This window comes from Chelonia mydas, chromosome 8 (genome assembly GCF_015237465.2).
Source record: "Chelonia mydas isolate rCheMyd1 chromosome 8, rCheMyd1.pri.v2, whole genome shotgun sequence".
In the NCBI taxonomy this organism is placed as follows: domain Eukaryota; kingdom Metazoa; phylum Chordata; order Testudines; family Cheloniidae; genus Chelonia; species Chelonia mydas.
Genome location: NC_057854.1, coordinates 91,338,930 through 91,411,018, shown reverse-complemented (window position 1 = coordinate 91,411,018; position 72,089 = coordinate 91,338,930). Strand labels below are relative to the sequence as shown.

The 72,089-nt window shown below is 41.9% G+C and overlaps 1 protein-coding gene and 1 long non-coding RNA gene across 10 annotated transcripts; one reads left to right on the top strand and one right to left on the bottom strand.

Annotated features, from left to right (window-relative positions):
- Positions 1-36,756: 36,756 nt before the first annotated feature.
- Positions 36,757-68,913, bottom strand: OMA1 (OMA1 zinc metallopeptidase). 9 transcript variants are annotated; one of them, XR_006292776.1, is made up of 10 exons: positions 68,801-68,913; positions 66,140-66,683; positions 64,783-65,011; positions 63,237-63,434; positions 63,027-63,134; positions 60,608-60,736; positions 55,273-55,347; positions 49,567-49,716; positions 44,939-45,027; positions 39,790-40,006 (listed from the first exon to the last, which is right to left on the bottom strand). XR_006292776.1 is itself a non-coding variant. In XM_043553157.1 (10 exons), exons 2-9 carry the CDS (start codon positions 66,661-66,663, stop codon positions 49,407-49,409), a joined length of 1,437 nt encoding a protein of 478 aa, XP_043409092.1. In that variant the 5' UTR covers positions 66,664-66,683; positions 68,801-68,913; the 3' UTR covers positions 39,889-40,006; positions 49,361-49,406. The 9 variants fall into 9 exon arrangements, 8 of the variants coding, with proteins under 8 accessions (XP_043409088.1, XP_037762688.1, XP_043409091.1 ...); XM_043553157.1 differs by lacking the exon at positions 44,939-45,027 and adding an exon at positions 49,361-49,430 and having other exon boundaries at positions 39,889-40,006; XM_043553153.1 differs by lacking the exon at positions 44,939-45,027 and having other exon boundaries at positions 36,757-40,006; positions 68,801-68,912.
- A 118-nt stretch (positions 68,914-69,031) lies between these two features.
- LOC119566924 lies at positions 69,032-71,747 on the top strand. The gene is made up of 2 exons (XR_005226492.2): positions 69,032-69,927; positions 71,415-71,747. It is a non-coding gene; the product is annotated as an uncharacterized LOC119566924 (long non-coding RNA).
- The last annotated feature ends 342 nt before the right edge of the window (positions 71,748-72,089 follow it).

The following is a 72,089-nucleotide window of genomic DNA, read 5'->3' as shown; positions in this document are numbered from 1 at the left end:
GAAGTCAACGTACTTAGATCTACTCAGCGCCTCTCGCTCTGGTGGAGTACCGGAGTTGATGGGAGAGCACTCAGCTAGACACGATAAATCGACCTCCGCTGGGATCGATCGCTGCCCGTTGATCCTGTGGGTAATATAGACAAGCCCTAAGGCTTGTAAGTCAAGCATTGCAATGCTGAGCGCCACAAGGCCTGCATACCTTTACAAATCTGGGCCTTCGCCATTTGCCCAAGGCAACATAGGAAGGCTTTGATAAAGCAGGGATTTGAACCTGGGGCTCTGAAGTCCCACAACAGCATTCTAGGCACTGGACCATCCTTCCTAGAATTGCCAAACTCTAGAGGAAATGCTTATAGAAATGACCTCTCAACAAGCAGAAGGTGCAAGGAAGCATGGGTGTTTAGACATAAGTAATTAGTACACTTACTCTAACTTAATTCCTCTCAACTGGAGGGCCAGACATGGATAAACCAAGTACTGATTAACAAAGTCTGACTGTAATTTATGTACCTGCAAAACCTTCCCTTTGTGAAGACAAGTAAATTAAATTGCTTGTTGCACCTGGGAACAGATGGCTGATTCCATATCCTTTTTGGGCCTTGCACTCCAGAGGACATAACTGAGGGCATCCTTACACTAAAGAAGCAGGGAGCGGGGACTGGTTTGTGAATATGAAAAATGGACAAACTATGACATTTTGGCACATAAATGAAAACTGTTAAGCACTAGGAATAGCTTATCAAAACACAGAAGGAGGAGCCTATGCATTTTATGAGCTGGGCCAGCTGTGAAAAGCAAAGATCTTTGAAAAGCCAGCCTAGAGGATTTGTTTTCCTAAACCAACCAAAATCATCTGTCTTTTTAAATATAACTTTTGTGAAACATAAAGGAAAATCGGAAAGTAACGTCGAAAGCATTCCATGCCCTATTAATTTTATTATGCAAATCCACTCCCCAAATGATAGTTTTTATTCTGAATTAGCACAAGATCCGTCATTATCCCTCAATGTAAAGAGAGGAGGCTCAAGAAGTGAAGCAAAATGTCCTTGTTTGGATTATTATTTTAATATGGCAATACGGTCTGTAGGTGATTTTTAAAGCAGAATGTTTGCATAGCAAATCCTGAGCGATTCCTTCCCAGAGGCTGCTCAGTGTTGTCAACATTTATTTCTTTCTCTTTTGTAAATAAATGTGGAGCAGAAAGCAGTATAGTCTGACTTAAAACTAGTAAGCAGATTTTGAGAAAAGGATAACAAAAGCGCTATTCTCCTTTTTCAGCCATCTGCCTCTTTACCCGATAACACATCAAAGGAAAGGGGGAAGTACAAAGGCAAAGACTGAAAACTTGCTCAGTGCACAAGGAAAATGTATTATTTTGACAACCTTATTGATTTAACACTAATTAATCTGCCATAGATGATTTTTTAATTGTGCGCTCACGCACATACGTGCACACACACACACATATTTGTTTGGAACTGTTAAATTATGCACCCAAACATATGATTTAAATAGCTGTAAGAAATTCTCCAGCGTTCCATACTGTAATTCTTGTGGAGTCAGATGTGATGTCTGAATTTTCCAAGGAAATTTTGAAGAGCGAGTTTGACAAACACCTGTCAGGGATGGTCTAGATAATACTTAGTCCTGAAGGCAGGGGACTGGACTAGAAGACCTCTCGAGGTCCCTTCCAGTCCTACAATACTATGATTCTATGAATGTGCTTAGTTGTACTAAGTCAATCTCTCTGAGTCCCAGTAAAATCATAGCTTCAGTGGGATCAGGTTATGGCCCAACAAATTAGACTTACAATCACCTAATAATGACTACCACAGCATAAAAATAATCATATAAAGAAACAAATTAACTCAATCAGGCAATAATCTAGGAACAAAAAATGTAGGCCATATTTACAGAATGGGGACTCTATCCTGGAAAGCAGTGACTCTGAAAAAGATTGGGGATCAAGGTAGCCAATCAGCTGAACATGAGCTCTCAGTGTGACTCTGTGGCCAAACGGGCTGATGCAATGCTTGGATGTATAAACAGGGAATATAGAGTAGGAGTAGATCAATTACATTTCTTCTGTGTTAGACACTGGTGTGAACGCTACTGGAACACTGTGTCCAGTTCTGGTGTCCAGAATTCAAGAAGGATGTTGTTAAATTGGAGAGGGTTCAGAGAAGAGCCAGAAGAATGATTAACAGATTGGATGACATACCTTATAGTGCTAGACTCAAGGAGATCAATCTATTTATCTTAACAAAAAGAAGGTTAAGGGGTGACTTGATCACAGCTTATAAATTCCTACATGGGAAACAAAAATTTGTCCAAAAATGGACTCCTCAGTATAATAGACAAAGGTATAACACAATCCAATGGCTGGAAGTGAAAGCTAGACAAAGTCAGACTGGAAATAAAGCGTACATTTTTAACAGTTAGGTAATTAACCACTGGAACAATTTATCAAGAGTTGGTGGATTCTCCATCACTGACAATTTAAAAATCAATATTCGACGTTTTTTCTAAAAGATATGCTCTAGTTCCAACAGGAATTAATTCAGGGAAGACCTCTGGCCCGTGGTATACAGGAGATGAGCCTAGACAATCACAGTGGTCCCTTCTGTTTTATAATCAATGAATCGATAAAACAATGCAGCAGAAAATCTCCTTTCTCCCTTTAGGAACATACACTCCAACCTCTTCCCAAAGCCCTATCAAATTATTATTTGTCTTACAGTCGTCTCTAGAAAGTCCAGCTGAGATCAGGGTCCCAGTGTATGAGGCACTGCATGGATAGATGGCAAGAGATAGCTCCTGACACAAAAAACTTAGCCCCAGATCCACAAAGGTATTTAGGCTCCTAACTTCAATTGAAATCGATGGAATGGGCCTTACAAACTAAATAGAAAAGAGACAAATAGGCTACAGAGAGGTGAAGTGACTTGCTCAAGCCAAGAATTGGACCTGTCTCTTCTGACTGCTAACCCAGTCCTGTATCCACTAAAGTTATCCCATGCTGCCTCCCCTAACAAATGACTTTTCCAGTGACCCCAGATGGAAGGTCCCATGTCAGGATACAGGGACACTAGCAGATCCACACTGAACAAATGACTAACCCCAGCTCAGCTTCCTCCTTCTCTTGCACAAGTGCTATATGCCAGGCCACACAGGAGACATAAGGGGTCAGGTCGGGAGCATACCTTCAGGAAGGCCGGTCCCACACCCAAGAGCCATAGGATGAACCAGGGCCCCGAGCTTTTCTGTTTACTTCTTCAGTATTGCTGTGGCACAAACCTTTGAAGAAAAGACCTTGCTGACTGCAACTGTTTTTTCTCCGTGTTGAGTCATTTCATTACCTTAGGCTGTGCCTCTTTAGAATCCCCTCAAAAAGCCTCCCGTCGCTTTCATATTGGCACTTGTATCCTTAGCAATATGCAGGTGTTACGATTTTAAAATGCAATGCCAAGAGGTGGTGGTTTGACTCCCATGAAGATGGAAGTGCTCTATTTATCCATGGAATAGCTATCATAAAGGCAGTGATACTGCCTTCTCCACTGTGCTGGGGAAGGAGGGGAGGCTAACATCTCTAAATAGAACAAGGAGTACTTGTGGCATCTTAGAGACTAAGAAATTTATTTGTTAGTCTCTACAGTGCCACAAGTACTCCTCGTTCTTTTTGCTGATACAGGCTAACATGGCTGCCACTCTGATCTCTGAATAGGGCGGTTCAGTCTTCGTGGCCCATTCCTCAATTCTTACACTGCCAACAAAAGTTCCAGGTAGTGCTGGGTTTTGAGATAATATATACCCACTCCCACGCTCCCGTATGTGTCCCTTGGGAACTCAAGACTACCATTTATTGTCTCATTGAGAGGGGCTTTGTTGTTCACAGTGGCTGTTTCCTTATCACCAAAAGCTATAAGAACTTTCTGGATACCTAAATTTTACAGCTCAGTTAATTATTTTATTATTGAAGACCACAATATTGTCCATGTTTCACCAAAGGAAAAAGACAAGTAAATTTCTCAATTATCAAGACAATTCAGCACTCTCAATATATCATTATGAAGCTGTTAACAGAAATGCTACATTTTCATTATCTAAAAGCCTATTTATCCCTAATGAGCTGTTAAAGGCTACGGGTAAAATTCTGCTTTCAGTTATACCGGTGTAAAATCTGTAATCCATTCAGTGCCTGTGGACTTATACTGGCGTCAATAAGAACAGAATTTGGCCCCAAAACGCTTGTGTTTGACTTTATAATCTGCTGCCTACCCTCACAAAGTCATTATTCACAAGTAGTGATCAATCACTAACCATAATACTGGAAGGGGGAAGGAGGCATCAAGGGAGCAGTGCTCCCTTCTCTTGAAAAGAATGCTGTAAAAGTAACACAATGGAGAAAAAAACCTAGAAATAGTTTTTATTCGAAACAGGATGGAATAAATGCACATTTCAAAGGAAATTTAAGCTGTTTTGTAGCACAGCCACTGATGAGCAACTACATAAGAATTTGTCAGGAAAGAAAGTGAAACTGATCGACTTTTCAATCCTTCCTTTAAAAAAAAATAAGGGCAGCTGGCTAGAAGGAAATTGACCCAAGAGGAAGAATGCAATATGGGGGGTAATTAGCAAAGTCCCTGATTTAGCAAAGTACCTAAGTACATGCTTAACTTTAAGCACATTCCCCTAAAATAAATCGTATACCCTAATACATCTCAGACCTGAACCCCATGTTACTTAAACCCAGATGAAAGCAACTTTAAACACTCACCTTTTCCAACAGTAGTTTTAAACCACAGTTCCCAATATTTTGCCAGGGATAATTCTCCAGACAAGATGAGGATGTAGTGAGTGCCAGACCCCTCAGGCATCAGAGGGTGATGGGTGAGTTCAGGGGCGTTATAGAATATTTTTATACCATTCATTCAGAGTCTCAAAGATTTGGATGAACAGCTAGGAGTTTGGACGCTTAATCAAAGCTAGGGCTGGGTCTGATACCCTGATTCAGACTAAATATCTTATTTCACAAGTAACCCCACGGAAGCTAATGGGACTACTTTTAGAGTAAGGTGCTACCTACCATCAGAGTCTGGTTCCCAAAGAGGGCCCCGCACAATGCCCCAAAATCTTCCCTTTCTTCTCCAAACAGGTTATTCAGGCCTGGCATTATTTTCCTTGTAGGAGATTTGCTTTACCTATCTATATATCTTAAATACTTATATGGCTACCATTAGCATAATATCTGAATGCCTCACAATTGGAGCTGAGCAAAAATTGGCATTTCTGTCCCATAGGAAATTAAACTTTTTTTTTTTTCATTCCAAATTGGGACAAAAAATCAAAATACCAAAATATTATGAGGAACAAAAAGTTAAAAAAAAAAAAGTTTGATTCAGAAATGGTGAAGCAAATGCTTTCAGCATTTTTCATCAAAATGAAACATTTCAACATTCCTGAATCAAAACTTTGCATTTTGGTTTGTTGAACTGACCAGAAATGTTTTGTTTCAAATATTAAACATTCAATTGTGTTTCCCTGAGGTGCTGCTTTGCTCCATGGGAGACATAGTTTCGGTGCCTGATCCTGCCTTCCCCCTGCCGTGGGACAGGCTCCCTCACCAGACTACTTCTTCCATCATGCACCTGCAACCATGTGATTCCTAGGATGCATTGCATCGCTCAGAGGCAAGACTGGGTTCCATCACAGGAGATGTAGGTCAGCTGGGGAGGCCCTGCCCACAGCAGAGAATAGGGGCACAAACTACAGCTCCCAATGCGTCACACTAGGGAAATGTAGTTTACTGTTGCAAGGACTATAAACAAAATATTTCCGGTCGGTTTCAGCATCGGAAATATTTCAAATCGGGTCAAACTGACCCCAAATATTTTATTTCTGGTTTCTGGAAAGAAAACTGAATTTTTGGCAAAATCAAAAGTTTCCTGTGGAAAATCATTCCAAAAGAAAACACCTCTCTACTCAAAATCTTTAACAAATTTATCCTCACCCCTCCCCATGAGGTAGGGAAGCAGTTATACCCATTTTACAGATGGAGAACTGAAACACAGAGAAACCAAGTGACTTGCCCAGGTCATATTGGAAGTCTATGAGAGAGAACAGAACCTGTATCTCCCAAGTGAGCATCCTAATTGACTATCCTTCCTCTCCTAGGGTTGTGGAGCAGAGCAGGTCCATCTCCCTCCTGGTGTCTTTCTCAGAAGACAGAAAGTCCTTTCTTTCCCCTCCAGTGTGTTCATGGGACATCTTATCTTCCTTCTTCCTGTGGCTGGGGGTTACTGATTGACTTAGGTCTTTTCCCTTCTCCAGTCCACAAAATCTTTTTCTTGTCACCCTTTTTTCTTCTCCCTTTTTTCTCCATTTGTGTCCTCCACTTCTCTGTAATCTCCCCTCACTCTCCCAACCATCTTTTCTTCCACCCCCTTTTCCCTCACATTTCTCCCCTTCATTTCTGCATCCTTCTACTGTGTGGGCATGCGCACACACACGTGAGTGGAGAGTGTATGTGGGAGGGGGAGCATTCTCTCACTCCAGTGTGGAGCCTTAGCTCCAGCTTGCTGTGTGGAGCAAGCAGCAGACTGAGAGCTGCCCCTCCGTCAGCATCTCCTTGGTGTCTGAATGCACAGAGAGGCTAAGGCAGGGATCACAGAATCATAGAATATCAGGGTTGGAAGGAACCTCAGGAGGTCATCTAGTCCAACCCCCTGCTCAAAGCAGAACCAATCCTCAATTTTTGCCCCAGATCCCTAAATGGCCCCCTCAAGGGTTGAACTCACAACCCTGGGTTTAGCAGGCCAATGCTCAAACCACTGAGCTATCCCTCCCCCTCAAAGCAACTGTGGCCCGTACGGGGAAGGAACTCAGGCTTCTCAGCCAGCCGCCTGGGACTGTCTGGACCTGGAGCTGGGTTTAAAATCCTGGAAAAGGGAGGTTGGCAAGATGCGTTGATTTGACTTTCTGACTATAAAGAGGAAGATGATTCTACAACCATGGGGCATAAAGCTCAAACCCCAGGTTGTGAGAAAGGAGGACACAGCAGTAAATCAAGCCTTGAAAAATAGTCTGGGCTATTTTTGAGCATTTTGAGCATTATTGAGGGCTTTATAAGTGAACAAAAGCACTTTAAAATCAATATGAAATGTCATTGGTAACCATCAAATAGATTTTAGGACTGCAACTGTCCCTGAGCTTGGCATCTCTTGAGCACAGACTACCACTCAAGCAATGATTTGCGATACCACAAATGGAGACTGGTATGAAACCACCAAACTAATGGTTATTGAGGACTTTGGGGAAGGTTTGGCCGCAGGTCTCCAAAGTCTAGTGCAATAAATACACGGTATCATATACTCTTCTTCCCCACACCCCCAAATCATTCCAACACCAGTTTGCTCTAGAGTACCACATATACCTTATACCAGCACTTGTTTCCTCATCTCTAACCTGAGAGGACTCACACAAATTCTGAATGGGCTTCTGAATGGGCTTCTATTTTATCAATCACTCTGATCTGTTCCTAAACACCTAACAAATCCACTTTAGCCTGTACCTTTTTTCACTTACTTTCCCACAATTCTGTTGAGTAGATTGAGAAGCAGGCCGCATAGACAATAGCTTTTACTTTAATTTATAAGGTTAAATCCGTCATTTCCCACCAGAATTCTATCACATTTATTTAAAAATGTGGGGGTAGCTGTTCTGAGTCCCAGTATTGATATACCAATGATTTATACAAGGAAGGTTCAAGCATCCAGTTTTAATTTATCTTGGACTAGTGCTTGGAGAATGCAGTATCCAATACTATATCCTTTGACAAATGTATATAGACACTGGATCCCAGTGGTAGCTTTAAGAAATGGGTCTGTTTTGTGCATCATCCTGGAAATGCCTAAAACCAGTGCTCCACATGATTGTGCTTTTATATATTTTCATGGTGTACTGTCATTTCTTTTGTGGGGAAAGGATTTAAAAAATCAAGCTGAGAAGCTGCAACGCTTCATTTATTGTTAAATAATAATTTTAAAAAAACTCACTGCCAATTTCACCTTTCGAGTAAAACTGTGTCTGAGTTTGTCTCTGGAAATTCTTCAGCAATGGTGTGGTGGTGTGGAATATGCTCGGACATCAAAGCTACAAATCCCCTTTTGGGTGCATGTTCCAATAAGAAGCAGGAATCTTTTCATTTGCCTGGGATACAGCTATGTGCCTAATTTTACCATAAATATTGTACAACTGGGTTACACTGATTTAATGGCAGTTAAATAAGAAAGATTGCAAACTAAAGTGCCAGCCCTGTAATCCTCATGCATCCAGAATGCCCAATGAAGTTGTGGATGCCCTGTGACCATACCACTGAACAGCATCAAGATTCATCTTGAGACTTATTGGACACCTGGCTATTGCATTTGAGCTTCAGATTTTCCCTTTCCAGTGTGATTAACATTAAGCAATAAGGGAGGGGGTCTAGCACAAGCGCAGCAGGACAGAACTTACAAATTGTCTGTGACATGTAAAATGCAGACAGATGTACAGGGATTGCCATTAGGACGCTGACATTTACTATTTGGAAGCACTTAGCGTTACCATGGTATTAAAGGTACTTTAGGGCACTGCAGTAGCTGTGTGTACACACGCTTGTCAGAGGAGTTTGGAGGCATCTGCTCATTAATGTCTGGGTATTTCGGGCTCCCAAGTGGCCACACAATAGGTTAGAATCACTCATACTCCATGGTACCCCAGGGAGGGATTCACCTTTGCTTGATTTCTCTTGCTGTTTTCCAGTGGGCAGCTCTGATCATTGCTAGAGGCTGTATTAGGAAACTGGCTGTTGGATGCTGCATTGGGGATGTTCTGACTTAGAGCACCCCCATGTCTGCATCTACTCCCCAATAAATACTGTTCGCCAAACTAGTTAGTTGGAGACACTTTATTTACTTGTAGATGACCCACTGGGCACCCAGACTTTCTACCAGCGGGGAGTGGAGTGAATCAGGCTGGGTCAACGAGTAAAGAAATACATTAGTCCAAAGAACAAGAGATTGGGATCAGACATTAAAGTGGAGCACTTTATAATATGGCACTGCACAGCGATATGCCTAGCCTGCTGGCTAGTCCAGGAAAACACTGCTGTATGTGTACTTGACTAGGTCTTGGCATCATCATTAAATTCTCCAGACAGTCTCAGTGCACCTCTGCGGAGATGTCATGGTGTCAAAATGAAATGAGACTATTTAAATGCAAGACTACAGAGGAGGTGGTACAATGGGAAAGTAAAACTAAGTCAATGTAACTCCACAGGGAGCATGTTATGGCATGAAAGAGAAATAAAACAATGTAAATGTAGGTTACACTGGACTTAAATAGCCCACTGAGGCTGGGATCTGGAGTTTAATTTATGTGGGCTTTGAGTTTAATTTGTAATATATACCTTGAGTCAGATGTGTTGTGATACCAAAAAGCTATTTACTAAAATTAACATGCACCAAGATAGGTTAGTGTTTCATTCAGGGATTGATCTAAACCGAGAAAGGCAAAGACCATGAGAGATAAGTTTGGCACTTCATCCTACGTAGGTGGCAGTAGTACAAGAGATGAGTGATATAGATCACATGCTCCTGAGTACTTGGGCACAGGCCCAGAAAAATGTTGACAAATGCATTGGAATTCAGAGAAGAGCAAACCAAAAATAAATGATTAAGAGGACAGCGGATCTGATATGAGGAACGAGAACCTGGAAGGGGACTGCAGGATGAGGATTAGTATTTCAAGGACTTGAAAGGTGCAAAGAAAATGTGGGTTTGTTTAGCACGGCCCAGGACTCTAAGTGGTAGCGAGGGCACAAAATTGAGAAAGAAAAGAGAAGGTAGGAACTGTGACAGGTTGGATCACAGAAACCCCCTTGGGGCTGCCAACTGATGTGCCAAGACTACTTCTGCCCCTGCTTTCCCTGCCAGCTTGGGACTCGAGCATCCTGTCTTGTTGAGCCAGACATGCCAGTCTGTTGTAAACCCAGACCCAGGGTCTGAACCACGTGCCCCAAAGCTTCAGACTTAAGTGAAAGCAGCTTAAGAAGTGTTCCTGTCTTTAACACTCAGATGCTCAACTCCCAGTGGGGTCCAAACCCCAAATAAATCCATTTAACCTTGTATAAAGCTTATACAGGGTAAACTCATAGATTGTTTGCCCTCTATAACACTGATAGAGAGATATGCACAGCTGTTTGCCGTGCCCCCCCCCCCAGGTATTAATACATACTCTGGGTTAATTAATAAGTAAAAAGTGATTTTATTAAATACAGAAAGTAGGATTTAAGTAGTTCCAAGTAGTAACAGACAGAATAAAGTGAATTACCAAGCAAAATAAAATAAAACATGCAAGTCTAAGTCTAGTACAGTAATAAAACTGAATACAGATAAAATCTCACCCTCAGAGATGTTTCAATAAGTTTCTTTCACAGACTGGACGCCTTCCTAGTCTGAGCACAATCCTTTCCCCTGGTACAGCCCTTGTTCCAGCTCAGGTGGTAGCTAGGGGATTTCTCATGACAGCCACCCCATTTGTTCTGTTCCACCCACTTGTATATCTTTTGCATAAGGTGGGAATCTTTTGTCCCTCTGAGTTCCCTGCTTCTCAATGGAAAAGCACCAGGTTACAGATGGATTCCAGTTCAGGTGACATGATCACATGTCACTGTAAGACTTCATTACCCACTTGCCAGCCCACAGGTACACAGGAAGACTTATAAGTAAAACAGAGCCATCTACAGACAATTGTGCTGGTTGATGGGAGCCATTAAGATTCCAAACCACCATTAATGGCCCACACTTTGCATAACGACAATAGGACCTCAGAGTTATATTTCATATTTCTAGTTTCAGATACAAGAGTGATACATTTATACAAATAGGACGACCACACTCAGTAGATTATAAGCTTTGTAATGATCCCTTACAAGAGACCTTTTGCATGAAGCATATTTCAGTTACATTATATTCACACTCATTAGCATATTTTTATAAAACCATATAGAGTGCAACGTCACGGGAATATTTTTGTATAAGTGAGCTCTGTTGGGATCTCCCAATGGAAGCAGAGGAGATGTCATTTAAAGCTAGACAGTTCCACGTATACAGCAGTAATATAAATATACTTAAATAGCACCTCCAGACAAGGGACCCAAAGCATTTTATAAATCTCTAATGAATTAAGCCTCAAAGCATCCCTACAAGACAGGAAAATATTTTTTATCCTCACTTCACCGATGGGGAAATTGAGGTTCAGGAAGACTCAGTGACTAAACTAAAATCCCATAGGAAGTCTCTGTTGGAACCAGGGATAGAGCCCAGATATCCACACCTCTGTGTTAAGCACAAGATCATGCCATATGGAAAGGATGAAGAGATGCTATCGTTGAACTCATACTGGGGCCAAAGACTTGCTGTGACACTTTGTGACACAATCCTGCATCACTGCAGCAGCACCTCTCTCTACGCTGCAAAAAAAAAACCCCAACAACAACAACCAAAACCTGTGGCAGCAACCACAGGTCAGTTGATTTGGGCTCACGTTAGGGAGCTAAAAATTGCAGTTTAGATGTCAGCGCTTGGGCTGGAGCACAGGCTCTGAGATCCTCCCCCCTTGCTGGGTTGCAGAGCCCAGGCTCTAGGCCAAGCAGGAATGTCTATGCTGCTATTTTTAGCCCCCAGCACAAGCCCAAATCCATTGACCTGGGCTGAGACCCGCTGCCGCAGAGTGGGGTTGGGTTTTTTTTGCAGTGCAGATGTGCAGTGTAAACGAACAAAGGCGCCAAAGGAACCTTTATGGTCTATTGCATTAATGGTCACTGAGGGAGCCTTTAATCCAAAACCTGTTGATACAAGGGAATGTTTATCAATACGTCCTTACAGAGCATTTCATCAGTGGTAACCAGCCCTACTGCAAAATCCCCAGGAAATTTTGGCTGGTAAGTACTTACTGCTCCCACATAGCAGGTGCTTTTTAAAATTAAATATGTCGGACATTGTCTTTCAAAAAATACTGAAAGCAATTAGTCCAGATTAGGGATCAAAGATCAGGATATTTGTACTGTCAATTATAGTTTAAAGCAGTTTTTTCACAATATTTAAAGAGGCAGACATGAGAAGGTAATGACTGAGAAAGTGGAGAGAGGTGGTATGGGGGGAGGGATAGCTCAATGGGGGGAGGGGTAGCTCAGTGGTTTGAGCATTGGCCTGCTAAACTCAGGGTTGTGAGTTCAATCCTTGAGGGGGCCATTTAGGGATCTGGGGCAAAAATTGGGGATTGGTCCTGCTTTGAGCAGGGCGTTGGACTAGATGACCTCCTGAGGTCCCTTCCAACCGTGATATTCTAAGATTTCTATGTAGTGAGTGAGAAGGTAACTCTTACTGCACTTTCTGAGGGGTTGGGTACAAGGAGGAAGAAATCCTAAGATTTTCAGAGATGGAGCCTCATCTGTTTTGATTCTGACAGAGTTAGGTCCTGCTTTTGTTTTGCTATGATCACATGCTTGCTTAGATAATCAAAATCGTGCTCCTTCTTGGCTAGCATTTATTTGTTGTGCCTAAGATTTACCACCACGTCATCACAGGCCTGCAATATACCATTCTAGAGATGCTCAGAATAATTCCATGGTCTTATCCTTTTCTGAAGGAACCACTGACAGATCCTTAACTCACACGTAGAGACAGTCCTTTCCCAAAGAACTTACAATCTAACTAGAAAAGACAGACAAAAAGTCAGAGGGGCAACAGAGGCAAAGTGGTTTGTCCATGGTCACACAGGAGATCAGTAGCAGAGGGAGGAATACAGCTCAGGTCTTCTGAGCCCCAGGCCACTGCCATATCCAAAGGGCTATATTATCTCCCTTTACAAAACCCACAAGGAACTTCATTAGAACCTATTCAGTGACTTCATTTCAGGCCCAGCATTTCCCCTTCTAACTGGCAAGGCCTGCTATCAGCTTTAGCTAGCCTATTTTCCAACCCATCGAAAGATCCGACTCTCAGGAAAGATTCTAATCTCTGGGTGCCTGACAGTTATAAATGATGTGTGCCGCCCCTCTGTCAGGCTGCTCGCTTGGTAACTGATGAGCTGGTGTCCTGCAGGGCAGAGCCCATGTATTTAGCAAATGACAAAACAGCTATGGCGATCGAATCTGTGTGGATAGTAAGAAAAGCAAATACAGGTTTTACACTAAATGCATATGACGGATAGATTCATCTTCCCGTGCTCTCCTGTGATTCAAACATTTTCATTCAGAATACATATGTAATTCAAGGATTTTCTCTGAATTTATTCTTGTTTACAGGAACTCTGAAGCAGTGAGCTTCCAAGTGCCTGAAAATGACAAAGTACTATACTCTGCTCCAGGGGAGGATTTTAGTCCATATCCGAATTAAGTCCATAGCACCCTCTTGCCTGCTGCAATAAATAAAGGAAAGGCTTTGATTTGGCTGGGCAGCAGTGTAAATCAAAGGCAGAAGAGGGAACAAACCCAGCTACCTGGCATTTATGAAATGAGCAAAAGTGGGAGGTGGTTCTGTTTTCTCTCATCCCGGGGACATTTGGCTCTGTCAAACCAGGGCCATACCTCTCTAGTGCACCTCATCTGGAGGGACATCACTCATTTTAGCCCCATGTTCCACACAAATCTGGTGTCCCCTCACTTTTATGGTTGAAATTTATTTACAGAAGAATTTTAAAAAATCATGACTCTGCAGATACAGAAAGTTATTGACACTGACGGAATGAATCCCACAGCATTTTAAGTTTCCTAAGGCTATATCCACACTTATGGCAGTGTGTAGTGTACATACACTGCACACATACCCAGCAATGTAGATGCGGGGGCGGAGGGGGCACTGCTTAGGTGAGTAAAGACATGCCAGAATCTTAGGGCAGATACCCTACATGGCTCTCTGCATGCTCCAGCAGTGCCTCCCAGGACTACACTGCTATTTTTAGCCATGTAGTGTCCCTCTGCCTCCCCCCTGCCAGAGCCTGGCTGGAGCACCCATGAAAAAAATAGTGGGTGCTCAGCACCCACCAGCCACAGCTGATTGGGGATGCAGCCAAACATCTGATAGGCGGCGCCGTCAAACAGCTGTTTGGCGCTTTCAGGAGGTTGGAGACCAGCAAGCAGCAGGCGGAGTGGGGACGGGAAGAGGCGGAGCAAAGGTGGGGCCTTGGGGGAAGAGGCAGAGTGGGGGGTGGGGCTTCTGGGCAGAATGGGGGTGGAGCACCCCCAGGGAAAAGTGAAAGTTAGCACCTATGACTGCGACATGTAGCTACACAGCACAGCATGTGGATACATCCTGCTTTTCCTTGTGACATTTAGCTAGATGTGCCCTACATGCTGCCTTCAGTATAGACAAGGCCTTAGAGAATGATATTTTTTGTCTCTCTCATGTTGTTCCTTTGCACCCTATATATGGGCCTTGACAGGTTGAGAATTATGACCAGATATGTTCAGATCCAGCTGATCTTTTATCTGAACTGACATCTATTTACAACCCTAAATCTATAGAGTTTTACACCATGCATCATAAACAAACTAGGGAAATACAACCTAGATGGAGTTACTATAAGGTGGGTGCATAACTCGTTGGAAAACCTTTCCCAGAAAGTAATCAGTGGTTCACAGTCAAGCTGGGAGGGCATATCGCATGGAGTCCTGTAGGGATCAGTTCTGAGTCCCGTTCTGTTCTATATCTTCATCAATGATTTAGATAATGGCATACAGAGTACACTTATAAAGTTTGTGGATGATACCAAGCTGGGAGGGGTTGCAAGTGCTTTGGAGGATAGGATTAAAATTCAAAATGATCTGGACAAACTGGAGAAATAGTCTGAAGTAAACAGGATGAAATTCAATGAGGACAAATGCAAAGTACTCCAGTTAGGAAGGAAAAGTCTGCTGCGCACATACAAAATGGAAAATGGCTCCCTAGGAAGGAGTACTGCAGAAAGGGATCTTGGGGCCATAGTGGATCACAAGCTAAGTAAGAGTCAACAGTGTAACACTATTGCAAAAAAAGCAAACATCATTGTGGGCTGTATTAGCAGGAATGTTGTGAACAAGACTCAAGAAGCAATTCTTCTGCTCTACTCCATGCTGATTAGGCCTCAACTGGAATATTGTGTCCAGTTCTGGGCGCCACATTTCAGGAAAGATGTGGTCAAATTGTAGAAAGTTCAGAGAAGAGCAACAAAAATTTTTAAAGGTCTAGAAAACATGACCTATGCGATTGAAAAAACAGTGTTTGTTTAGTCTGGAGAAGAGAAGACTGAAGGGGGACATGATAACAGTTTTCAAGTACATAAAAAGTTGTTAAAAGGAGGAGGGAGAAAAATGGTTCTCCTTAACCTCTGAGGATAGGCCAAGAAGCAATGGGCTTAAATTGCAGCAAAGGCAATTTAGGAAGTTTTTCCTAATGTCCAAACTGACTGTCAGAGTGGTTAAACACTGGAATAAAGTGCCAAGGGAGGTTGTGGAATCTCCATCATGGAGGTTTTTAAAAGCAGATTAGACAAACACCTGTCAGGGATGGTCTAGATAATACTTAGTCCTGCACTGAGTGCAGGGGACTTGACCAGAAGACCTCTCGAGGTCCCTTCCAGTCCCATGAGTCTATGCCCATCAACATGGTATCTGACCATCTGAGCCCACAAAGTTTCAAATGGCTTGAATAGTCCTAGGTTTGTAGTTTTCTTTGGTGTTTAATTTGGTTGATTTTTCTCTCTATTGCTTCAAAAATAGAAAAGTAAATGAGCCAAAAGGTCTAATGAACTTGTCTTGGTGTCTATAGTTTCTTTGATCAAGTAAAACAGGTAGCAAAGCTGGAGTGACAAGCTGGAGTGGCAGCCAGACACTGCATTATAATTGCACAGCTATGAACTCACGTAGCTAGTGTAGGATGCTGGGATTACAGTGTGCATCAGCAAATTAATCTGAAGCATTTTCAAATTCATTTTTATTAAAAATATTTATTTTCCTTCTATTTTGCATCCCCTTCATAATTTAAAACTAATATAAATACAGAAGCAGGCAACCCTACTGGAAATCCAATATCTCCTCCACCTTCATCCAGCATGGGCTGAATCAGAAGAACCGAGTCGTATGGGTCACTAGTTTTGGATCCATGGTCTAGAAAAGGACTCTCTCTTTCCTGTGTGTAGATGGGTTTTCTGACCTAGCGTGAAGATATTAGATTGGGTTCAGCCCTGGAATAAGCAGCTGTAACAGTGAGCCATGCCTTTGTGACCTCGCTGTTACTCATTACATCAGAGGTTCTCAAACTGTGGTCCACAGACCACCAGTGGTCCACAAGCTCCATTCAGGTGGTCCGTGGATAGTTCCCTCTAAGGTGCACACCTGGGCAGCTGCACATGAGTGCAGGCATGGCTCCACAAATTAGGTACCTGGATCCTGGAGAAGACACACATGTAAGGTGAGGTGGTGGCCTTGGGGGCAATAGGAGGTAGATGGGAGGGGGCAGTGGGGTGAGAAGAGGGGGTGGAGGGAATTTGGGACGTGCAGGGCTGCGATGGCCAGAGAAAGAGGCAACTTTCCCCAGCTCCAGAGCTGTGGCTGCCAGGGAAAGATGGCCCTCCTTCCCAGCCTCAGCTATGTGGCTGCTGTGGTGGGGGAGAGACCCCCCTCTCCTTCCCAGTCCCTGCTTGGGGGCTGCCATGGCCGGGGAGAGACGGCACATCCATCGCATTAGAAAGGTAAGACTACAGATATTAAAATATGAGTTGTGTGCTTTTATTTGTAGAACAAAAAAAGTTTATTATTGTTGTTTTTTATATAGCGCTTTTACCCAAAGCACTTTACAATAGTTAGCTAACGGTACAAATGACATTTGGATAGATTATTAAGTGGTCCACCAAGACCCTCAGCAATTTTCAGGTGGTCCACAAAAATAAAGTTTGAGAACCACTGCATTAGACTGTTATAGTGAATAGTGCTAATGGCTTTCACATTGGGCATCACTGATGTATAAGTACTCAGGGTGAAATGCTTCACAGGGAGAGTCCCACATGTTATGCAGTAACTGCATCCAGAGAACCATTCAGGGTTACTCTTCTTTGGCTGGGATTTAAGCTTCTTTTGGGTTGCAAAGTCAGCCAAGGGAGGCTAGATGCCCAGACTCATACCTCCAAGTTCTGTGGTCTCCAAGCACTACCCTTATCTATGTGTTTTCCCACATAAAATGTGCCCAGGCCAAGGGAAGAAAAGAGGAACAGGTTGTGAGATGTGTGTAAAGTCCTGGAGATAGAGGTACAAGACAGCTGCTTTTGGAAATAGGGCAGAGGTGGGTCATCTGAGACTTCTGCTTTACAGGGCTGACTGCATGCAGTCTTTTACAACCTCTGTTCCAAGAAACAACCTGTGAACATTTTGCAAATAAATTAAACTCAGAAAATACCTGATTCCACATCACCAATTTTTGCTCCAAATGGGAAATGACTTTAAAGGCCCTGGTATCTGCTACTGCTGGGCAGTAATATCAGGGAATGAATACACTCGCTCTTAAAAGCTTGATTTGGTCCAGCACTCTACCTCTTCAAAAGCTCCGGCTGTTGAAACTAGATCACCCCCACATTTTGTTTGCTACTCTCAATGCTCATAGAATACTGATCAGATTCAAGGTCTTTTTTCTCATTATTAAGCTCTTCCACAATACTGGTCCAAGATAATGATGAGAACAATTCTGTGTGTGTGTGTGTGAATTATCTCCTTCATCATCTATGTTCCTCAGGAACTATGCAGCACTATACTTCTGCTCTCAAAGTTTTGATCCTAGGAGACAGAAATCCAGAAATATGGAACCTGCTTCCAGCGGAGAGCAGCATGACCATAGAACTCAACTACTTTCATAGCTCATTGCAAAACCCATTTCTTTACTTTAGCTCTACACAACAATGACCAAGAAAAGAATGAAGCTAGAGGAAAGAGAAGGAAGAGGTGGCTGTGCCAAAAATAAAGATAAATAAACAAAACAAGCCTTCTGCCGCTGTGCAAAAAGGGAACAAACAGAACCACAAGGTAGTTGGTTATGGTGATGTTCTGTACAGTGATCAGGCACTATGGTGATAAGCGTGGTACACATGCCAAGAAAGGTATGATGGGATACTAAATATTGTAGTGTAACCCACTGGTGAATGTGTGTGTCACTTCCCCCCTGTGCCTCATCCACAGAGAATATAAGTTCATTTCAGCACCAACTAAGGAACCATAGCTCAAAGTGAAGCAGTTCACATGTTTAGGTCTGAAGGGCCCAGTTCAGTCCCAGTTTAGTAGGTAGCTGTCACCAGCAGCGTATTAATGCCTAGGCCAACAAGGCCTAGGCCTAGGGTGGCAAATTTGCAGGGGCAGCAAATTTATAATAGCATCCAGAGGCTGCTTCCCCCGGTGCCAGTTTGCGCCCTCTGCCCCCGCCCCCTCCCTGCCCCTATTGGTCCCCTTCCCCAAATCTCCGCCCCAGCCCCACCTCCTCTCCTGAGGGCTCAGCGTTCCCCCCCGTACCCCCTCCTTCATGAACCTGTTTCACACACAAGCACTGGCGGGGAGAAGCAGGACCCGGCGGCCTGCTCAGGGGAGGCGGCGGAGGCGAGCTGTGCGGAGGGGGCGGGGGACGGCAATTATTTCTGGGCCTAGGGCCGGCAAAATCATTAATCCGCCACTGGCTGTCACAGTAGCACAAAATGATAAAGGCATAGCAAGCACTAAAGCTTTCTGCAAACCAATCCAAACTCCAGCCTCAGAATTAGTATGTTGTTACACGGCGTCATCATGCATCTTCCTCTCGCTGAATGTGTAATGTTTAAGTCTCACGAAATATCAAACCAATATGATTGTGATGTGAAACGGCAGCAGTGCAGGAATGTGCAAAGATACTTCATCTTATATAGAAAATAATGAACGGCATTTGGGGCACATTAGCTTCCTTATAGTTAATATAACCACCACCACTACAGATGAGTGTTCCAGCTCAGTCAAATGAAATAAATCAATGCCCTCTGTGTACTTTTTTGGGGATGTTTTCCTTCCTCAGTGGCTAATTATTGAAGATTGTTCTAAACCCAACTACATGCCTCCTTCCTGCTTACTCACGCTAAAACATCGTCTGTCCAGGAGATCACAATCAGCTGATACTGACAAGCGGAAGAGAAGCATGAAAGAGAGAAAGAGGAATATAGTTTATGGGAGGAAGAAAAAGAGCTGTAACGACTGGAAGTTTTGCCGGTGATTTCAGTGTTGAGAACAAAATTGGACCTTGCTGACAGGAGGATTTTGTTGCATTGCATTTCCCTGACAGAGGGGAAGTACAGACCAATGTAACCCCATCTGTACAGCCGATGGCTGAATAGGACGGCATAGCAGCTGAGCATGCAACATAAAGGTGAGAGTAGGCAGCACTGGCTCCAGCTGTTCACCTGAGTTTTGAACTGCTTTAAGGATTATGTGCTTATCTGTTTAAGGATCTTCAGAAAACAGAGCGGCTCACTCCAGCCTTACAGTGTGGAGTAATTTCTCCTTTCACATGGCAATTTCTGAAACCTAACTGACATCTGCCCAGTCACTCCAAATATCAGGCATTGCTCCCTCCCATTGACCCTGGCCTTTTACTTAATGAATACATCAAATCAAATAAAAAAGCAGTGAGCACTACACACCAACCCTATGAAATGTGAACAGTGCAACCTAATTTCATCTAGTATTGTACCAGCTGGGGTGGCAGTCTTAAGGGACTTCCCTCCCCCGAAGTGTCTGCTCTCTCTTGTATTGTGTAAGAAGCACATAGTAGACAGGGAAGTAAAAGAGTCTTTGAAATATAGCTGTCTCTGGTATGTTAATTCTCTCCCCACCTCAGTGATGCATCAGTTGAATGCATGATATGTATATCTGTCTTCTTTGGCCCCAATTACCACAGTACTGAGTGCCTCCTAGTCTTTAATGGATTTATCCTCACAACCACCCTCTGACATAGGGAACTACTATGATCCTTATTTTATAGAAGGGGAACTGAGGCACAGCAGGGCTAAGTGACTTGCCCAAGATCACATAGGAAGGCTGTGGCAGAGCAGGGAATTGACTCTAGGTTTCCTGAGTCTGAGGCAAGTCCCTAGCCATGGGGCCATCCTTTCCCTTGGCAAGCAAATAGGATAAATGCCAGATTTATGCAATTTATTTGAAGGTGAAAGTCTATGAGGTCAGAGACAGAAAACTGTCCTGCACTAGCCTGAAAGGGCCAGATTTTCCAAAGAACTCAGCTCCCATTTACCCACGTAAATGAAATGGTCAGATTTTGAAAGGGGCTCAGGACCCAACAGTTTCCATTAAGAATATTGGGAGCCATTGGATACTACGACCTATTGAAAATCTGTCCCTAATCTCCCTGGAGCAGAGACCCTGCCTTACACGTTGGATACAGGGCAACGCCCATGGTCAATAAAAACAAAAGTCTCTGGTCCTCATGCATTTTCCTTCTTTTGTGGGATAAAAAAGGAGTAGGGGCTCAGCAATGGTGCATGCTTAACTTTTTGCACGTGCAATTTTCTATACAGTCAGAGACTCCGTCATGAACATTTCTGACAAGAAAGGGTGAGACTAGATGGCCAGCAGCCTGCTGCAAAGATTCCTCCTGTCAGAGGAAGGAGGGGCTAACTGTTGCCTTCCCTGCAACAGAGCCAAGGGGAACACACTAGCTCAAAGCCAGCATTTTTCAAGTTTACGCTAACGCGCGAATCTCTCCTTTAAACCCATGTAACAGTGAAAGGGAAAATCATCTTGGTAATTTAACAAAGCCAGACTGAAAATGAAGGTGTTACAATGCATCTGTTACAAGACAGGCCACAGCAGCCAAACTGCCATCGTGTGGTTCACAAATCATGCTGCTGCAACTCTGCTAGAGTATTCCTTCATAATTTATTCTACACACGTATGGAATAAATCTGAGGACAATATATTCCAGACAGGAATAAAGAGCTTTGGTTCTCTGGAGTCTAAATATCCAATATAGATCAATGTTGCTAGAGGGAAAAAGAGAGAAATTTAATTACCTCAAGCCTTAGCTTGAATGCAGAGAATGGTGCGGGGGGGAGGAAGTGTTTGGACAGGGGCAGAAGTCAACTAAATGCCAATGTTATTTGTATGAGACTATCTGATAAAGAGGAAACAGGATCCAACATGAACATGAAAGAATATTCTTAAAGTTTGGAAAGGATAATGCTGTTGAGCGCTGGGTTGAATTGAGTCCTACGTGCACGGCCTAGAAAAAACAGAGAGCAAAGGCATTGAAAGATTCCATTTCTGTGGCAAGTATTTGCATCCTTCATGGTCCCTGGGGTTCCCCTCTTTAGCCATTATAGAAAGGTTGGGAGGAGGGGCTGCTGATTATTTGCAACTATGAAGTATCACCCATGACACAGATGCAAGAATGTTGGAGCCTGCTGAAGGATTTCCAAGCTCGTCAGGTGCTTCAGCACATTTAGCAGGTGCCAGTAGCTTTTGCTGCTACCATATGTTGCTTGCGCCCTCCTCTCACACTGATTTGAGGATGGTGGAAGGTTGCCTTTCCTGCCCTGTTTCTTTGGTTATCAATGAATATTCTACATGTGATTATAGAGAAGGTCAATGTGATGAGAACATGATGGAATTGCAGCTGCCCTGTGTACACCATCAACTGAACTCTAGTGCCATCTAATGAGCAGGAGAGACTAGAAAACCTTTCACTTCTATGGTAGAATGTACCAAATATCATATGGAAAATAGTGTTTTTAACCCCTTTGTTAAAAACAAAAGAAATAACTGTCAAACTGTCCAATATATTCAGGCCCTTACACCTCCTCTTTCCCGTGAAAACTTAAGCTTCAGTAAAACCTGAGAAGAAAGAGGCTAGATCAAGAAATAAAGCACAGTTTGGAGTTTGGTGCATGTTTTGGAATCTATCATTGAAAATGCTGTCAGCCACAAGTATTATTATTGTAGTAATCAGTCAACTAGGAACTTAACTCTCTCTTACAACTGGTAAGAAAAAACAATACCTAATTTTACATTTGTTTATCGCTCTCTGATCCCAAACAACAAAAATCATGGATGGAAGAAAATTATACTGGCAATTATATTGCACTCACGAAAGTATCATAAGTATCAACCAAAATACTTTGTTGTTTGGGTTTGTTTAGTTAACAGCCTGGCTACAGTCAACATGACATTTTAATTTGATAAATTTGAACAACCTGAAAGAAAAGATTCAGGAAAGGATTTTGTGACAGTCAATGGGAGACTAACTCATGAGTAGACACTGCAAGATTTCACCCTGTGTTTAAAAAACAAATATCACACACTCTATTTTGGATGTGTACGCTCCAGTTATTGTACCAATGACTGTGCCTGAATTCTCTCTGATGGGTAAACTCTGTACCGGGGTGCTGTGGTGTGAAGAGACATCATGTACCGTGTGCTAATGAAGCCATAATACCTGTGGAGAAAATTATATCTGAAACATCAAATTAGTGGGGACTGAACAGCTAGAGGATTAATAACAGGTTTTGAAGCCTTTCACCTCTAGGTCACAGGCTCAATTTCAGCCTCGGTTGGTAGCTATAATGAATTTGCACACTGCAGACAACAGACAATTCATATATATCTTCCTTAGGAGCCAGGCTGAGAACACAGTCCTTCGAATAGCAAGGACATTGGCCTCTACCCAGCGTACAGGGCCGGCTGTAGGCACCAGCAAAGCAAGCACGTGCTTGGGGCGGCACATTTCCAGGGGCGGCGTTCCGGCCATCCCTTTTTTTATCCCCGGCCCCGCTCAGTCAACCAATGAGCCCCTGCGTAGGGTGGGGCAGCGGGCTCAGCGCAGGGGTCCCAGCCCGGGGGCGGTCCCTGCCCTGGCCCCCCACTGCCAGGGGCGCGGGGCGATGTGTCTCCTCCCCTTCTGCCCGCCCCTGCTGCATGTGTCACAACGGCGGAGGAGCCGGAGTCGAGCGGAGCGGAGCCTGGGATCGGGGCAGGACCCACAGCCAGTAAGGGACCCGCTGCCCCAGGTGGCTCGGCTCTGGGCCGGCACCCCGGTCCGCCTCACTCCCCGCGGCTGACCCACCCCCCAGCTGCTCTGTCGGTTACTGTCCCCTCTGCGGGGGTGGGGCCGGGTCTGAGATCGGGCTGGAGGCCCACGGGCGGGATGTACAGTCCCGAGCACCTCACTCCAAACACTGCTATAGCATTACACATTCTTTTAACATTACCAGTATCAGTGGCTTCTGGTGAGCGCACTTTCCCAAAACTGAAATGACTAAAAAATGATTTGAGGTCCACCAGGTCGCAAAATCGTTTGTCAGGACTCGCATTAATTTCAACTGAAAGTGCCATTGCAAAAAATTTAGATTTCACTGAATTATTAAAAGACTTCACAAATATAAAAACCAGAAAAATTCAGTTCATATAAATTCTTTTAATTTATGAGAAACTGGGCGCACTGGAAAACACTAACATTATTCATTATAGTGTATAGTTGAACCCAAATTGTTTGTAATTGTAATTTTGTTAAAATTAAATCAGTACACTCATAGGAAATTGTTTTATTTCACTAACTACAAATTCTCTGTTTTAATTTTTTATATTTTAAACACTCCAAAACAAAAAAAACATTGCAAAGTGCAAACATGTGTAAAAGCGAAAAAAAAAGGGGGGATGGCCAAAAAATTTTTTGCTTGGGGTGGCAAAAAACCTAGCTACTCTGGCAGGGCCAACTCTATCAGACACAGCCAGGAATAGCATGAGAGTCAAATAGATTGAGCAGCTGCCTGCAATAAGTCCGGAAAACAGCAAGGGACAGCAGAGACTCGTGCCTGTAGCACCAGAAGAGTTGTCTTAAGGCTTTTTCTTGCCCAGATCAGCTCCCTACCCTCAGCAGCTGAGCATGAGGGGCCAAAACCAGACAGAACCTGCAGACCCACTCTCCCATCCTTTGGCCTGCAGAGGAGGCCAACCTGGCCATCAGCTTGTTCTCTGGCTCTTCTCCTTCCCCCTGGGCAGGGACATGCACAGGAATTTAAATTTGATAGCTTTTGGAGGGGTATGTTCTGTGCCCCCTGACCCGGCTCCAGAGCCAGAGGAATTATGTGCCCCCACCAATTTTGGTGGGGGCTGTGTTCCTGTTTGCACCCCCACCCATGCACACCCCTGCCCCTGGGGAGAGAGAGGAGATGTATGAGGGGCTGAGTGTGAAAGGGGGGAGAGAGAGAGTGAGGGGAAGGCTGGGGAGAAGGGGATGAAGGAATGTGAAAGGGTGGGTCAGAGGGCGGGAGCCAGTATGAATGAGCAAAAATACGACCCAACTCAGTAAGCTGGAAGAGAAAAGATGGAGTGGGAGATAGAGCTGGAGATTTGGAAGAGAGTGGAGTGAACGAAAGAATCCCTGAAAAACTGAAACTGTTAAAAGAAAAAAAACACCAATTTTACATTTTGTCCTGAGCCCCTTATTCTGTGTCTGCTACCTGAGAAGGAGAATTCCTTCAGATCACAGCTCCATAAGTCAGTAACTAAATGCCAATGCTAAGAAGTCAAAAAATCATGAATCAGATCCCAAAAATCATGCATGTTTCTTTTAAATAATGAATTTGGGGTTCTTTTTATTAGCTTACTAGTTTCTGAGCCTTTAGGGTTCACTTCCTTCATCTCTCTTCTCTGCAAGCATGAGGGCTAAAAACTTAATAATAAAGTATTATTTTTTAAAGAAAGTTGAGATTTTCATGAAGTCACTGTATTCTAGCAGCTGGGGCTTTAAGTAAAACACCAAATATTTGAGACTTGTGATAAAATTTGCAAGGGTTGGCACCAACTTTCCCTCACTTATTTACACAGCCAGTATGTTACAGACTGACTGAAAGTCATTAACTTCTGATGGCTCTTCAGTAACCCAGGTGACAGAACTTAGTGGCCTCACCGACTTCTCATTTTTCGAGGATTCACATCACAAAAAAATAGACTCAACACCCCCCTCCTTTTTTGTCAGTTTTAGCAAAGGCCAATGGCTGAATGAGGATGGAGGCCAAACTAACCATTCGCCCTCAGGAATGGTCCCTCCAGCCCAGTGCTGAGGCACAACAGGGGGTAGCATGGAGAACGTTGGCCATACGATAGCTACTTAGTGGCCAGAAGATTGGAATGGTGTCACGCTGGCGTTTAACCCCAGCATATTTAAAGACTAACAGCCACAAAGCCTTTTACAGCTGATAGAGGGTGGCCAGGTTAGACAAAAAATGGATGTTAAAAGACCTTCATGGAATGACCTTACTCAAGAATTAAAAATGTTTTCACACTATGTTTGAAAAACCATCACAATGAATCGAGATGACATTTATCGCCAGGAAAAACTGGGTAAAATTATCTTTGACATGAGGAGAGAGGCAACTGTACATGCTTAATGACCCACAAACATTTATTTGCTAGAACAACGGCTGAGCATCGGGTGAGAAATAAAATTGAAGATTTTTTTTTAAAGTCTTAATACAATTTCAAGGCATATTGACTAATTCCAGCATTCTGTTACTCATTTTTGACTGTGTGTTTTCTATACAAACACTTTTTAAAAGGTGTCTGAACAATAATCATCAAAGCCCAGGAAGAAAAAAGCTGCATGAATGATGTCACCAATGAGGTCTATTTCCTTTAGCAACTTGCATTCCTGTTACATGCATTCTCCATAGACGGAGAGAAGAGGAAATAGTAAAAACAAAAGCTGGGCTGTTCACAAGCATTTCATTACCCAGGATGGGTAATCAAGTTCAGAAAAATCACTAAACCCCTCCCTGCAACTTGTGACACCTTGGGCCCAGTATTCAGACTACACATGTATAGCTCCCATTGACTGAGCTGAGTTGTGGGCACTCAGCACACCCTACAAGAAGGCCCAAAGTTGTCAAGATTCAGTAACTGGGGCACCCAAAAATCAATGGCCATTTTTAACAAATTTTGGTTTCCATGTCAGAGTTCAAAAAGAAGAAGAAGTTATTCACCTTGTGCAGTAATGACAGTTCTTCAAGATGTGTGTCCCTGCGGTTGCTCCATTTTAGGTGTCGGTGTCTAGCTGCGCAGGAGACTGGAGATTTTAGGTAGCAGCACTCAGTCAGGGCTTGTGCGCGCAGCAGCTGTCTCACAGTATCGTTGGTGCCTCTTGTAGTGCACACACAACCTGACCCCCTCCCTTCCTTCTCTACTACGGAGTCTGATAGCAAAAACTCTGAAGTAGAGGGGAGGAGGGTGGGTAGTGGAGCACCCACAGGGACACACATTTCGAAGAACCATCGTTACTGCACAAGGTGAGTAACTTCTTCTTCTTTGAGTAGTGTCCCTGTGGGTGCTCCACTTTAGGTGTCTGTAGAGCAATGCCCCGCTGTGGATGGTAGGGGCTTCGAAGTTATATGTTTAGTGGTCGAGAGCACAGTAAGACCAACTATGGTGTCTGACATAGCCCCTTGGGTGATGGCATAGTGTTTAGCAAAGATGTGCTCTGATGCCCAAGTGGCAGCTCTACATCTATCTATTAAGGGGACATTGTTTAGGAAGGCTATTGATGTAGCCGAATGAGATCTGATGCCCGATGCTCTTTATTGTGTAGTTGGTAGCAGGTTTGGACACAGGTGGAGATCTCTGGGTCGAATTTGCACAATCCTTGGATCATTCTGTTGTGGAGATAAAACAGTCTAGGTGATTTCCGGAAAGGTTTGGTTCTGTTTAAATAAAATGGTATGGCTCGTCTGACATCCAGTGTGCGGAGGGCGGCCTCTTGAGAATCTCTGTGTGGTTTAGGGTAGAATGTGGGTAAGTATCGTTTGGTTTATGTGGAAGGATGTAGCTACTTTCAGCAAAAATTTCGGGTGAGGTCGAAGCATGATTTTGTCTTTGGTGAATACAGTGTAGGGAGGTTCAGCCATCAGTGCTCCTATTTCGCTGATCCTTCTGGCTGACAGCGATGGCCACCAGAAACGTGACCTTCATTGACATATGTAGGAGAGAGCAGGTTGCTAGTGGCTCAAAGGGTGGTCTGGTCAGACATTTGAGTACATGATTCAGGTCCCATGGTGGTGTAGGTTGTCAAACTTCCGGAAACATGTTCTGTATACCCACTAGGAAGCGTCTCATAATTGGGTGAGCAAAGACTGATGTCCCCTCTATCTTATCGTGAAAGGCCGTAATGGCCACTAGATGTACTTTAATTGAGCTTATGGTTAAACCAGATTCTTTGAGTTCTAGTATATAGTCTAATACAGTAGGTAGAGGCACCATGACCGAATCTGTTTTTGTTAGCACCACATCGAGAGTCTCTTCCACTTCTGGAGGGAAGTATTTCTGTGGTAGATTGTCTGCTGTTTAGTCTGAACAGTCTAGTTCTCCATGTTGGAACTATGTAGTAGTCATGCTTTGAAGTGGAACTTCTCCGGATTGGGATGGAGTGTTTGGCCCTCGTTCTGTGACAGAAGATCTGCTCGTAAGGGAAGCGTTTGTGGACTACACACTGCCAGGTGTGACAGGTAAGGGAACCAAGTCTGTCTGGGCCAGGTGGGGACAATCAGGATGATGTGTGCTCTGTTGGTCCATATCTTGTGAATGACTCGTGAGATTAGAGGTATTGGCGGGAATGCGTATAGGAGTGATGTGTTCCACAATATGAGGAAGGCATCCCCTAGTGATTAGGGTGTTAGACCCTCTCTGGAGCAGAAGAGTGGGCACTTGTGGTTTGTTGTTGATGCAAATAGATCTATTGTTGGGTAGCCCCATTTCTGGAATATCATTTTGAGGACACGGTCGTGTATTTCCCATTCGTGTTCCTCTGAGAAGTGTCTGCTTAGTATGTCTGCTGTTGTGTTCTGGCACCCCAGTAGGTCAGATGCCGTGATGTTTATGTTGTTGCGGATACACCAATTCCATAAGTTCAGGGCTTCTGTGCATAGAGAATGGGAGTGAGCTCCTCCTTGTCGATTGACATAGAACATGCATGCAATGTAGTCAGTTAATATGCAAATTTATTTGTTCTGCATGATTGGCAGGAAGTGACAGCATGTGTTGTATACTGCTCTGAGCTCTAGGAGGTTGATGTGAAATTGAGTTTCCATCACCGACCACTTGCCCTGTATGGTGTGGTGGTCCAAATGAGCACCCCAACCTATCAGTGACATGTCTGTTGTGATAGTGAGTGATGGAGGGTCCTGTTGAAAGGGTATCTGTGAAAACATTTTCTGGTTCCGTCCACAAGTGTAAAGACATGATGGCCTTTGGAGGCAATGTGACTCTTTTGCTTAGGCTGTGTTTGCTGGGCATATACACAGTGCTCAACCAGCCCTAAAGACAGTGCACGTGGAGTCTTGCATGCTTACAACAAAGGTCGTGGCTGCCATATGTCCCAGAAGCTGAAGGCAAGTCCTCACTGACATTTGTGGACTGGTGGTAATCATGGAAATGAGTGTGTTCATTGTCATGAACCTGTGGTTTGGTAGCATTGCCTTGGCTTGTATGGAGTCGAGGTAGGCTCATATGATCTCCAGGCATTGTGTCGGGGTTAGAGTTGATTTCTTTGACTTTATCTGCAACCCTAGCTTGTGGAATAGCTCTGTGGTTATTTGTACCATGGGTGTCACCTGAAAGGTATGACCTGGGAAGAGCAGGCAGTCATCCAAGTACGGGAAGATCAGCACCCCTCTTCGTCGTAATTGTGTGGCTACTACCGTGAGCGTTTTTGAAAAAATTCAAGGAGCAATGAAGAGGCCAAAGGGTAGGATTTGTATTGGTAGTGGCTGGATCCTACTGTGAATGTCAAGAATCGTCTGTGGGCCGGATGTATGGTGATATGAAAATATGCGCCTTGAAGGTTGAGAGCTGAAAACCAGTCCCCCCGTCTAGCGCTGGTATGATTGTGGCCAAGGTGACCATTTTGAACATGTGGTTTCGGACAAATTTGTTTAGCTTCCGAAGATCTAAGATGGGTCTCCATCCACTGCTTTTCTTTTTGGTGAGGAAATAGTTTGAGTAGAAACCCTTCCCCTCATGTTGATTCGGAACTCGTTCCACAGCACCCAGGTGTAGGAGGTGGTCCATTTCCTGTTGTAGGAGGTGCTCGTGAGAGGGGTCCCTGATGAGGGACAGGGAAGGAGGGAGGGTGGGTGGTATGGAGAGGAAGGGGACGGCATAACAAGATCTTATGATCTCCAGTAACTATTGGTCTGTTGTTATAGATGCCCAAGCATGGTAAAAAGGGCGTAAGAGGTGGCCAAAAGCTTGGGTAGGAGTGTCCGATAGCGCTATAGTCTGTGGGAAGTCATTCAGACCCTTGATTAAGACTTCAAAATTGAGGCTTGGTTGTGGATGGTTGAGAAGACGAGGCCTGGTGTTGCAGGATGCTACGTCTTTGAGGTGGTTGTTTATTCCAGTTATGGTCAAAATGTCACTGTTGTGGGTGGTAGAAAGATGTCTCTTGTTCTTTGATATGGTGTATATCGGCGTTGTTTGTTAGGCAGGGTGTATATGCTTAAGGTAGGTAATGTAGTTCGAGAGTCCCTCATTGTATGTAAGACTTCATCTGTTTTAGAGGAAAAGAGCTTTTTGCGGTCAAAAGGGAGGTCCTCCACTTTCAGCTGTAGTTCTTTTGGGATTCCTGATGCATGCAACCAGGATGCTCTGTGCACCACCACTGCTGTGGCAGTTGTTCGTGTGGCTGTGTCTGCCACATCCATTGAGGCCTAAAGGGCCATGCAGGCTATTATCTGTCCCTCAGTCATGACGGCCTTGAGCTGGGGACATTTGTCTTCAGGAAGATCCTTTAAGAGTTCCTGCATTTGCCATGGTTAGAGAAGTCAATTTGCCAAGAGGGTGGAATAGTTGGCCACCCTGAATGGGAGTGGGGAGGAGGAGTACATTTTACAACCGAAGAGGTCTAGTCTTTTATGTTCCTTGTCCTGTGTGGAACAGAACTGGGGTTGTTTGCTGCAGTGATTGACAGCTTCTACCACTAGGGAGTTGGGATGTGGGTGGGAGAAAAGAAAGTCCATCCCTTTAACTGGGACGGCCTGGCATTGTGTCCGAGGATTTTTCTCACAACTAGGAAGAGAAAGTGAAGAAAAATGTAGAAATTGGTTAAAAGAAAACCCTATTTCTACTGCTACTCTAAAAAACTAAAACTGAAGAGAAAGAAAAAGAAAGCGAAAACTTTTTTTTTAAAAAATAACTGACTAAGTAGAGTCCAATCAAACTCTTTCCGCTAAAACTACGACATAAACGATTTTTTTCTAGAGATTTTCGAAGAGGTAGCATTGCCACTGAGCTGCGGCTGCAGCTGAGGACATAGAGAAGGAACTGAGGGGTCAGGTTGTGCCCGCTACAAGAAGTACCAATGACACCGGGAGACAGCTGCTGGGTGCACATGACCCGACCGAACACTGCTATCTAAAATCTCCCATCTCGGTGCAGGGATGCACCAACACCAACACCCACAGGGACACTACTCAAAGAAGAACACTTGATTGCCTTTACAAAGGGTTTTGAGATGCATGTAGGGCCATATTCTCAGCTGGGAGGCAGCCCCTTTGGGGATTCAGGTGCTGGTTTAGGGGATGTGGCTGGAGCAAAAGGTGGTAGGACGAAGGTCTTCACTATAACCCATTTATCTCCAGCGGCTCTTTGGAACCAATAGCAACCAGTGTAATTTAGAACACCGTCTGCAAATTATGCTGAGAGTAAAGGAATAGGAGAGCAAAGAAGGTAAGCTTTCCACTGCCCTTACCCTTCCTGAGCTGTGCTGTGCTCTACAGCCTGAAAAGTACTATGCAAATACACTGCATCATCATCAATGGTGACTTTATCAGAGTTCTGCATTTGCAGTCAGGTTTTCAGTTATGTATATTTTTCTTTTCCAATTAATGTGAAGTGAGGTGGAATCAGTCTTTTTTTTTTTCTTTAAAAAAAAAAAAAAAGAGTTACACTGGCTTTGAAGCCATAAATGTTAAATATTTTCAGCAGAACAACTCTGCTGGTTTATAGAGCTGAATGGACAATGGTAAGTACATTTTTCTAAAGAAAGAAAGAAAGAAAAAGTTTTCATTTTCTGATTTTTTGATAACCCCCCCCCCCGAATTGAGCTTTAAAACTAAAAACAGCTCACACATGAATCCTTATTCCCACAGTTCACATAATGGACAAATACCTTCAATGCTGCTGATGCATGAACCACCATAAAACTAGGTTAATTTCAGCTCCTTTATAAGTCGTGGAAGTGGCGGGGGAGGGAGGAGAGGGAAATCAAAGTTGCCAACTGGAAAAAACATAATTACTACTGACATATTTTGTATTGAAGGATCTAAGACCGTTTTGAGGAGCGGATAGAGGAAAAAATTTAAAACAAAGAAAGGAGTACACCAGTCCCTTTAAAGAACTTCCTTTTGTTTACATCTTGAGGTTATAAATAGGGCTGTCGATTAATCACAGTTAACTCTACTCAAAAAAATGAATTGTGATTAAAAAATGAATCGCGATTAATCACACTGTTAATCAGTAGAATCTCAATTGAAATGTGTTAAATATTTTGGATGTTTTTCTACATTTTCAAATATATTGATTTCTATTACAACAAAGCATACATTGCTCACTTAATATTTATTTTTTATTACAAATATTTCTTTTCATTTTTATAGTGCAAATAGTATTTTTCAATTCACCTCACACAAGTACTGTAGTGCAATCTCTTTATCATGAAAGTGTAACTTGCAAATGTAGATTTTTTGTTACATAACTGCACTCAAAAACAAAACAATGTAAAACTTTAGAGCCTATAAGTCCACTCAGGCCTACTTCTTGTTCAGCCAATCACTAAGACATACAAACTTGTTTACATTTACGGGAGATAATGCTGCCTGCTTCTTATTCACAATGTCACCTGAAGGTGAACAGGCGTTCGCATGGCACTTTTTTAGCCAGCGTTGCAAAGTATTTACATGCCAAATATGCTAAATGTTTGTATGCCTCTTCATGCTTTGGCCACCATTCCAGAGGACATGCTTCCATGCTGATGATGCTCGTTAAAAAAAAAACGTATTAATTAAATTTGACACCATTAGATCAGGATTAAACAAAGACTGTGAATGGCTAGCCAACTACAAAAGCAGTTTCTCCTCCCTTGGTGTTCACACCCCAACTGTTAGAAGAAGGCCTCATCCTCCCTGATTGAACTAACCTCGTTATCCCTAGCCTGATTCTTGCTTGCATATTTCTACCTGCCTCTGGAAATTTCCACTACATGCATCTGATGAAGTGGGTATTCACCCACAAAAGCTTATGCTCCAATATGTCTGTTAGTCTATAAGGTGCCAGAGGACTCTTTGCCGCTTTTAATTAAAGTTGTGACTGAACTCCTGGGTGGAGAATTGTGTGTCTCCTGTTCTGTTTTACCTGCATTCTGCCACATATTTCATGTTACAGTAGTCTTGGATGATGACCCAGCACATGTTCATTTTAAGAACACTTTCACAGCAGATTTGACAGAATGCAAAGAAGATACCAATGTGAGATTTCTAAAAATAGCTACAGCACTCGACCCAAGGTTTAAGACTCTGAAGTGCCTTCCAAAATCTGAGAGGGACGAGGTATAGTGCATATTTTCAGAAGACTTAAAAGAGCAACACTCAGATGCAGAAACTACAGAACCAAAACCACCAAAAAGGAAAATCAACCTTCTGCTGGTGGCATCTGACTCAGATGATGAAAATGAGCATGCTTTGGATCGTTATCGAGCAGCACCCTGTCATCAGCATGGACGCATGTCCTCTGGAATGGTGGTTGAAGCATGAAGGGACATATGAGTCTTTACTGCACCTGGCACATAAATATTTTTCAACGCTGGCTACAACAGTGCCATGTGAACGCCTGTTCTCGCTTTCAGGTGACACTGTAAACAAGAAGCGGACAGCATTATCTCCTGCAAATTGTAACCAAACTTGTTCATCTGAGCGATTGGCTGAAGTAGGACTGAGTGGACTTGTAGGTGCTAAAGTTTTACATAGCTGCATTCAAAAATAAAAATTTTTTTGTACATAATTCTACATTTTTAAGTTCAACTTTCACGATAAAGAGATTACATTACAGTACTTGTATTAGGTGAATTGAAAAACACTATTTCTTTTGTTTTTTACAGTGCAAATAATTGCAATAAAAAAAAGTGAGCACTGTACACTTTGTATTCTGTGTTGTAATTGAAATCAATATATTTGCAAATGTAAAATATTAAACAATAATAGAATACTATTTATTTGAACAGTGTGATTAATCGTGATTAATTTTTTTAATCACTTGACAGCCCTAGTTAAAAGGTTTTAAAGGCATGGTCACCACACTAAAATTAGGATTGTTGAATTCAGAAGAGAAAAGATGTTTTCAAGCATAACATTTAGACCACGGAGATACAGAGTAGAGAGATCACAGTGTCAGGATGTAAAGAACTTCCATGCAAGGTTTTAACAAATAAGCATTTGTAATTCTTTATCAATACTTACTATTTCATTAAACTATTTTTCCCCACTCCCTGTGGCAACGGCACAATAATCAGCAGAAATTCTTGTCAATTCCAGCCACATCTGTACAATATGGTAAGCCATTTTTAAAATGTATACTAAGTCAAAATGCTAAATTATTTCAATACCGCAAACTCTTTTCTCTTTGACCAACTACTGTACACAAATAGACACACTGGCTTGTGCTGTGAGCCACACTGACCTAGCAGAAAATACAGGACTTGTGGAGTGGGTACAGCTCAGAGTGGAAAAGAGTCTGATGCAGCTCAGAATTCTACATGAAGCTTTAAATACATACAAGTATTTATACTACAATATTCATTTTCTAAATGGAATTACTGGGTTCCTTCCCGACAGTGATTAAGGTCAGATAACCTGCTCAAAGACAACTAACATGCTTTTTAATGACAATGATTTTACTATTCAAACATACTTGGTTTTGAAATGAAAACTTGTAGCATTCTAGCCATTAAATATTACTTAAGACATACGGTAAATGTTTAATTCTGAGTACAGGGGAGGAAAAAATTGCTCTCGGTAAACACAAGATACGCTTTCGTGGTTTGTCAGCCCTGTTTCTCCTCAGTAGCCAAACCACACACATAGGTACACATGGAAAGAATCCTCCGTTCAACATGCATTATAATTTGCTGTAATAATCCATGTTTAAAAACAGAACAAGTGTCCAGTAACCAGCTTGTTTATCATGTTGTACAATAGAATCCTTCCCTACAGTAGTAAGTCTGATACACCACAGTGAAGAGCATGCCTTTCTGAAGCACAGAAAGACACGGTTACATCATACTAATTTCTAGACACTTACAGTCTTTATTTAAAAAGCAAAAACAAACAAAGAAAACAAAAGCCAATGCACTGCACACCTACAGAGCTTTAGACCCAGGGATCTCAAGAGGCTTTACAAGCAGCATAGTGCCACCATGGCAGACAGGGAAGCATTGCAATTTTACAGATGGGGAAACAAAGGCAGAGAGAGGTTAAAGCTAAAAATTTTGAAGTGGCCTCGGATTTTGGGTGCCCAATTTTATATTCCCTCAGGCCTGATTTTCTTGAAGTGTTGAGCACATGCAACTCCCGCAGAAGCTCTAAGAGCTAAGGAGCTTTGACAAGTCAGCCATCTCTCAAGAACTGAGCAGACAAAATCAGAAGCCACTTTTAAAAAAACATTTGGGCTTAGGTTACTCACTCTAGGTCACAGAAGTCTGTGACAGCAGTGCCAGGAATAGAATCCAGCTTTGTCTCACTCTCTGCTTAACCACTAAACCATCCTTCCTTTCGGTGAATGTAATGCTCATTGAAGATGGCATTTCAACTGTACTGGAAACAGAAGCCTTCCTTTAGGTTCAGCCTGGGCAGTGGCACCAATTCACTTCCACCCTTTTCTGGAGAAGGCAGAAAGGAAGGTGATGGGGAGAGAGACTGAGTTATCCAAGTCATGGTCTGCCTGCCAAGAATCTCAACAGGGTGTCAGCTGCAATTGGGGTTTATGTGATGTGGCCCTTCTTGCATTAGAAACTAGACTGAGCCGAACAACTCATCTCAGATATTTTTAGGGGAAAACTGTTAACACTAAATAAACTGATTTTAAAAGGGCAGATTTAGAAATAATACAAGAAAAAGCAAGGTTAATTTTGACAATTCTTTTGTGCCCCTGATTTGCTGTTGCTAAGATTCCAAGTAACACCTTCTTGTGAAGCATGCCGCAGTATCTATGCTGCATATAAAAAAAATGTATTAATGTAGGTAATTTAACACTATGATTTAGATTTTAAAAACACAAAAATTTAAAGTCATGATTCCCACCGGAGCTGTAATTTGGCCACACTGTACGCATGTGAAGGAACACTGTACGCATGTGCAAAATCCTGCATTATTTGTATGAAGTTCAGTTTATGTCTTCATATATGTAATGCATAGCCAAGCTAGGCTTGCTGTGGGAATCATGATATTGAATTCCTGACTTCCTTGTATGGAGTCTCAACCACAGCTCTAACAGCCATTAGGATCGGTTTCTTTAGTGGCGTTAGGCAGAGGGGAAAAAACAATGAGGCCTTCAGAGACTGGTCAGGGTCCACTGAAGGTAATGAACCGTTAAGGATTATTCAAGGTTTGTGCAGATAGCTGAGCATATTAACCAAATATGCACATCTCCAAACCTCTGCAGGAGAACCTAGCAGTGGACCACGTGCAGTGCATGTTAATATGTAGTTTTCAAATAGCAATCGCCTCAATTTGTTTGAAAGAAAATGATTTTAGAAACAATGGAGCTGAGGATAGAACTCCTGGGTTCTATTCCCAGCATTCCGACTGACTTGCTATGTAGCCTTTATCTGACTGTGACCCAGTTTCTCCAACTAGAAAACAGGTAAATAGTTCACCTATACACGTGTTTTGAGAGGCTTATTATTATTTGTGACCTGCTTTGAGTGATCTAGAAATACCAGTTACTAGCCCTTGCTAAATCCACGCCACATCTGAAGTTTAAGAAAAATTAAATATGGATTAGAAAGCAAAAAGTGGTGATTTTTTTTAACATTCATTAGAAAACCATCTGAATAGAATTTCACCAACTCTTCCTCTCTCCACCCACTAAGAAAATCCTATGAACTGAGAGTATGTATAAGAAATTTCAGCACACTGAGAATTTAAGACAGTCAAGCATCTGAAGATTGGGGATTATATCAGAAGAGCCTTTTCAACAGAAGTGCAACACTACAGAAGAGCTTCAGGAGGACAGACAGTAAAATAATCTGAGCTTGCACGTTTGTGGTTCTTTTTAATGATGTCAAACAGAGTTTCAAAACAAAATGCATTTTTAGCAAGTACTTTGCTTTGGTTTCTCAGTATTTATAAATATTTCACATCAAAATAGGTATTATTTAAAACAAGCCAAACGTGACAAAATAAAAAGTTATAATAAAAATAGCTTCTTGTAAGACTGACTTGGGTGCATGTCTCCTGCTTGTCAAATTTCTCAACACTCCTGGTAAGGTAAATGCATAATAAATTTAGTATTGTGTAGAAGGTAGAAACATTTTTACCAATGTGTCTTAATTTTACATGCTACACTCTTCCTCCTGTGACAACATTCATCTTTCAGTACTGAGTTCCTTTCTCTTGAATTCCAACTTCTTTCTTTCACTGAAGTCTACTAAACTATCCAATTGCAGCACAAGGGTTTTACAGCTAGTTAGAAATTGGTACTTGCAATATTTTCCTTAGTGGAAGTATATTTTAAAATTAACTCCACAGGGATTTAGAATTACAGTTTCTTTAACAAATAAAAGAAAAAGGGCCAGTGTAGATTTTGCTCAAGGCTCTTGGACCTTTGGAAAACAACATCTTTTAATTTCATCTATTTTTGTATGGGCAAGAAAGTATTTTAAATTTAAACAAAAATTCTACAGGGGTTTAGGCAAATGCAGTGTATAGGTTTTAGAAAGCACTTAGACACGAGGCAAACAAGAGGCAGACTCAAGAGACACAGGCTTTGGACATCCTAATTCTTTATGCAAAAATGAAGAAATCTTTTAAAAGCACTTGACAAAGTATTAGAATAGGATCAATGTGCAAAATACAGATGTAGATTTTGAACACCTCGACTTCAGATGCTGGTTCAGGCTCATCTTTTTATGATAAGCAAGGCATTTATACACAGGAATTTAAAGAACTCTTACCTATTGAATACCAGAATTTGTATCTCAAACATTCACCAACATAACACTTAAGCCACCTAAAATGGACCAATAAAGTAGAAATACGATAGTTCTGTAGCTTATTTACTATGCATTTTTAAATATAAATGTATGAACTCTATAAAAAAGTTCTCTAGGTTCTCCCTCATCTTCCTTGACATAAAATCATGTTGTATGTCAATCAGAAGGACTGGATAACAAAATAAGCTTTGACACTGTGGTGGGAGGGAAAAAGCATAGGGGTCTTGACTATACAGTTTAAGTTATAAAATCCACAGGGAAATCTAAATGGTGTGTTTTTCTGTTTACCTTCAGATGACAATGTCCAAATGCCTTAACACATTGCTGAACATCTGTTACATAAACTCCTGTCACAAAGAATAAAAATGGATGGATGGATGGATAATGGTCAGGCTGGACCTTCTGCCTGTTGCCAGTGGCGTCTTGCATACAAATTTAAAAATAGCTTGCAAGTAATATGCAGTCAATCTAAAAATACATAATCTGGCCTAGAAAACATCAGCGCAGTCAACCTTGCCCATATATCCCCTTCACCCCCAAACAGAGATGTTAGATGGCTCAAAGGACCCAAGTGCTTTGGGTTAAGTCAGCAAATAAACTATTGTTCACAAACTCTTTATCAGACTCTGTGCTTACAACCAGTGCTGAATACGGTCTTTTCAAAAAAGTTTGCGTTCCAACGAAACTAAAAGAAATTGTGCTTTGTGTGGTACATTCTAAAATTTCAGTTCTCCCCTTTATTATAAACAAGAACATTCAAATTCTATCTGTACCATGATATGATGCACATTGTCAAACATCCTAATAAAATCCTGCAGTTTTCCCACTTACCACATAGGAAAGCATCAGTAATTTTCTTCTTGAACTTTAATAAAAAATGATACAAAACAATACATATAGTTAGATCATACATTTCAATCAGTAAAAGAAAGGGATTTCTTCCTCTTCTGTTCACTGTATCATTCTTTTAGTTCAGTAAGATTAGCACACTATATTTTCATGAATTGGAAAGCAAGAGCCTATCAACCAGCTGAAAATAAACATGATGTGCTGGCTGTGCTTCATGGAAGGCCTAGCTAAAGGGAGGAAAGGTCAGTCCATCATCAAAGAACAAAGAAAAAATAAATTTGTAGCAGGGAGCTTCTTGGGGAGGGGATTCTTAGCGTCAAATTACAATGCTCTATCTGATTCTGGACTTTTTCCTAACCTCATCAAATGAGGCTGCACAGCCTGCTAGTTTAACTCCCAGGCTGGCAAGGAAACGAAGGAAGATTGGCTCCCCAAACTTACATGAGTTGAAGCAACAGAGAAATCTTCTGCCTTCCACCTATATAAACCCTGATGAGGGGCTCCTCAAATCAAGTTTGACATTAGGGACGCCCAAGTAGGTTAGCCAATGAGGGGAGGTCACATTCCTCTATTCAATCTGAGAAGCTCCCTGTACAATGGGGCAGAGGCATAGCCTCATACTTTCCCAAACTTCATTTTGGTGGCATCTCCTTCTTTACCTGATCAACTCCAAACAAGGCCTTGCACTGGGAACTGCACTCATCATCCATTCTTCCCCCAGCAACTCCTAGTAATCATCTCCCCAGTACGAGGGACAAACTTGAGAGACAGACTTCTAAACTAGCATTAGATAGCAGTTTCCTAAGGAGAAATAAACTTTCAAAGGTGCATCCTCTGTATAGCTTAGAAGTTTCATAGGATTTGACCACTTAATTTATAGAGTACCAATCACTAATATTCAAGCGCTGATCTGTCCAGACCAGCTGCCTCTAAAACGAATCTGGCCTTTGAAGAAGCATCTTGATTGTTTAAAGAGACACCATTTTAAGCAATCACTTGCAAAATAGCCCAGTGCTACAAGTGACAGTTCTTACTATTTTTAAAAGGAAAAAGATTCCCTTGCATATTTTCTGACTTCACTTTTCAATACAATTCTGCACAAACCTTTTGGATTGCTTTGAAGTGAAATGGTGAAACAACCCGTATTCTAAAGTGCCTTTAAAAGATATTAAATAAGAAAAATCCCAGCAGAAAACCATCCAATTAGGCCATTTTATTGCTTCTTTTCTATTTGTGCGAATGGATTGTACAGAGATTTTTGCCCCACAACTGAAGTGATTTATGTTTAGCATCCCTTCTTGAATAAAAGTCTCAACTCCAATACATGCTCTCTTGTATGTGGGGAGAGTTCCTCATTGCTCTGACTGGGAGATCACCACAAGTTTGGGAACACAGAATACTGGTGGCTTGATCTACATTGTGATACAGAGAAATAAGTTTCCTACAATTGATTTTCGGCTCCATGGAAGTACAAACATGATTTGTAGCTGTCTGTCCATTTTATCATCCCAAAAGGATCAAAAGTCTTGCAGGAAAAAAATCTGTTCAGTGAACTGTTTGTAAAGTTTTTCAGGTGAATGTTTTTCCCTTCAGTTTGTCGGTTCCTTTTTAACTGCAAAATTTATTGGAATCTTTTCCTCCTTTTGAGCAGAAGGAAAGTCCACTTTTGGCTTTGCAAGATCATGCTCAGTAGCATTCTGGCCTTCTTTATCCTTAGATGCTTCCAGAAGATGCTGCATGTTAAGTTTGAAAATGAGGCGAGGGTCTGGTCCAGGAAGAGAGGGGCAATTGCAGCTCTCTCTTATTTTAAGCGCCTATGAAAACAAGCAGAAGAAATCAAATCAACTTACTAAAATACTGTTGTAGGTAAAAACAATTTTGGAGCATGCAGTTTAGTGCATGACAGTCAGTCCCTTAGCTTTCCAGTATGAATTGTATTTGCTAGTTATATGTTGGTGACTTCAGTATTATGTCTATATACATATTATCTGACAATTTATCGAGGGAAAGCAAGACTCGGGACAGAAGAGCCATTAATATGGTAAAAGATACTGTTTCTAAGGAGAATGTTTTCTCAGCCAGCTCCATGAAGAATGGATACTTTAAGAGGCATGGTACCATGGTGTTAACTCTATACAGCATTGAAAATCCACAAAACTCCTGTAATTTAACAAAACAATGTAAAGTCATAATACATTCTAATATTTAGTACCGATCATTATCATGGCCACTTTCATATCTGCTGTTAAATGTTTCTTAGCCTTACTGAAAGAAAGCAGAACACACACTTGATGGGCAAATGACCATCCAGTTGCATTTTTAATCCTTGCATCAGAAAGTTTATTCCCTTTTTGTTTTATTCCATTCGTCCCGATTCTCTTCCTAATCTCATGTTGCAGAAGAGTTCTTGTCAGAGTTTCCTTGAGCTACTTACAGCTAAATGCTGCCCTAGCCATTGGGAGGGGTGTTATGGGGAAACTACAGAAAATAGTGGCTTAGACCCAGAGTGAGAGAAGAGAAAGTTCATACTGCAGATCCTTTAAAAAAAAAAATTCACCCTTGGGTTAGGTATGCTACAGACTAGAATAGCCACATTCACTTTTGCAATGTGAAGTGTATGTATGTGGACACAGCGGCTTGTCCTCCTCCCTCACCTACCTAGTTCAGTAGATATACTGCCCTGCTACTAACATAGTGAGCAAGGGCTGCCTTATATGATTCCTTATATACCTACAGGGAGGGAAGGATTTACCTCAATTTGAAATTCATTCAGATCCCTCCAATAGAGGCAGTACATACAGATGACTTCTGCAGTTTTTAAAAGAAAAGTCCAACCTAATAGCTACTTTTACAAAGAGGTTCTGAAACCATGTTTTTCTAATGAAAATCCTTTTAGTGCAATAAACTGATATCTCTGGAACTAGCTTAGAAACAAATGGAAATTTAATAGCTCCAACTGGCCTTTAGAAAAAGGCACATTCCAGAGACATGACAAGTGTTTCTCATCTGTGCTATCTGATAGTTTCTGGTTGAAATATAGTGTCTGAATCATCACAAACACAACGTTGGGCTTAGGGCTTCACAGACTCCTCTCAGTTATATGTTTTTATTTAATAAAAGAAAGTTAAGTTCAACATTTGTTGTTTTGCAAGCTAATCATCCAAATGTTCCCTAAATTTTATCATACATATCAACCCAGTTCTGCTTCAGTAACCAATCAATTTCAAAACTGATATTTATAATGACAGACTAAGAGTTTTCTCTTGTTCTCTTGCAGAACATAAGCTGCTGCAAGACTACATTAATGTCAAGCAGCATTATTCAAGGCAAGTAGAAATATAAAGATTTACGTTGTATCTTGAAAAGGGCAACGTAATCCTCTTTAAATTAATTTAGCAGTTTTAAATCTCTGGTTTTCTTGGCTATGTAATGCCTATCTTCCTTCCTTGGGTTCACTTATCTAAAATATAGGAGTTAACAACATCAAGAGTTACATGCAATATTCTTACCCTGCAGAGGCCTCTGCTTTCTTATTACACAAAGCAGCTGGAGGAAGCTGGAGGTGCCTGATTAAAACACACCAATTCATAGTCCATAAAAAACAAAATGAAGTCTACTGTTATGACGTTGAAAGGCTATGTTTAGCATAGGCCTCCCTGTTAAAGACAGAGCTGCATCCACATTCTAGTGAGTGAGTGATTTTTGCAATGATTTTGCATGTGGATATTTATCCTTGGCACAGAGGATCCAGTTCTATTTAGTGGGTGCTCTTTCCTAAGCTCAGTTGGCTCCTGCTATTTTTTTTTAATGCAAATAATGTACTCAATGCAGCAGAATCATTAAAATGTTCAAGAAGCCTACAATGTATTCTTTCTGAAAGATAAAGCCTCCCAATGCCTACCTTCAATATCACTTTCATAACTTCTATTCTAATAATTTGGGGTTGCTCAAGAAACTCCATTTCCACCATCCAATCCAGCTAATTTAGTTGTAAGGATTGTGCATAGACATTCCTAATTAAAGGCATACAATTTACCACTGTGATTACCTCAGGCGGCCTTACTAACGGACTGACAATGACAGTGGTACCCAGTGATCTGACAGTCCTTTTAATGCAAAGTATTATTTATTAGACCAATTGCATTTCAGAGAAAATCAGTTCTTAAAACAATCAAACAGACTGTACACATATCTAGGTATGAAACCATCTTCCACATGGGAATCCTGGTAGGCATAATTCTCCTACAGACCACCAAGGCCTCTGGGGTCAGTTCATTCCCTTAGCTCAAACCATTCTCTCCCTCAGCCTCAGGGAGAGAGTTCTTTAAGAGCTGTTTAGTCCTTTTGATCACCCCATACTGTCCCTCTTCCCCAAGACCAAATCACATTTTAATTGATTACAGCCCTTTGATCTGTTAGGTTATGTTTACATAACTTCTGTAAGCGAGCCTCCCAGTCTGGGTCAACAGTTTCAGGCTAGCCAGGCTCTCCCTAGTGCTCAAATAGCTGTGCAGAGAGCACTTTGAAGTTGCAGCTTGGGCTGAAGCTTGGCCTCTGAAGGGGGAGAGGGGGGACGTGTTTGAGAGCCCAAGATGCAACATCGAAGTGCTGCCAACTATTATTTTTAGAGCACTAGCATGAGCCCCGCTAGCATGAGTCTGTTGACCGAGCTAGGGCGCTCGCTTCTGTGGACTGTGTAGACATACCCCTATTTCACAGCCTTGGCAAAACAAGGCATATGACTTGCTGGAGGCAGAATGTAAGATCCACAAAACCGGATTGTTTTTCAAGTGTGCATGGAGAGCGGAGAGTGTCCTTTCCTGGGGTCACTCCCTTTTTGGCAACAGTCCTCCTGGAATAAAAGCAGTCTAAGTGTGCAATAAACATTTCATTACTCCAGTGTAATACAGTCTCTCTCAATAACTATGTTACACAGCTCCATGGCTGTCACAACCACCTTTAAAGGGAAAGCTGCAGAAAAAGATGTGTCCAAGTTGCTTTAGCATTTTCATCATAGATTGAAAGGTTTTCACCCGCAGTTGGATACAATGACATTCCAGGGGAGGCGGGTGAAAGAAAATAACCTTTTTTCTAATATGTTTTCTAAAACTATCATCTCTCAAAACAGCGCTCTTGTAACAGCCTATTTGTTCTGGGCCTGAAGTAGACACTCGTGTGTGTGTCAGGTCTAAGTACAGTATTCTCTCTCTCTCTCTCATTTAGAAAATGTTACTGTCAAGCTTGTTAACTTCATAAAATGTAGAGGCCAATTCAATTACACTAGCTAGTAAAATATTTGCCTTTATTTCATGTCACAGACAAAATGAAATCCTGAAAATGAACAGTGCTTGTATAGTATATACACAGGGCTTGTACATATTTTCTTGTACTTCACGTTTACCTTTATGTTCAAATAATCTGTTTGCTATAGTTGAGAACCCTAAATAATTACAAATTCACAAGCATGAGTCACTTATGCATTCCAAATCTGATTTTACTAAACTCACAAGATTGAGAAAAGAGGATTGGGGTGGGGTGAGGAAGGGGGGAAAAAAAAAAAACTTGCACAGAATTACATATCCCTCCAAGAGACTGTTCTGTATCCAAGGACTGTGCGCAGTATGGCAGCTCAAAAAGAGGGCAAATATAATGGATATTAGACAAATTGGTCACCAAAACATAGAACACTGAAGTTTGTGTTGCAGAATCAAGCTTCCAATTTTATTACTTGGAAATTTAAAGTTAATTTAAATAAAATACATGTTATAGGTTTTGAATATTTATATTTGGAGTTCTACATTTCAGATGCAATTTTCATGTTGGGTTACAGTACTAGTTCTCTAAACTACCCTCATAATAATAGAAGCAGCTATAAGACCCAGATCCCATCCTGCTCAAAGGCAAGTTATGATGTACATATTCAAAATGCTGTACTGTGTCATCATGTGAAGTATTTTGAAATGGTTATACTATTAAATGACAAAAGGTTGATGTATGTATCTGTTCTCCAATTTTCCATATAAGCATTCTAGTTACTATTATAATTTACGTTAATGATTAGGCTACATACTTTAAGTATCCTAAGCATAACAGATAATTCTAAGTATATAAAACAAACTTTACCATGAAATTATTTACAGATTAAAAAAAAAACAGTTCTAATGGCTCCTTTTGTCAGTCTGTATGCAGCTGGTTTGCACTAATAGTTGTCTTACTATCTTAGAAAGTAACAAAATCATTCAAGTTAATAGCAAACAATGTAGGTTTTTGGGCCTTAAAAGATACAGTAAGCAATTCTAGACTAAGAATGATCAATTCCAGATTTCTAGTACTAAAGACATTTCATTCCCTGAGATAGCTTTGGATCACATCATTGTAAAGTGCAATGTCATCATCTAAAGAAAAACCTTTCCTATGGTACGATGAGAATGCAGAGCAATTTATTGTTGTCTTGCTCAGAAAGTATGCTAAGAAACACAGTAACATTATCAAAGTGTCCTTTAAAATTAACTGTTTTCTTTCACTGCCATTTGGTTGTCTGGAAAAAAATTTCTAATCTGAATGGTTGAGTAGTAGGTAACAATTGGCAGGGTCACTTTAGTTGAGGTACCATCAAAAAATGAATACAGATATAGAGTTCACCATCCCCATTTTGAATTTTGCCTACTCCCAGTATAACTGATAGTATATTTTCTCTTTAGCCTCATGTTACCATAACAAATAAACCTTCCAAGAGATTTACTCACACACTTTCCCAGTAGTGTATCTTGTTTTCCATTGCTTGTTGTATGAACAATACTCAGCATATCATATGGACACCTGTAGTGCGGCAATGCTGCAACAAGAAGCTGTTGCTGGTAAATAAAACCTGGCTTTAATAGACTAGCACTGAAAACAACATTCCCATTTTTCTTCTAGCTCCTCACACAGTTCTCTAGATTGGGGAGAAACGGGCACCAGCTCAAACAGAACCAATTATTACCTCTACCTATAATTCTTTCTAGCTGTTGTGCATCAGCTCCACTTATCCACTGAACTCTTCTCGAGGGCACAAAGCCCTTACTCCTGCTTCCCCACCCCACTCCACGCATGTTTGAGGTGAAATGCAAATTCTGCTCCTCTTCCTCAAATATCATCGGGGGAAGATGACTTCAAGACCTCCCCCACCCAACCTGCCTGATGGCTGCTCTTTTCAGGGGTTGGGGAAAGCAGGAAGGGTTACTCCACCTGGCAAACTACAAGAGATCAAGCAGTGATAAAATAAATGCCAACGCTCTCCAAGGGCATAAGAAAACTTTTTTTGCTCTTAGATTTTAATGTCCTGCACCAGACTAAGCAGTAATTCACTACCAGCCTGCAAGCCTTCAGGTATGTTAGCAACAAGAAGAAAGTCAAGGAAAGTGTGGGCCCTTTACTGAATGAGGGAGGCAACCTAGTGACAGAGGATGTGGAGAAAGCTAATGAACTCAATGTCTTTTTTGCCTCTGTCTTCATGAACAAGGTCAGCTTCCAGACTACTGCACTGGGCAGCACAGCATGGGGAGGAGGTGACCAGCCCTCTGTGGAGAAAGAAGTGGTTCGGGACTATTTAGAAAAGCTGGAAGAGCACAAGTCCATTGGGCCGGATGCGCTGCATCCGAGAGTGCTAAAGGAGTTGGCGGATGTGATTGCAGAGCCATTGGCCATTATCTTTGAAAACTCATGGCAATCGGGGGAGGTCCCGGACGACTGGAAAAAGGCTAATGTAGTGCCCATCTTTAAAAAAGGGAAGGAGGAGGATCCTGGGAACTACAGGCCAGTCAGCCACACCTCAGTCCCTGGAAAAATCATGGAGCAGGTCCTCAAGGAATCCATTCTGAAGCACTTAGAGGAGAGGAAAGTGATCAGGGTCAGCATGGATTCACCAAGGGCAAGTCATGCTTGACTCATCTAATTGCCTTCTATGACAAAATAACTGGCTCTGTGGATGAGGGGAAAGCGGTGGACGTGTTGTTCCTTGACTTTAGCAAAGCTTTTGACACGGTCTCCCACAGTATTCTTGCCAGCAAGTTAAAGAAGTATGGGCTGGATGAATGGACTATAAGGTGGATAGAAAGCTGGCTAGATTGTCAGGCTCAACGGGTAGTGATCAATGGCTTCATGTCTAGTTGGCAGCCAGTATCAAGTGGAGTGCCCCAAGGGTCGGTCCTCAGGCCGGTTTTGTTCAATATCTTCATAAATGATCTGGAGGATGGTGTGGATTGCACCCTCAGCAAGTTTGCAGATGACACTAAACTGGGAGGAGAGGCAGATACGCTGGAGGGTAGGGATAGGATACAGAGTGACCTAGACAAATTAGAGGATTGGGCCAAAAGAAATCTGATGAGGTTCAACAAGAACAAGTGCAGAGTCCTGAACTTAGGACGGAAGAACCCCATGCACTGCTACAGACTAGGGACCGAACGGCTCGGCAGCAGTTCTGCAGAAAAGGACCTAGGGGTTACAGTGGACGAGAAGCTGGATATGAGTCAACAGCGTGCCCTTGTTGCCAGGAAGGCCAATGGCATTTTGGGATGTATACGTAAGGGCATTGCCAGCAGATCGAGGGACGTGATCATCCCCTCTATTTGATATTGGTGAGGCCTCATCTGGAGTACTGTGTCCAGTTTTGGGACCCACACTATAAAAAGGATGTGGAAAAATTGGAAAGAGTCCAGTGGAGGGCAACAAAAATGATTAGGGGACTGGAACACATGACTTATGAGGAGAGGCTGAGGGAACTGGGATTGTTTAGTCTGCGGAAGAGAAGAATGAGGGGGGATTTGATACTGCTTTCAACTACCTGAAAGGGAGTTCCAAAGAGGATGGATCTAGACTGTTCTCAGTGGTACCTGATGACAGAACAAGGAGTAATAGTCTCAAGTTGCAGTGGGGAGGTTTAGGTTGGATATTAGGAAAAACTTTTTCACTAGGAGGGTGGTGAAACACTGGAATGTGTTACCTCAGGAGGTGGTGGAATCTCCTTCCTTAGATATTTTTAAGGTCAGGCTTGACAAAGCCCTGGCTGGGATGATTTAGTTGGGGATTGGTCCTGCTTTGAGCAGGGGGTTGGACTAGATGACCTCCTGAGGTCCCTTCCAACCCTGATATTTTATGAAGCCAGCTGGTACTTGTATTTAAAAAATAAAAAATCATGATCTCTGTTCCTTTGGTACTGATCTATCTATAATGAGGGCTCCAAGAACACCGTACACATCTTCACTTTCCACTTCAGCCACTGTGACAGGATTTTATAACATTCCTATTAAAATCTGCTCACAACTTAAAGACCACAGAGCTATTTTGGTGAAGCAGGGTAGGTTATTTTGAAAAGAAGCTGTCTAGATATCCTTCAATCTCCCACCCGCAACCACTATTTTGGCTTATGCCATCATTTAGCACACTACTTGCACTTTCTCCAATTGAAAGAAAGTCTTCTCTTTCTGAAAGTTCTATAGAAACAGAGTATTTTTATGATCCCCAGGCTAATAAATCTCCAATAGTCAGAGCTTGGCAGCAGGAAAAGATTGCAAGTGATAGCTAGCTAGTTGTACAAAATATGCAGCAATCACTTGTTCTGGGATGAAGTAGTAAGTTTCAAAAAGCAGCTCATTTTGTTGGAAAAAGAGGAGTTGTGACTGGAATAGATTTGCTGCTGCAAAGGGTAACAGCAGACAGAAAGCCTTTACTTAGCTTTAAAAAATGCCCTATGTAATTATCTATATTTCTGGAGAAAGAGGACCCTGTTTGATAATGGAACACAAGCCTAGATCACTCAGAACAGAACTGTTTTCAACTACAATGCTGACACCTGGGTAATGGGGGCTTTCTGGTTCAGCCACCAATGGTTGGGTAATTGAGCAAATTAAGAGGATCCGCAAGCAGTTACCTACTTGGCATTCCTATTAGAGGACATTTGAAAGAAAGAACAAAAAGCAGACTCCAGATGGATGGGCAATTGTGAGAATTAGCTCCATTTCCTTAGAGTGGGGTAGAACTGGCTCTCTAATGTGATGAAACAGCTAAAGAGAACTAAAAACAAAAGCAAGCTGCAAAATCTACAGAGGCCCATGATTACTATGGATATTAACAGGTTTCAGAGTAACAGCCGTGTTAGTCTGTATTCGCAAAAAGAAAAGGAGTACTTGTGGCACCTTAGCGACTAACCAATTTATTTGAGCATAAGCTTTCGTGAGCTACAGCTCACTTCACAGGATGCATACTGTGGAAAGTGTAGAAGATCTTTTATACACACAAAGTATGAAAAAATACCTCCCCCCACCCCAGACCTGGATTTGTGCTGGTAATGGCCCAACTTGATTATCATACACATTGTAAGGAGACTGATCACTTTAGATAAGCTGTTGCCAGCAGGAGAGTGGGGTGGGGGGAGGTATTTTTTCATGCTTTGTGTGTATAAAAGATCTTCTACACTTTCCACAGTATGCATCCGATGAAGTGAGCTGTAGCTCACGAAAGCTTATGCTCAAATAAATTGGTTAGTCTCTAAGGTGCCACAAGTACTCCTTTTCTTTTTATGGATATTAAGAAACCTTTTACTGGGGATCTGACATCACTCTTAGGCAAAGCTGTTCATGCCCTCTTCAGTGAGAGAAAATGGGGAAGCATGGCTTACTCTGTGTGATAACCTAGGTCCTGGGACTTGTAGCTAAAGGAAGTGGAAACAAGAGAACTCAGACTTTGTCTACACGAGCACTTTTGTTGGTAAAGCTTTTATCAGTCGGGGTAACAAAGGTTCACCGACAAAAGCGCCAGCGTGAACAGCACTATGTTGGCAGGAGACACTCTCCTGCCAACATAGCTACTGTGCTCATTAGGGGTGGTTTAATTATGCCAGGAGGAGAGCTCTCTCCTGCTGGAATAAAGGGGCTACACAGGAGACCTTACAGCAGCGCAGCAATACATCCGTGCTACTGTAAGGTCTGTAGTGCAGACAAAGCCTTAGTGTCCCAACCTGATTTCTGGTTTCCAGCACAGGTACAAGATGCCACAGAAGACCTAAGTTACTTTGTCAAGCCTGTATTTATTAAAGGGAAGAGCCATTAACAAAACAAAAATGTTAAATCTTAATCACAATGTACATTTCATCTAAAGATAGTTGAGAAGCCTACAGAGTAATTACACTTTACCTATGCTGCTTTAATTTTTCTTCACCTAATGGAAGTCCTGAGTAGGTTAGTATTTTATAATGGAATGTTTCTGCAAGGAAAAAGGGCAAGATAAATGTGATGCTATGAAATTAGCCCATAAATCAACACTAAAGTAACGTTCTAACAACCTTTTGCCGGGGGGGGGGGAGGAGGAGACGACACTTCTCTCAACATTCTCTGCTCACCTCTGGTATAAGCCGGTCCAAGTGTTCAGCTCTGTTTTCATGAGAAGGGTGTGTGGAGAGCCATTCTGGTAATTTACGCTGCCCTTGAATGGTCTCTACTAATTCCATCTGCTGCCAAAACACAGTGCTTGCTCTTACATCCACACAAGCCTAAAAGTAAAAAGGAAATATCACTGTACTATAATTCTAAATTAGAATAATTTTAAATTAGAATTTCTCCAAAGCTCCTTTGACTGCATCCCTCACATGAACATAAGAATGGCCATACTTGGTCACACCAGTGGTCCATCTAACTCAGTAGCCTGTCTTCCAACAGTGGCCAATACCAGATGCTTCAGAGGGAACGAACAGAACAGGCAATCATCCAGTGATCCATCCCCTATCATCCACTCCCAGCTTTCACAAACAGAGGCTAGGAACACTCAGAGGGTAGGGTTGCATCCCTGACCATCTTGGCTAATAGCCATTGATGGAGCTATCCTCCATGAACTTATCCAGTTCTTTTTTTGAATCCTGTTACAGTTTTGGCCTTCACACCATCCCCTGGCAATGAGTTCCAAAGGCTGACTGTGTGTTGTATGAAGAAGTACTTCCTTTTGTTTGTTTTAAACCTGCTGCCTATTAATTTCATTGGATGACCCCTGATTCTTGTGTTACGTGAATGAGTAAATAACACTTCCTTATTCACTTTCTCCACACCCGTCATGATTTTATTGACTTATCTCTGTCATCTCTTTTCTAGGCTGAACAGTCCATCTTTTTAATCTCTCCTCCTAAGAAGTTATTTCACATGCCTAATCATTTTTGTTGTCCTTCTCTGCACCTTTTCCAATTCTACTATATCTTTTTTGAGATGGGGTGACAAGAACTGCACGCAGTATTCAACATTCTGTGGTACAGTTAGGGTACATGGACTAGAACAAATGCTGAAACTTTAAGAGAAAAAATTAAACTACTTCACTAGGAGCCGGAAAATGGACAGGTGGGAATGTCAGATCATGCTCAGTGAGCCAGATTCAACCCTGATGTTAACTACAGGGGGGGAAAAAAAAGAAAAACAGTTACAGAAAAGATGAGAAGTCTCTCAGGACTGAAGACTGGTACACTTCAAGGACACACTGGGCCCAATACTTCATTCACACCTGTGTAACTCATTGACTTTGATAGAATTACTCCTAAATTACACAGAGTTAGTGAGAGGGGAACCAGGCACAGAAATGGTTAATCAGAAAAAGAAGTTATTCTATATTTCACTTTGTTTTAATTTACCATAAACAGCTCTGCACTCTTTTTTCTTTTAGTAACAGTTGCTACGCATAATACCTCAGAAGAACAAATTAATCACCCTCACAGATTCACACAAATCTACAGAGAGAAGGTCGCTTTTTCCACCTCAGTACTTGTGAAAACAGCAACCACCAGAATGCCCTTAGAGAAAGCTCAGAGACTGGGGAGAATTTCTGCAGGAGAATGAAGGGAAGGTGTAACACCCAATTTTTTGGCCTTCTACTCAGAGGACCTTCTGCTGTGCTATTTCTAGTGCTTGTGACAATAGGAATGACTTTGAAGTACAGGTAACCTGCCGTATCAAACATGACCATGCTAATTCTTTTTTTTTTTTTTTTAATTTCCCACCCCAGAAAAACAGCATCCAAAAGGTATGTCACCGATGAGGTGCAGAGGGATAAGATTCACCAACCAAAGAAGTAAAAAACCCAACAGCCACATCTTTCACAGTAATCTAGATGCCAGCCTGAATAGTTTATAAGATAAGGGTTGAAGTTTGCCTCGCGTTATGACTGGGCAAATTTAAAATGCCTCAATAAGCAGAGCTACTGCTGCATCACTGGCATAATTTGTCATATACTCTGAAATACAGCAAACTGCACAAGTGGCAGCAGAGTAAATGTTCATGCTTTAGAGAAAGATGAATGCCATGTACTATGGAAAATGAAAGGATTATTTTTCCTGTAAATTTGGGAATAATTTTTTTGTTTTTGTAATGACTTTATGAGAAACAGAAGTGAAACAACACTGTATATGAAACAGGCAAAGTGTGCACATGTGTACGGTGGATAACAATTATGTTAGTGAAAGGAATGCCATCTGGTTTAAGCACCTGACCTTGGGAATACTTTACACAGCAGTATGACGATAATGAAGGAACTGTGGTAACAGTTGCAATAAAGAAGGGATGGAAACAGAGTTACCAGAAAACTACTTCCACAAAAAGCTGCAGCAAGGAAATCTATTATTTATATTGTGATAACACAATGCCTAGGAACTCCGATCATCATAAAAAGCCTGATGAAAAAATCTTAAGTTTATGTGCAGTCAGAGGTCTTAACACCTAGCTAATTTGGGGCATACCCATACTATACTATCAGTTTGTTAAAGTGTCCTGGAGTGTAAATATAGATAGATATTAGAAAATCACATCTGAATACGCTGTATGGAGCAATGGTTGTCAAACAAAAGTGACAATTGTCTTAGCTAGCTAAATATTTGTAGTAAAATTCAGAATTTAAGGTGTTTCCTATAGTAATACTGTAGGTACTTCGGCTATCTTATTTACCTCAGGGGGTTCTCACTTTCTCCACCCATGACCTTCAAAGCAGCCAAAGGACAGTGGATTGTGGTCATGGCAAGAATATGTCTGGTCAACGACAACAGCAGATGAGTTTTTTGGGTGGATGGTGCTTGTGAAGGTTGTTCAGCTGCTGGCTGGCAAATGGGAGGGGGATGGTTTCAGCTATTCCTGTCTCCCCCCAATTCCCATGCTGTTCTCTACTTCAGGGAAACACTGAGCACTCAATACTTTTTAGAGGACCACCACCATCCACTGGGCAGCATAAAGATAATGCCAAAAAAGTGCTCTAGTCAAAATATAAGCTATGAGGGCAGAGGTACCAGGGGAGAGTAAGTCAGACAAGGTTTATTAAGTGAGGACAGAATGCTACGGTCATGAAGCCTGTTTATATTATTAGTGATTTATAGGTGGCTGTAGGAAAGTAAACAAACTTGACTGTGCAGCCAGCAGACCCTGATAGTACAGTATGAGATAGTGTGTGGGATTCAGTATAGGGGTATTATTAGCATGAATTTGGGATGACCAAATTTCTCGTGAGCATGGAAGCCATGAGTTAGTTTTAAAAGTTGCTCTCAAAACTCATGACAATAAAACCGGTTTTGTTTGGGTTTCATATTTTTCAACAGTATTTGTTTGTTTTTTCCACCCTGCTTACATGTATGTATGTATGTAACCCTGCACCACTTCCCTCACCCCCATCCCTTTGCTTTTAGATTGTAAGGTCTTTGGAACAGGGACCATTTCTTCCTATTTGTTTGTACAGCACCTAGCAAATTTGGGGCTCATCCATACTATAAATATTTCCAAGTGTCTAAATGTAAAGATCAATGTGATTAGTATATTTGTGTATATTATCTAAAAATTATCTATGTTTCTTCAGTAAGTCACTATGCTGAAATTCTGTGAACATATGATCTCTTGTAACCTGCCACAAGTAAAAACTAATGATATATACAGCTGGAAATTAGGAACCTCATCTTCCCATATGGATATGGAGTGTCTGAGATATTGAACAGTAAACATCACTTATATAAGACCAAAGTCTTACACCACAGCCTCTATATACTTGCATTTTCCTGCTATACATTCATGTGAAAAAAGGAACAGCTATGTATCTTTGTTTTTGTATGTTTTTTAAAATAAAAGCTTGCAATAAACTGCTCAAAGATTTGGAATATTAATATTTTTGTTCAAGATGTATTAGTGGTGAGAACACTGGTGAGAAAGTTGAGGTATAAGGCAACAAGCTATGTAATTAAGGAATTATTCTCTGGAAACCATAATCACATGTGCGATATTAGATGTGTTTATGTGTACAAACACAAATAATGACACACTCTCTCTTAATCCTGCTGCTGTGATAGGGACATTTCTTTTTAACTCTAACTTCAGAAAACTTACTTGTAGGGTAAAGTTCAGAGGAAAATGGATCATGAGAATGACTATAACAGGGACTAAATGCAACTGGCACCCAAGTTACAGAAAATTCTCATGAGTGAGGTACATATCACTGTCTTCATTATTAGGTGCTCGTGTACAAAAAAGCACATTTTAGTGGTTAAAAAACAAAAGTAGGAATTAGGATTGGATTTAGTCATGACAGCCACATACTTGCTGTACTATTTTGGGAAAGTTGCTTTAACCTCTGTGTGTCAGTGTTTGTAAGGCACTTACCATAGCATCTTCCCTTCAAAGATGTCAGAAATAAAAGTTTGCAGTAAACTGCTCGAAGATTTGGAATGTTAATATTTTTGTTAGAGATGGATTAGTGGTCAGAACGCAGAAGAAAGAGCCTAGGTGCAAGGTAACAAGCTTTTTATTATGGAATTATTTTCTAGAGACCATAATCACATGTGTGATATTAGAAGTGTATGTGTATGTATGTGTGTACTAAGTCTTCTTAAGTTAGTGTTAAAAGGAGATGTCCCTACTGCAGCAGAAGGATTAAAAGTGTGTGTGTCATCATCTGGTGTTAGTTTCTGGTATGACCACTACATGCTTCAAAGCAATGAGGTCTTTGCCCCAGAGAGCTAGATATCAATTACCTTTTCCCTAAATATATTTCCAAGACCTATGTCCTCACCTGTAACCTATTAAAACCACAAATAAAAGTGCAATCTCAACTATAGGAAATAAGAAACTCAGAATGATAGAAGATTCAAAAAGGGCAAACTGCAAAAAGCAGAATTCTCTTACTACGATATATTAGCACTAGATGGTGCTGTTGACATAGTTATCCAACTTAGCTCCAAAAACACTAATTAGATAGGTAAAGCCAAAAGGTCTTGCTTAATTTATTCACTAAATCCCCCTAAGGATAAAAGGGTGAATTGGTAGAGAGATTATGAAATAAACTATGAGTACTTTACAAAGAGCATTAAAGCCTCATGTTAAAAAGGAGCCGCATCATTTAAATTCCACATAGAAGTATGAAACCCATCTCTTGCACATATGAAGCAGATGATATATTAAAAGTGATTTATAAATAAACTGACACCACTGAAAAAATACGACTATGCTTATTTTAAATCTTGAAACCAAACAAAAAACTGATCTGAATTTTAAGTTATAATGCATTATATAAACCATAATTACTAGCTATCATATCTCTAGTGATACAATCAATCACAATACAGAAAAATTTTAAACCACTCTTGCTTACTTACATTATCTACTCTGATAATGATATACTGAAACTCAAGTGCACTACAGATTAGTAAAACAATCTTCAATAACTTTTGTAACAGACAGAAGCTAAGTAAAATACTGTATATCAAAAGCCAATGGATGGAGTTTCTAATCTACATTGCCAGATATACTTCCATGTATATTACCTATGATAGGGAACTTCTTGGTTTTCACTTGTTTACGAATAAGTTAGTGACACCCAGTTTTATGAGCTCCACTATTATTTTAGCAAAAATGCCCTTTTGTTTTCCAGTTGATTAGTAAACTATTATGTTTTCCCTTAAACACCTATTTGACTAAAATTTGGGGGATTCCTAGATTGCAAAATTAAAGTTTACCTGTCCACGAATTGTCATTTGTAAATAACTTATTCCAATAATAAATTAAGCAGAAGAACTATTTGGCTAGTAAGAACCTATTTTAGTTACCTTTGCAGCAAACTGAAGTCCAACTTTGTCAGCTTCAGCCTCCAGTGTCCTGTTATATGGCCTATCAAATAAAAACTGAAAGAGAAACATGTCAAAGCCTTGATCATAATTCTTAGTTTCACCGATTTATGAAGTCATTAACATTTTGTATATTTTCTAACCTGCTCATAAGAAAAGCTGGAGGGGTTCATCATTATATTAATTACCTATATATGACAAGTAAGCAGTTTTAATCCTTGTCTAGCGTAGTATATTCTTTCCATCAGAACTCAATCCATGTATTCACCTGGGAAATTTACATATTTCTCAAGGAAAAGGAGTAAATGCACTTCTAAAGCACCTTTCATTAGCTGATCTCAGAGCATTTTAAAAGCAGTTTAAGGGACACTATCAATTTAGCTAGTCAATTTTAAAAAGGGAAGTAAAGGCAGTTCAGGTACTAGCCAAGGATGTGATGCCCCTCCTAACCACATCAATTTTGTGGATTTACGATTACATTTGTCTGTTTTAAAAAGTGTTTTATCTCCCCTATGGCTGTGTGGAAGATCCACACAAACAGAGGAAACAAACAGATTATGCATAAACAGGAGACAAACTTTTATCGTATCTTTGAATTAATGTCATTTTAGGTTTTGCTTGTAACTGTAGCAGGTAAAAGTTTCAGGGAGAAATGGGATTTTTAAATTGTCTGTGTCTTTAAGCCTTGTATGACATACCTGAGGGTAAGTACGTATGGTATAGTAAACAAGACAGTCCACAGTATCCGACACTACCATAAACCATAAGAGATCACTGCCCCTTCATGATTATACTCCCAATACAGGGCATAAATGCTCCTTGAGAAATCCAAGAGATGAAGATATTAATCTGGCCTGCTCCCACTCTATTAACCCTAGTGATGTAAATGACATTGCACAAAGACACTGTTTTGCCAGGCAAAGATCCAGTTATACAACCTCCAATCTTCCAGAATACGCATCTTATGAAGATTCACATAGTCATGTGCTAGTAAAACCGGTTACAGTAAAGATTCACATGCCCTATTGAAGCAGACTGCTGTTCTGAGTGAACTTTGCTCCTGTTCTATAGGCATTATGACATCACTCTCTGAGCTGAGTATCAATTGGAAAATTCCAACTAGAGAGAGGGAGCGTTACAAGTTTATTGCAGGGTTCTTTCAGCTCCATCACTGGATGAGTAAGAGCTGGAAAGCATTTGGGATCAGGAAAGAAGTGTTCTAGAACAGTAACTGTCACAAAAGAAGAGCATCAAGGAAGTGGGCCTGGCAACTTGTACACCATGAGGAAACCGAGGCACTAGTTCTTTTATTGAAGCAGCATGGATAATCCTGTTTTATTCAGCAAATCTAGGTAAAATGAGCCAAGTACCTAAATTTTCCTGCATCTTTACAGAGATGTAAATTGACAGGCATTTTTGGATTATTTTTAGGATGTCTGTATGTCTCCCACTCCACCCTACCCCCCTCTCCCCAAAAAAGCTTTACAAGAATAGGATACATATTGTGACAAAGTTCCTGCTCTACCTTGGTGGGTCTCGCGCTTATTGGCGGATTTGCTCGCCTTGGAGCTTCAAGGCAGCCCTCAGCTTGGCCTTTTTTCTGAACCCAGAGTCCAGGTCGACTCCTCCTGTGTCTAACCAGGAGTTGGGAGGATTTGGGGGGAACCCGGGCCCGCCCTCTACTCTGGGTTCCAGCCCAGGACTCTGTGGAATGCAGCTGTCTAGAGTGCCTCCTGGAACAGCTGTGCGACAGCTACAACTCCCTGGGCTACTTCCCCATGGCCTCCTCACAACACCTTCTTTATCCTCAGCACAGGACCTTCCTCCTGGTGTCTGATAATGCTTGTACACCTCAGTCCTCCAACAGTCCGCGTTCTCACTCTCAGCTCCTAGCGCCTCTTGCTCCCAGCTCCTCACACGCACACCACAAACTGAAGTGAGCTCCTTTTTAAAACCAAGGTGCCCTGATTAGCCTTCCTTACTTGATTCTAGCACCTTCTTGATTAGCTGCACGTGTTCTAATCAGCCTGTCTTAATTGTTTCCAGAAGGTTCCTGATTGTTCTGGCACCTTCCCTGTTACCTTACACAGGGAAAAGGGACCTACTTAGCCTGGGGCTAATATATCTGCCTTCTGTTACTCTCCTATAGCCATCTGGCAGACCCTGTCACAATGTATTGGCTTGTGTTTGTGCGAAGGCTCTGGGAAACATAATATAAGGCAACCCAAGCTGATCCTCTCAGAGTAAATAAAAGCAAATTCCATGTTTTATAAGGAAGGAGAGGACAGTTCAATCCCAACACCGAAGCCTTTCTTACCAAGTCTATATATTGCAATGATAGATAACACAGAAAACTTGAGACAAATACGTATAGGGAATATTTACTTCCATTTCATTGAACAGTTTCCCCAGGTACAGAGAAGCACACAATCATTTAGAGGACAGGAGATTCTTCTAGGTGTGTGTGGTCTTTCATATCTTTCTGAATCACCATTAATAAAAAAGAGGGAGGATAATAAGCTTGATGGATCACCTGTGTGTGCCATGACACTCCCAGTTTCTATTTTGTGTCTGACAAATGGACAAGATGATCACTTGCAGCACTGACTTGAGTAAAGCTCTACAAACAGGCAGTTTTTCATCTATTCATCATGGTCACTTGTTATTTTTTGTTTTGGTGATTTTACTGCAATTTTTAGTCGGGGGCTTCTAGGCATCAAGGAGGTTATCTCGCAGCTCCCCCTCCCAAAAATAAAAAGCTATACAAGTCTGAGAGATAGGAAATTTGATTATTCTTTACCGAAACAGGGGTGGGAGAGCTGAAAGTTATCTTAATCACTTGCAGAAATTTTAATGAATTCTGGATGCTTGTTTTTCTAATGGCTGCTGTATAGAACAAAGGAGATGCAACGTAGGGGGGAGTATAACACTACAAGGATCTGCACTAAAACTCTATTATCCCCAGAATGTTTCTGGATCTGTTGCCACCAAGCAATATGGTGTCCCCATTAGACTTAAAATACGTCCCAGTACTGCCCATCCAATTACGGTTATACTCTAAAGAATTATTAAAAATGGCAACAGTGTATTCCATATTTATTGTGTTCCAATGATTATCTCAAATTTTGCTTAATTTTCAGGAGATGCTTTCTTAAATGCCTGCCCTGCAAAATTGGTGGAAGTTCTATATACTTGCTATCTGTACTTTAGAGGAAGGATTGAGGCCACAGGGATAGGAAAATTCAAATAGAATAAGCAACCTTGTTAAGAAAGAGATTTTCTTTTCTGCTTCTGCCTAATAAGCCTCGGCAGTAGCCACATGAAGGAGCTCTGTGGATGGGCCTCAAGGCATTTAATTGACAGATGAATACCTGCAGCCGTTGACAAATGATTTGATTATGTGCTGTTGTTTTTTTAAACTTATGGACATGTTGGAATGAAAGAGAAGATCTGCCAACTCTCCCTTCAAAACTACCTGACGGAAATTAAACAGAGCGACTGATATGGATTTACAGACATTGACAATGGTTATGTGTGTTAAAGAGGAAGTCCCATACACCTTAAAAATCTCAACACCTCAGTTAGCTCAGGAAATACAAACCATGTGTTAGAGAATAGGGAGGGGAGGGAAGAGAGAAAAAGGGGATAAAGGGGGGAAAAAAACGCTCTGGTAAGTATCACAGCTAGACGCTGAGCGGGAGCAGGAGGATTTTGCAAGAACATGGCTGAATCCAGGATGAAAGACTGTGCTTTTAACAAACTTCCCTTTAACAAAAGCCTCTCTCCCTACCCAAATAGTTCTGAAGTAGCCTTAGACTGTAGAATAAAGTTTTGCAATTTGCTTTTACCTCAGCTGTCTCTCTCCATATTCCATGTTGAATAAATTTTATTTTACTTAAGCCAAGAGTCAGAATTTGAAACTATCTGGAGTTATTGCTAGGGTAAGAGATCCCAACCACTGAAGGACAAGAACGCTTTTGTAGTGCAAGCATAAAAAATTGGCCCTGGGCAGAGAAGGTCAGGACAGAAAACTACTGATGTAGGGGTCGGAGAATAAATCTAATATACGTTCTTGGTCGAAGGCATAATTCAATCCCACAAAGCGCATGTCATGATACCCCAAAACGTGAGAAAGGCCTTAAGAGCAAGAAACAAGTTTGAGAGGTTGACAGGGAGCTAGGTCTCAGAGACCAAACAATGGGCTTTTGTCAGAGTCCAGTCACAATAATTCAACATTTCCTCAAACTTTGGTCTTTAGATCATTTGCTGGCATTCAGTGCTGGCTTTTCAGATGCTTCTACAAACATCCAGCCTCTGTTATAATAATTTATGTTCAAAGCCTATAGCTCCCAGACTGATGGGTAGATATTACAGCACAGACTGGTTATATTTGTTTTGAAGAACCACTGGGTAACAGGAAAAGAATCACAGGCAATATAAGAGTCTTTATTCCAAGGCTGATAAAAATGTTATGACATATGCAAAATTCCCCCAAAAACTTACATAAGAAGTAGCTGAATAACTGGCAGACGCACACAATGAATTGGTTACCAGGAAGAATGTGGCAGCACACAAACTCCAAGTTTTATTTTATTGGTATTTATGTTGGAGGGACTACATACATTTCACTGGGTTCTTTATAGTCCGCTATTGGCTTTAAAACTGGATTTAGATCCTGAATTTTGTTAAATTAGAAGCCTGTTTCCCACCAACAACAAACATCCATAAACACAGTCATTTCACATAATTCTTTCTGACAAACTAAAGAAAACAGCTGTCAAATGCAGAAAAATAGTACCTCAAATGTCAATTATTTTGAAAAAGCAAACTAAGATTAAATGGGATATTGAACATCCCAGAGGTTCTAATTCACAAGTGCTAATATGCTGTAGATTAGTTCTGTAGGCTGACCCTCTGCTACGCAATTTGGAATTGGGCTCTTCCCAAGCTAAAAACAGTAAATTCTTTACTAAATATTTGAAATATTACAAGGGTCAAGTCACAATACAGCATCAGATGAAGCAGAAATATTAGAAATTTATAAAAATACAGCTCCCTCAAAAAAACCCAAATCCTTATTCTACTCTTAGCTCTCCCCTCAGCTCTCCCCTCTTACACACAGAGTTGGGTGGCACAGTCATACTCCAGTACTACAAATGGAATGTTTTCCAAATGGACTAAGAAATGACAACTTACCCGAATAATAGTAGAAAGTATATTCAGCTGCACTTATAGAAAAGTGTCACAGTGCGTAGCATACTGAACCAGGTATTAAATAAATGAAGCAAGTACAACAATACCACTGCCTCCACCTTACCTCCTGCAACTTGGTCTGGATCCACTGGCCTACAACTGCCAAACTATCTCGAGGACAGACTGCCCAAATCATAGTGAGCAAGATAAGCGACAGGAAATCCAAGAAATGTACCAGACTGGCTTTCTCTGCCTGAAAACAAAAACAGTGAAGTTTTCAATAATTTACCCTTGGATCTTGCTTGCATGCATTATTTCTGAATTTGAGAAAGATAGTTCTTTTCTATCTTAGGTACGTATATGCCATCACAGAATGGGATAACCCTTTAAGAAAAGAGGACTTGGCCCCAACTGCGAATAATTCGCTGTCTCCTAGGCGAGAGGTTTTAGGCCAGGTATCAGGTGATAGCCTGCAGACAACCTGGTCCTCAAATAAAAGACCAACAAGCAACAGAGAGCACATAGGCATCTGCAGGAGACCCAGTGACAGGGGAAAAAAAGACTAGAAACAGGCTCTCCATACCAGCCTCGCTGAAGACAGAAAGTCTGTGGGCAGGGACAGGATCCTTATGTGAATGAGGCTTTAGAAGAAGTCAGGCATCCAGACTTGGCTTTTCTGTTTTGATTTGTGTTGGACTATTTTGGCGACAAACACATCCCTGGAAAAAATGGACTGAAATTCTTCTGCTGTCGGAAGCTTTACTTGACATACTGGCCAGTGAGTGGTAAACCAGCTTACAGTCCTTGATCATTGTAATATGAGCACTTCTCAATCTAACATATTTATCCACACAATACCTCTGTGAGGTAGGGAAGTGATATCCCTGTTTTACAAATGAGGGCTGAGACACAGAGCGACTAAGTGACCTGCCCAAGTTCACACAAGGAATCTGTAGCAGCGAAGGAACTTGACTTCAGATCTGCCAAGATGCAGGCTAGTGCCCTAACCGCTAAGACCACCTTCCTCCCAAATTCCATCAGTCTTGCCAATGTTAATCTTTAAATTCAATTCTGTTACAATGTAAAGCTATTCCAATAGTTAGAGCTGTTGTTTCTCTCTCTCAAAAACTGCAGCTCTCATTTCTCTGTTCTCCTTTTCATAGGTGCAATGCTATCAAAAAGGGGTAACTCAGCATAACTTCTCCCTCCCAAGTAATAGCCCCAAGGGAATACTGCTATCCCTTGTTACATTTGTTCCCCAAATGCACTAATCACAGTTGTATAGCAACTTTCCACTACATGAATTAGAACTAATAAAACTACTAGTCATGACTATTTTTCAGATGAATTTAGCCCTTTTTCTGTATATGATCATATGCAAATCTGTTGCGTGGGTCACAATTCTTTTTTTTGCTTAGTGAACAGTTTGTGCGAGATTTGGGTATTCACTCCAGGAAACTGGTTACCTAAGTCACATGGTAACTCGGGTTCTGATTGGATGACTGAGCCTTTATAACAAGAGGATAAGTTCCCTTTTTTCCTACACAAAATTAGCCATGAATATTTTTAACTGTTCAAATAACAACAAGCACTTCTGGCATGAATCTTCTTGTTCACCAAAATGTTTGCAGGTGCCAGTGAAACAAGACAGCTGGTTTGTTTGAAAATGCTTTTGAGAGCTATTTACCTAGCTCTAGAATAACCTTGGAAAATTATGGGGAGTTTTATGTTGAAAGTTTATGGGTTTTGAGACTAGATGGGAAAGTACAGATATAAAAGACTGCAGACGTTGCATTAAAAAAAAGGAATGATTTTGGGTATAGATGCAGCTACACCTTATAATGACATGATTTTTCTGTTTCGACAAGCAGCAGTATGGATAACATATCTTCATCTACAACAACTTGGGCCAAGATTTTATTCCCAACCTGTTTTTTCAAAGCTGGACCTGCAAAATGTGAAAGATTATTATACCCGTTTTGTGCATGAAAACTGGTGATAAACTACCAGTTCATCCATGAACACATTAGGGCTTGGGATATATGCAAGGTGGTGCATGTTCACATTTGCAAGCACACTCAGTTATCTGCAAACGGAGTCAGACTTTAGGTCCCATGAAGACTTATCCAACAATCCTAAAAACTAACTATGGAATTTTAGGGCTTTGCTACTGAACTGCAAGTACCATGTAATTTAGAAGACATTTTAAATACATCTATGGATTCAACATGTTTAGAAGGACGAAGGGCCCAATTTTGTAAAGTGGTGAGCACCTGCAACTCCCAAAGCCTGCATATCTCAGGGTCAAAGCCTAACTGCTATTTTGTAATGGAATGGAAGCCTCTCTTAGGGACTGATCCTGCCAGCATTCACTAGCAGGTATAGTGCGAACACTGATTAAAATGGCACAGTAATATGTGCAGGATCAGGACAGTCAACCTTTAAACCAAATTCTTTCTTCAGTTTGAGGAAGCAGCCTGAGACTTTGGTTTATATATTAACTTGGTTTTTTTTTGTTTGTTTTTTTAAAAAGAGGTACTTACTGCATGTCCCAATACAGCATGAGCTATTTCATGGCCCAAAATGAAAGAGAGCTGGTGAATATCTGACACCGCATTTAGCAAACCAGTGAAAACAAATACTTGTCCATTCTGTGAGCAAAAAGAAAAAACACATCATAATATAGCATAGGAACTGTGTAAACAAGTTGCATTCTTCAATATTGCTTACCTTTGCTTTTGGATTTTACTTACTGGAAGCACAAAAGCATTTATGCCTGGTTCTTCCACCACATGGATAACCCACTTGAACTCCGAGACCTGCGGGACGTCCTGGTTGCTTTCAGATAGATGACCAATAACTTTTTTCACTACCTGATAGCGAGGGTCTGTCTCAGATAACATCTCATTTTTAAACTGTTCCATCCACTGAAAGAGACAATTTGTTGAGGTCTATACAGAATAAAGAATGCAGTTTGGAGGCTAGCTGTTACATTTACATGCTCTATCAGTGTACCACAGTAAAAGTTTTGCTCCAAACAAATATATTAACAATCCAGTTCTCATATACTCTTATATACCAAGTCAATCATCCAAGGAAAGCAGTAGAGCTCAGTTTTTCACAACTCTATGCTAATTATTTTGTAACAGATGTAATAAAATTGAATATTTATATATGCTGCCAAGCAGTATTTCTATTTACACCAAATGCTTGGATATTAATTAGGCTATATTAGTACAAAAATGACTGACCAATGTGGGGAGAGAGCAGAAGGAAGCTGGCTGCAGGACACTGACACTGCCTCACGGACGATTCAGAGAAGCTATGTGCAGAAGTAGGATCATGCATGCCCTAGTGCCGCGGTTCTCAACCAGGGGTCCGGGGCCCCCTGGGAGATCCCAAGCAGGTTTCAGGGGGCCACCAAGCTGGCCAGTATTAGACTCGCTAGGGCCCAGGGAAGAAAGCCGAAGCCCCGCTGCTTGGGGCTGAAGCTCAGGGCCTTGAGCCCTGCCATCTGGGGCTGAAGCCAAAGCCTGATCAATATAGCTCCACAGGGGCCCCTAGGGCATGGGGCCCTGGACAATTCCCCAGCTTGCTACCCCCTAATGCCGGCCCTGGCTTTTATATGCAGAAAAAGAGTTGTTGTGATACAGGTAGGCGGTGGAGTTTTTATAGCATGTTGGGGGTAGGGGGCTTCAGAAAAAAGAAGACTGAGAACCCCTGCCCGAGAGTACTCTGATCAAATCCCAAAAAAAGGCTCGAGTGGTGAGGAAACTTAGGCAGGGAACAGCACATAGGTATTTTATTTTTACTTAAGATTTTTCTCTCTGGTGTGCTATCTAACATAATGAGTAATAATGTTAGAAATCATTGTAAAGTCTGTTATATATGTTTTAATTATCATGTGATCCTGGAGAAGTAAATTATAAATCAAAGTGCCCACAAGGTTGAAGCTTTGGGAAAGTGTGTGTTTAAACTAGTGGGGTGGCTTGGGGGATCTGCACTGATGTGGGGGGCTTAGGACAGCCAAATGATGAGGTCCCACTTCCATTAAGAGGTAACAGATCAAGTCTGTGCCCAGGAAACATGCCCATGTAGCCAAAGAAAGAGACCGTGCTGGAGCCTACCCAGACAAATGGAAGTTTAAGAGCAGATGGGTCCAATATGCCAGTACGCAAACAGAAGGCTAGTGAGTGGCCAGAAGGGGGAGCCCGACCAGGGTTGTGAGATACATCAATGAACAGGAACATGGTTTGTGTGTGTGTGAAATGGGGAAGGCTTCTTTTCTTTCAAACTCACCATATCATACTCCATCTGGGACAATTCCCTAAAATGTTCCTTCCCAAATACCAACAGTCGAGCACGCCCAGTGATTGGTGTCTCCTCCAAGTGAGTAAAATAAAACATAATAAATAAAACCACAAAGCTACACAGACCCACAACTATCTTCCATTTGTTTTTTCTTGCACTTTCTTTAAAAAGTTCCCGTTTGTTAGGAGGCAGTGCCTTCCACCATTTTCTGATGCTCCTGCAAGACACAAACATTGTACATTGTAAAGTGGGTATAGTGCCTCACACAAGTGAGGAGAGGCTGTATACATTAACATTCGTAAGGTGCTAGGATATCCTTGGATGAAAGAGTCAAGAGAATCATTAAGTTGTATGTATTCTGTCAGTTCAGTGCAATATTTCCTTCAAGGAACAGGAATGCCTCACAAAGTAGAGTCTTCCTTTTTTAATAGGAACTATTCCAACTGTATCTTTTTGATCTGGTTAAAAAGAGCATGTTGGGATTTTTTTGTTTAAGAACATCTGAAGGAAGGATTTTTCACCCTGGTATTCCTTCAATGGATTTGCAAGACACAATCAGCAAGGGCTGATCAAAAATAAGTACATACAAAAGGATGCACATATTGAATCTCACTGCGCATATGGGAGAGAATGAATTTCTATTTCTACGCAGGAGCTGCACAGTCAGAATCCAACTTAAACCATGTGGTACATTTGTACATTCAGCTTAGGCTGCAGCCAGGGAGAATGAGCACCCCCACTTTATCTCCAGCCTGAAATCAACATGTCAGAATTGTGTCAGCAGCAGTAGCTACTCTCCTGCTTGTTGTGGAGAAGAGGACAGGTGAGGTACACCCAAGTTTTTGGCTTCTGCTTTTGCCTCGGACCACATCTCTGGCAAACATGATGTCTACTCTTTCAGTAGATAGATGCCACGATATTTTGGCTTTGCCAAACATATCATTGGCCATTATGGCCTTGATTTTCATTGAGGGTGCTCAGCAAAAATAAGTGTTTATTTTGTTAGGACCTGGATAAATAGCGATTGATTGTTATGGTCTGAAACTGGTGCATTTTCTAAAACAAAACCACAGGAGAGAGGTCCTCCCAGTTTATAACCATTTTAGTCTGACTGGTGTATGGACTCTATTGTGGTTTGAAAGTTGTGATAAAAACAAAATTAAAAAAAAAAAAATTCAACCCTAACCCCAAATCCTGCAAAGCTTTACACAAATGTTCAACTTTACACACACTGAGTAGTCCCATTAACATTAATGAGATTACTCACTGTGCATAACAGTAAACACATACGTAAGTCTTTGAAGGATAGGGTCTTACTCTAAGAGAAAATAAAACAATATTTTACCTTCCAAGAATGATAGCAAATAGCTTCTGAGCCGGTTTAAGAATAATCCACAATAGAGGCACTGGAGCAGCCTGAAATGATGATGATGTGTGAAAAAGCCTGATGATCTGAACATCCCAAGCAGGAACGCGATTTGGGGACTGAACTGGAGCAAGACTTTGAAATAATGCAAGCTCTTCCACTAACGGCTGAGAGGTTAGGAAACAAGGACTTCTACAGCTACTGAGTATGTTTGTGCACTCTTCTATATTCTTGGCATTCAAAAAACATCTTTGGCTTTTATTAATAAATTTTCTGTAGAAGTTAGAGCTTCCAATCATAAAACAATAGCTGGTGTTGCTACTTATATCTAGTCGCTTCCATTTATCCACTATGTGACTTCTTTGAATCTGGCGATGTCCATTCAAAGCTTCAACTGAAGACCTATAAAGATTATTGCACTTTGTTTGATGACTGGCCAAAGAAGTTAAGCGAAATAAAATGCAGTTCCTACCAGCTATCTTTAGGCTGCAGATAGCATTCATTTCTCTTTTGTTTATTCACCCTGAAACAAAAGAAACATTATTGTAGAGATCTTAAAAATATAAGAACTAAAACAATTCCTGAGTTATGAATTCACTTTAGCTGAACAGAAATATCCTACTTCTTGTTTGCCAAGTCTCAGAATTACTACCCTGTCTTCTATTATGCACTTGTTACAACACTGTTTTAAACTGTACAAAAAAATATTAAACTTTGCTACTGAAAGTGCAGGAAAGATATTCCTCGTGGTCTCTTTTTCTTAAAGACAAGATTAAAATGATTGTATTCGGAAGATGTAAAAACTGGTAACAATAAGGTTATGTGGATTTTGCTCTTTATTTTGAATATTTGTATCCCTTACTGTCAGGAGGAGAAATACTTTTTGTTATCTAGTTTTGAATTTATAAAATGCACCTATCATGCTTTTTAGGTGCATGTACTTTCCTGCAGAAAACAAAGTTGATGCAATGTCAACTGACAGACACACAACCTCCCTCAGAGAAGTTAATTGCCACTAAACCACTCTCCACAAGGAAAAACCTTACTGAACAATTAAGGTATGCTGCTGCAATATGCTTTGTATATCAATAATTTGGGTGTTATCAGAACTGGTACGGAAGCCCAGGCTCTTCACTGTTCATTCAAAAAGACAGCAAAAGATCCCATATACTTCATAGACTACTGACTTTTTACACTTCAGTCAAGGAGACAACTATCACTTCCTCTGTGTGTTACCCTTCTGCAAGCTATCCTAATAAACACAGTGCATAACTGCAGCTCCATTTGATGTGAACCTTAAAAAAAAAAAAAAAAATCTGCAGTTGTGCAGTCAAAGTGCAAGAATGAGCAAAGACTTCAAAACTACTGAGAACTTAATCTGCAACATTATAAAGGAAGTTTATTTTGCACAAGGGAGGAGCCTGTCCCATCAAGCTTCATTGTTAATATTAAAGCAGTTTAGCACCTAGACACTAGGTTTCAGAGTGGTAGCCATGTTAGTCTGTATCAGCAAAAACAACAAGGCGTCCCTGTGGCACCTTAAAGACAAACAAATTTATTTGGGCATAAGCTTTCATGGGCTAAAACCCACTTCATCAGAAGCATGGAGTGAAAAATACAGTAAGCAATTTTTATATATATACATATATATACACTCACACACAGAGCACATGAAAAGATGACAGGTTTCAGAGTAACAGCCGTGTTAGTCTGTATTCGCAAAAAGAAAAGGAGTACTTGTGGCACCTTAGAGACTAACCAATTTATCTGAGCATGAGCTTTCGTGAGCTCCGATGAAGTGAGCTGTAGCTCACGAAAGCTCATGCTCAGATAAATTGGTTAGTCTCTAAGGTGCCACAAGTACTCCTTTTCTTTTCATGAAAAGATGGGAGTTGCCTTACCAAGTGGGGGGTCAGTGCTAACAAGGCCAATTCAATTAAGGTGGAAGTGGCCTAGTCTCAACAGATGGCAAGAAGGGGTGAATATCAAGAGGGAAAATTACTTTTGTAGGCATTTTAGGAATCCCTAGGAGATACACTTATAAACAGATACTGTGACATGGCCATCTGAGTAACACAGTACTAGGCTTGGGAGGTTTTTCCATTAGTAAATGTTGATTTCGTCATACACGTGTGAACCAACCAAAAACATACTTCCATTGATTAACCCCCCCCCCGCCCCCTTTACAGAGAAGCAAGGTAAGAAAACTGTTGCGTGGGGACTTAGCAGCGTTTGAGGGAAGGCTATTTACTGTGTACGTGCGCCAAGCAACGGGGACGGTTTGTATTTTAAAGCTTTCCCCTTTTCGAATCCCAACGGCCACTGCCCTGAAAGAATTCTCGCCTGACCCCGCCCTGGTGAAAATGTAGACCCGCCCACAGGAAACGCTGAAAGAGACACGTGATCCGTGATGCAGCCTGAAGCCGGGCCTGGGTCAGCCCGGCGCAGGCACAGGCTCGGATCCCCACCACGCGAGGGGGTCTCCCGGCGCCCGCGGGAGCGCCCCCAGCAAGGCCCAGCCGCGCTGACACGTCACGGTCTGGACGGGACGGAGCCGAGGGTGGAGATCCGGCCCCGCTGAGTGGGCGGCTCGCTCGGGCCCGCCTGGGCGCCGCAGCGCGAGGAGCGCCCCGTACTCACCGCCTCCGGAACTGGAGATGGGGCCGCCCTGAGCCACGCGGGGCCCCGCCCCACATTCCCCCTGGCTCCGCCTTCGACTGGCAAGGCGCCATGACGACGAAGCCAGCGGCTCTCGTCGCCCCGCCCCCTGCCTCTGTCTTCACAATCGCCCCGCCTCATCCGATTCTCGCTTTGCTATATTCGATCCGCCCACTCCGCTGTGGCCCCGCCCCCTGACCGGAAAGCTCCGCCCCATCCCTTGTTCCGCCTGGGGGAGGGAGGGGCCGGGCAAGGTGGGGGCACACTGGGGAGTCGAGAGCAGACAGCTGTGACATTCCCACCCCTCCCTGCAGCCGCGCTCTGTGTCTGCCTGAGCCGTGCACCCGCTTATCCCCAAGGCTGCCATCCACTGGGCCTCCTCACCCCCCCTCCCCCCATCACTGCAACTCCAGGGCCTATGCACTCTGCCCCAGGCCTAGCCTCTCACCCCCACACCTGGCTACTGCACCCCCAGGCTCCCCCCCCCCCGGTGCCTCCTTCCTCCCCACTCCGCCTCACTGCATTCCCTTTCCCCCCCTACCCCCAAAGCCCACTCTTAATATTAAAGGGATGGTGGTTAGGAGTGATGCAGCAGACAGGGGTCTCACAGGGGAGGGGCATGGAGGAGAGGAGGGATGGGGGCAGGGGAAGCCTCATGGGGGAGGGGAATTTTGGCAAGGGAGGGGTGGAGTGGAGGAGAGGAGGGGCTCACCAGGAAGTGGCGGACAGTGGGGACCTTGGGGAAAGGCAGAGCAGGGACAGGAAGAGGCGAAGTGCAGGCGGGGCCACCACAGGCCAGCATCTGGTGGCAGGTCAGCAGAGGCTGCACCAGAGGAGGTTTAGCCTCTCCTGGCCTACTATACCCGCCACCCATGCCCAACGTGCAGTTTCCTGCCACCTAGGAAGCATGTTTTAACTTGCAGATACCAATTTGTTAGTCTCTAAGGTGCCACAAGTCCTCCTTTTCTTTTTGCGGATACAGACTAACATGGCTGCTACTCTGAAACCTGTCAACAACACCCAAACTTCCTCTGCCTAAGGAACTGGGGATGTGACCTGAAAGGCAGGTGCTGCACATGCCTTGCCATCTGAATGGGTGCAAGTGGAAGGTATGTGATAATGACAGGGTCGGTGCCTACTGCACGGCAGCTCATGCGGACAGGCATGAGGCCTCTGTGTGGAAACAAAGGGCTTGTCCCTGGAAAAGGTGTGAAAGCCCAGCTCTTGGTCCCACTGCCTCCCTGACAGAGCTGCAGGCACTTTGCAATCACCTGCTCGCTACATGCCATACATTTCATTTTAGGATGTTTTTTTTCTTCTGGCATCTACTGAGGCTTTTTTGATTCCCTGAGCTGCCCCCTCATCCCTGACTCTTCCTTCTTCACTACCAACCTGAAGGCCATGTTGCTGTGACAGTCCTCCCTCCCAGCAAGAACAGAAGCATGTAGTTCCTTCTTGGGGGTTGTAGTCAGCACTTCCATCTTGTCTGTCTAGGCCAGGACCTTCTGTGGTGACACTAGTCAGCCTGGTTGCTAGAAAGCCAGGAAGAATGAAATGGTCTTCTCTGTGTCCAGCAGATTCAATAAAGAATTTCCTTGATAATCAATACTATCAAATTCTGTCTACTCTAACACAGGGGACCCCAGGGGATGAAATTGCAACTCATCAGGCAGGGCTTGGTTGTTGGGCTTTTTTGTTTTTTGATTGTCAGCTCCATTCCTGAAACCAGCCTGGGGAATTGTTGCCGATTGACACAAGTCTCTTCCTGCACCCAAAGGCTGAGCATGCCCCAGTTAGTCAAGGAGCAAAGAACTGAGCCTCAAACTTGCATATCTGTGTGCAGTATCTTCTGGAACTACTTACCTGCTTTATATTTCCTAGACTCGTTCTATTTCCCTGCCTTTCTTGCTCTTCTCATCTAGCTCAGGCCTCCTCTCTGTCCCTCAACACACATAAGAGTTTTTTACTTTACATCACTGAGACTCTCAAACAAACTTTCTCCATCTTTCCATGTCACTGACTTTCCATCTTATTTCATATCTCAACTGAAATCACGTATTTTCTCCTTTCCATATTTCTTACTCTCTCCTCTGCTATTATTTGTCTCTCTGATTGTATCATTGAACTGTGTCTGGCATGTGGGGTGTAGGAATGGCACAAATAAGGGCCTGATCCTTCGTGTCTGGCTCACCTAAAGCTGTTAATGTAGGAGTTTGGAGCGTACTAGGAATACAAGATTGGGTCCTAAAGTCCTATTATGCTCTCTGCATTTCTAAAAATGTCCATGAATGGCATTCCTACTCATTAAAATTCCAAAGCAGACAAGCAGCAAATATAGCACAGATAATTACAGGATATCTCTATCGTATACCAACACTAAATGTCTCCTTATGTGAAAATCTGGCATATATAGTTGCACAATTGGATATGTATTAAGTGCTGGTTTTCTATAAATAGATAGCTAGATCAAAAGCCATTATAGACATTTATACAGTAGTTGCTCTTGAATTTTAATGAACATACATGCATAGTAACTTTTATCTGAGGACCTCAAAGAGCTTAAAAAGGTTGGGTAAATATTATCCCTGTTTTACAGGTGGAAGGACTGAGGTTAAGGCCCAAAATCTGGCCCCAGCACGTACACTTCACCCTTGTGAAGAAGGACAGCAAGAAGGCTATGCACCAGATGACTCCCAATTAAGCCCTATTTTGATGCAATAACTGGCATATAGGCTTTATGCTAGCTCTCTGCACAGGAGTGAAATTCACCTAGCCTAGGAAGCTGGGTTGTTTGTCAGGAGTGCCCTGGGGCATGAAGCTGCTCCTCATCTGGTATTTCTTTAGGGATGGAATCTTTTCTGAAGTACCTATTATCCTGTACATGGTGGAGTGGAAATTGCCAACAGATCCTCATAAAAAGTATTTCCCATACCCTTTTCTTGTCCCCAAATCCTTTTTGCAGGTCAGTGGTGTGTGGATGGGTAGGAGGGGGGTCTTGGAGCAAAACTTCATGACTTACAGGATATCCACTTCCCATTGCTTATGCTCTCCGAATCCTGCCCCTGTGCACCAGAATCACAGGATCCATTCTAAGCAGGATATGGCAAGTGACTTGTCCAAGGTGATCCTCAGGCAAAATTGGGACTAGACCTGATTCCAAGTCATTAGGTCAAACTACTAGAAAACCTGGTTCCCTTGTCCAATTTGCTGTTTACCCTGTTGCCAGGCAGGTGCTGAATGGGGTCCTTGCAGATCAGTTTCCTATTTGAAG

Bases quoted from the DNA above. Each gene is read 5' to 3' on its own strand.
- OMA1 (XM_043553153.1), bottom strand. From the start codon at position 66,663: ATGAATGCTATCTGCAGCCTAAAGATAGCTGGTAGGAACTGCATTTTA. The intron at 63,435-64,782 runs GTGAGTTTGAAA...TATTCTGTATAG, and splicing joins CCCAGATGGAGTATGATATG to ACCTCAACAAATTGTCTCTT. The intron at 63,135-63,236 runs GTAAGTAAAATC...TTTTGCTCACAG, and splicing joins TAAATGCTTTTGTGCTTCCA to AATGGACAAGTATTTGTTTT.